The 56,888-nt window shown below is 43.3% G+C and overlaps 2 protein-coding genes across 2 annotated transcripts; both read left to right on the top strand.

Annotated features, from left to right (window-relative positions):
* Nucleotides 1-6,114: 6,114 nt before the first annotated feature.
* On the top strand, nucleotides 6,115-19,875 carry LOC132583605 (vomeronasal type-2 receptor 26-like). The gene is made up of 7 exons (XM_060255227.1): nucleotides 6,115-6,135; nucleotides 8,535-8,680; nucleotides 11,127-11,415; nucleotides 13,675-14,529; nucleotides 17,062-17,272; nucleotides 17,753-17,854; nucleotides 18,965-19,875. Exons 1-7 carry the CDS (start codon nucleotides 6,115-6,117, stop codon nucleotides 19,873-19,875), a joined length of 2,535 nt encoding a protein of 844 aa, XP_060111210.1.
* Nucleotides 19,876-30,307: 10,432 nt separating this feature from the next.
* On the top strand, nucleotides 30,308-55,244 carry LOC132583604 (fibronectin-like). Its single transcript, XM_060255226.1, has 10 exons — nucleotides 30,308-30,371; nucleotides 38,324-38,470; nucleotides 39,988-40,152; nucleotides 42,317-42,478; nucleotides 45,625-45,789; nucleotides 46,438-46,602; nucleotides 48,658-48,822; nucleotides 50,513-50,650; nucleotides 53,036-53,179; nucleotides 54,996-55,244. Exons 1-10 carry the CDS (start codon nucleotides 30,308-30,310, stop codon nucleotides 55,016-55,018), a joined length of 1,338 nt encoding a protein of 445 aa, XP_060111209.1. The 3' UTR covers nucleotides 55,019-55,244.
* The last annotated feature ends 1,644 nt before the right edge of the window (nucleotides 55,245-56,888 follow it).

Raw genomic sequence — 56,888 nt, 5'->3', positions numbered from 1 at the left:
GTTCGCCATCGGGGAACAGCACTTCCAATTCCGCTCCCTCCCCTTCGGCCTATCGACAGCACCAAGAGTCTTCACAAAATGCATGGCTGTGGTGGCAGCAGCACTACGTCAGCAAAACATATCAATCTATCCTTACATAGACGACTGGCTGATCGTCGCCCGCTCAAGAGAACAGCTCCAACTGGACGTCTCCACTACCCTCTCCCTCCTGGCCACACTCGGCCTCCAAGTCAACCTGTCAAAGTCCAAACTAACTCCTACTCAGACAATCCAATTCATAGGAGCAGACATCTCTACGGTCTCTCAAACAGCTTCCTTACCACAAGACAGAGCACGCAGCATCCAGTCGCTGGCCAGCGCAATTATTGCCCACCGCTCGCAACCAGCCCTCACATACCAGAGGATGCTGGGCCTAATGGCAGCCACTACGGCAGTCCTGTGCTTTGCAAAACTTCACATGCGACCTCTGCAACTATGGTTCATCAGGACTTTTCACCCTCACAGACAGCACCAGTCCACGCTGCTGACCCTCTCACCACACATCATAACGTCCTTAAGATGGTGGACGATAGAAAGACACCTCCGTACGGGAATGCCATTCAAGCAGGCACCCCCCTCCGTCATCGTCACCACAGATGCCTCCAAGTGGGGATGGGGAGCCCACTTGGGGCACCTTACAGTTCAAGGCCAATGGACGGACTACGAAAGCTCCCTCCACATCAACTGCCTAGAACTACTTGCAGTCCACAAAGCTCTGAAGTCCTTCCTACCGTCACTTCGGAACAGCCACGTGCAGGTCACCTCCAACAACATCGCCACGGTCTTCTATATCAACAGACAGGGCGGCACAGCCTCCACCAGACTCTGCAAGAGGGCCCTAGCACTATGGCACTGGAGCATCAGCCAAGGCCGTCCATCTACCAGGAATAGAGAACGTACAAGCAGATGCCCTGAGCCGCCACTCTACCAACAACCACGAGTGGACCATCAACACCAAGTACATCCGTCGGATCTTCAAGATCTTCGGTACCCCGGAAATAGATGTGTTTGCATCTCCATCAAATGCCCAATGCACCCATTTCTACATGAGAGGACCCCCATCCAAACTCTCCCGAGGGGATGCATTTCTTCAGTCTTGGAAGGGAACTCTTCACTACCTCTTCCCTCCAATTCCACTCATCACCAGAGTCCTACAGAAGATACAGCTGGATCGCACCAACTGTATCCTGATAACTCCCTGGTGGCCACGTCAACCCTGGTTTACCACCCTGCTACTCCTGTCCAACAACACGTTTCTACCACTTCCACAAGCACAGGACCTACTCTCACAACAACACGGCAAAGTCCTGCATCACAACCCAGCGTCACTCAAGTTGACGGCCTGGAGAATCAGTTTCTAGACTTCCCCCCTGAAGTCCGTCACGTCTTAGTGAATTCCAGGAAGCCATCCACCAGAAAGTCCTATACACTCAAGTGGAAACGCTTCACTCACTACGCCCTACAACATAACTTTGACCCCAACCGCGCTAGCATCTCTCAAGTCCTATCCTACACCCTAGCGCTCTCTAAGACGGGACTTTCCTACTCCTCCCTGAAGGTCCACCTGGCAGCCATTTCTGCCTTCCACCCTCGCATCGAGGGTGTGACAGTTTTCTCTCACCATGCCACCAAGGCTTTCCTCAAGGGCATCATTCGCCTACACCCCCCAATCCGTCAAATTCTACCGACTTGGAGCCTCTCTCTCGTGCTAAGTCAACTCATGAAGCCACCCTTTGAGCCCATGGCCTCTATCCCGCTCCACCTACTGTCCTGGAAGACAGCACTACTCACGGCACTCACCACGGGCAAGAGAGCTAGCGACATCTGTGCTCTCAGAGCAGACCCACCGTACACGATCTTCCATAACGACAGAGTGGTTCTCCGCCCCGACCCTTCCTTTCTACCTAAGGTCGTCTCACCCTTCCACCTAGGAAAGCCTTCAATTCTACCAGCTTTCTTTCAGCATCCTACGGATACAGGCCAGAGAGCCCTTCACAACCTAGATGCCCGCAGGGCCCTGGCTTTCTACATAGACAGGACTCGACAATTCCGAAAGGACTCGAGACTTTTTGTCACATATGCAACTCACAACATGGGCAACAGAATATCTGCCCAAAGACTCTCCAAGTGGCTCGTGGCCGCCATTAAGTTGTGCTACCAACTGGTGAAGCAGCCACTCCCGGAGCACATACGAGCGCACTCTACCAGGGCTGTCGCTACCTCGTCAGCATTCCTAAGGGGCATCCCAATAGAGGACATCTGTGCCGCCGCAGTTTGGTCCTCTCCGTCCACCTTCGCCTTGCACTACGCTCTTGACGTTCGTGCTCGACGCGACTCGTCCTTCGGACAAGCCGTACTGCGTTCCATCTTCGACTGACTGGCCGTGAGTAACACTCTCGTTAATCTCTCTCACCTAACCTCACACCTTCTTACAGGTCCAGCACCCTCCTCCCGAGGGAATAGCTTGCTAATCACCCATATGTGTGACTGCATAGAGACCACGAAGAAGATGGACAGGTTTCTTACCTGTAACTGATGATCTTCGAGTGGTCATCTGTGCAGTCACACAAACCCACCCAGCCTTCCCTGCTGCTGGACACTCATCGTGGACATCTCCACCTGTTCGGTGGCAGGAAGAAACTGAGTGGCTAAGCACCTCCCCCTCGTCCAGGCATGCGCAGACGATGCCTCCTCCCCAGGACGAGAGGGAGGCGCGCCAGAGCTACGCTAAAGATTGCTTTGAAATTCTCCGAGGTCAGGGCAGATCCTGCGGATTACCCATGTGTGTGACTGCACAGATGACCACTCGAAGATCATCAGTTACAGGTAAGAAACCTGTCCTTCTCCTCATTCCACCAAGTTTCTGAAATTCCCACAATGTCTATGTTTTCTCTCAACACTAAACATTCCAACTCACCAATTTTACTTCGAAGATTTCTAGCATTTGCATACAAACATCTATAATTTCCCAGGCAAGCTAGGCCTGCCACCTTCCTCCTGCCACCTCGAGACTCTGGCAGGCAGTCCATTCTGTTTGTCACCGTCTCAGTGGACAACTCTGTTCCATTATCCGGTAGAAAAGTATCAGCTAACCATTCATCTCTTTGAGATGAGTCTTCCCGAACCAGAGATATTTCATCTCCTGTCGGCTTTCCCCCTAGATTTAGTTTAAAAACTGCTCTGCCACTTTTTTGATTTTAAGCGCCAGCAGCCTGGTTCCATCCGGGGACAAGTGGAGACTGTCTTTTTTGTACAGCTCCCACTTGTTCCAGAAAGCATCCCAGTGCCTAACAAACTTAAACCCTTCCTCCTTGCACCATCATCTCATCCACACATGGAGACTTCTAATTTGTGCTTGTCTCTCCAGCCCTGCACGTGAAACAGGTAGCACTTCCGAGAAGGCTACCTTGGCGGTCCTGGCCTTAAGTCTCCTGCCTAGCAGCTTAAATTTTTCCTCCAGGACCTCACAACTGCATTTCCCCACATCGTTGGTGCCAACATGCACCACGACCACTGGCTCCTCCCCAGCACTGTCTATCAGCCTATCTACTACATGCGTAATGTCTGCTACCTTCGCACCAGGCAGGCAAGTCACCATACAGTCAGTATGCGTTTTTGCCATCCAGATGTCTACTTGCCTAAGGATCGAATCACCAAGACCCTCCCTCTCTCCCTGCCCAGGGATGGTTCCTTGGTGCGAAAGGATTCCCGTTCACCAACCAAAGAAGAGGTCCCTTCTGAGGGTGGATTCCCCTTATCCTCAGCCCGGTGCCTTGTTCCCTCTTGACCCTCACGCTCCCTGGCAGCAACGGGGCTGCCACGTTCAGATCGGGGCTCAACTAACACGTCCCTGAGAGTCTTCCGTGAGTGTCTAACTGACTGTCTCTGCTTCTCCAGGTCAGTCACCTCAGCCTCAATGGTATGAACTCGTTCCTTGAGGACCAGGAGCTCCTTGCATCGAGCACACACCCAAGACTTCTGTCCTGTGGGCAGATAGTCATACATGTGACACTCAATGCAAAACACTGGAAAGCCCCCACCCCCCTGCTGGCATTCTACCTTCATGATAGCTTTTTTTTAAAATATGCAGTCTCTTTTTAAACCCTGTTTATGTGGCTCCCCGCCTGGAGAGTCTACTTACCTTATTGGGAACACAAGGAAATAGGGATCTGGGTTCCTGGTCCTTACACAGCCCCCAGACGAAGAGCCACAGGCCAAGAGCCCTTTAGCTCTCTGGCAAGGCGCAGCTTAATAATACAAAGAGGGTGGGCAACACAGCCACTCTAATCAATCAGCCACAATCACCTTCAGTCCTTCACACAAACTCAAAAGTTTTCAGCAGTTCCCCTAGCTGCCAAGCCTCACCCTTGAAGCACTCTCTGCAATGTGCTCCGTCTCTGGCAAGGCACAGCTTAATAATGTTGGTTCCCAGTTCCTTATTTGTGACATTTTAATAAATTTAACCAAAATATTGAGGAGAGTTTGAAAGCTCTGAATCATGAAATAATGGTTTGGACCACCATAAATCTTACACTCAGATTCAGAGGACTCTCCTCTCCCAGGGGACATATGCTGTTTCCTGGTCCCAAGTGCTGACTGCTTCAAAGTGGGGTGCTTCCAGGACAATTGCCCAGGCACCCACTGGGTCCAAGCTGCACCCCAAAATATTCTTTGCCCCCTCCCATCCCCACACTCTGGAGACTGTTCCCTTGTGAAGACATACAGTACTGGTCCAAACACTGGTTGTGACACCATACACTTCTATTTGGAGTGCCACCAAGAACCCTGTATTGCAAAGAAGATTTGAATAAGGAACTAGAACAAGTTCCTGCCTTCTGAACCCCAAAACAAGGCCTCCAAGGCACTAATGACAGGAGAGAGCCAGTTTGGTGTAGTGGTTAAATGCGCGGACTCTTATCTGGGATAACCGGGTTTGATTCTCCACTCCTGCAGTTGCACCTGCTGGAATGGCCTTGGGCCAGCCACAGCTTTCACAGGAGTTGTCCTTGAAACGGCAGCTGCTGTAAAAACCCTCTCAGCCTCACTACCTCACAGGGTGTCTGTTGGGGGTGGGGAGATAAAGGAGATTGTGACCCCTCTGAGATTCAGAGTGTAGGGCGGGATATAAATCCAATATCTCCTTTTTCCTGTGGATTGCATGGATCCTTACAATGGGTCTGCTTGAAGGACAGTGTTTCTTGAATTTAGAGGTGTATGATATGTGGTGCTCTAAACATCATTTTTTGGTATAGTGGGGATGCTTTTCCTAGCACTCCAAAGAGAAGCTTTTGGTGTCAGAACCAGTGTCTGGAGCAGGCACCACTGTATGTCTTCTTACAGGGGACAGTCTTCAAAGTGTGGGGATGTGTCATTTGAGGTAGTCCAAAGACTGCTTGGGGGTGTAGCTTGGACTCAGTGTTTCCCTGTGCTATTGTCTTAGGAGCATCCCACTTTTGAGGAGCTAGCACATGAACTGTGCTTTGGAACAGAAAACAGCATATGTCCTCTCAAAGGGGAGAGTTCCCTGAATGTGGGGTTGTATGATGTGTGGTGATCCAAACCTTATTTTGGGTTCAGAGGGCATGAACTTGTTCTACTTCCTTATTCAGATCTTTGCAATACAGAGTTCTTGGTAGCACTCAAAATAAAAGTGTATGGTGCCAGAACTAGTGTTTTGACCAGGCACCACTGTATGTCTTCTTGCAGGGGACAGTCTCTGGAATGTGGGGTTGTGTCATTCAGGGTGGTTTGGACCCAGTGGGTGCCTGTGCAGTTGTTCTGGAGGCACTCCGCTTTGGAGAAGCTAGCACAAGAACTGCACTTTGGACCAGGAAAAAGCATATGTCTTCTCGAATGGAAAAATATCCTGAATATGGGAGTGTATGATGTGTAGGAGGAACAAATTTAGAGGCAGACCTAAATTGACCCATAGCAGATGAATGATGGTTACTGCCAAGAAATTCTTTTAGTTTAATTTTCCTCATGAATCTAAAGATATCAATCTGAGTGCAGAAGGCATTGTATCCTGGAGTAGGAACAATACTTAATCCTTTATTCAAGACAGAAATAAGCAGCATGAGGCATCATGAGGCTTCAGTAAGTTTCTTTGATGATAGATTTATTAGTATTCTGCTGGTTTAATAAATGCAAGTGGGAAGAAGTTCTTTTTTGATATTAGAACTTGGTCTGTGTTGACCTGATCCTAAAAAAAAGTATATTGATGCATTTTCACTTTCGGAGTGACTTGAATATTCTCTATAAAGATTACTATCAGTCAGAATCAGATATTCTAGAAAATGAAACTTTATATATATATTTTTAGTAAGTAATGGTGATATAGTTCCATATTATAGTCCCTTTTATCTCTCTTAAACTTTTTGATTTTAAACTTTTTCAGCTCTTTAAAGAGCCTATTCATATCCTATTCTAATATTTTCGCTCTAGAATCCAAAGTACTACTAAGGATGCACTCAGCTTCTAAAAATTATCATTAATAGTAGAACTGAACATTTTAGTCTCTTTTTTATTCTATCAAAAGTAACATAAAATCAGTGGGACACTTATTAAGGACGGAAATCCATTTCACCTTAAATTCTTCATCATCACTTAACATGCCTCATGCTACTAAATTTATTCTTGCTACCCAGAATTTCAACATTTTAACTTTTGAAAAGGTGTTATTGAGGGACATTGGAAAAGTTGAAAAGGAGTCTGTACATTCTTGGAATAGTTTTTCTTTTGAAGAATGTTGTATATTAAAAAAATCTGAGGTCTTGACACTTCCATAATTATAAAACCTGCTGATAAGGGAAGAGGTATTGTAATTCAGGACACTGTGGACTATGTTCAGGAAATGAATTGACAATTGTCAGACACTATTTTTTTAAATAAATGAATACCTAATGATCCTACTAAACATATTTTCCATAATTAAAGTTGTTTATGCCCTGAGTTATAAAGATAAGCCTTGTTCCTCATTTTTGATTAATGTGAACTATAGGATAACTATTATTTATATGTTACCAAAAATTCATAAGAAACCACAGGCAGACCAATTGTGTCCGGATCTACTTCCATACTGGAACCACTGAAAAAATATAGTTATTATTTATAAAGCCCTTTGTATCTGGTATGAAATCATACATCAGGGATACCTCTGACTTTATAGTAAAAACTGAAACGTCCTTGCTCAGGAAAGTGATTTTTTGATCACCATAGATTCCTTATATACTAATATATTACCAAAGGAGGTCTGTAATGTTATACATTCATTTTTTTACAAAGGAGAACTAAAAAAAATCATTCCACATCTTTTCTTACCCAGTTATTAAATATTGTGTTAGAGAAAAAATAGTTTCAGTTTCAAGATCAATTTTATTTACAGATCCATGGATTGGCTATGAGTAGTGCTGTGGCTCCTACTATTGCCAACTTATTTATGGCTGTCTTTGAAGAGCAGTAGTAGAAGACGACCATAGATTTATACCCTGTTCTTCTCTCTGAATCAGAGTCTCTGAGCAGTTTACAATCTCCTTTATCTTCTTCCCCCACAACAGATACCCTGTGAGGTAGGTGGGGCTGACAGAGCTCTCACAGAAGCTGCCCTTTCAAGGATAACTCTTGTGAGAGTTATGACTGACCCAAGGCCATTCCAGCAGCTGAAAATGGAGGAGTGGAGAATCAAACCCGGTTCTCCCAGATAAGAGGCTGCACACTTAACCACTACACCAAATTGGCTCCCACACCAAACACCATTTTTGATTCCCTGTAGCTTTAGCACACAACTTGAAAGATTTATAAATGACATTTTTATGATCTTTAGAGGCAGATGAATTTCTTAGTCATAGACAACAAAAAAGATGAAAACAACACTTGCAGAACTTGTTCAGTCATTGTTTAAGTGATCTTTTTATTTTTTAATGTACTCAATTTCCAAAGAGCCAATAGGCCAACACTCTCTGGAGTAAGAATAACACGCTGCAGCTCAAACATGAACACATCTGAAACTGCCTTATACTGAACCAGACCCTTGATCCATCAAAGTCAATATGGTCTCCTCAGACTGCCAGCAGCTCTCCAGTGATTTCTGTGAACGAAGTCATTCCTGGTGCTTATAAGAACATAAGAAGAGCCATGCTGAATCAGGCCAGTGGTCCATCTAGTCCAGCCTCCTGCTTAGTGGCCAACCAACTGCCCTGGAGGACCAACAAAGAGGGTAAAAAGGCTAGATTCTTCTCCTGATATTGCCTCCTAGCAGTGGTATTTAAAAGCAAGACATCTGGACTTCATGATTTGCAAGGAAGCAGATTTGGACAGATCGTATTTATTTGTTGGACATGTTCTAAATTGAGTACAAATATGGTTTTGCAACAATAGGTATTCTATTTTGTTTCCGGTGACCGAAATGGACCATACCATGAAAATAGATTTGCAGGCCTGCCAGCCCCTTCAACCCCTGGCTTTTCTGCACCCCCTTCCCCATGTTTGGGCTCCAGGCAGCACTAGAAGATGGAACTATCTACAAAAGTTTGTTTGCTTCTGTGGCTGATAATGGAAACTACAATGGGTTTATTCTGGAGGAGCATGTCTGTAGAATGACTGTACCTACAGTCCCCACAGCAGCTGCTGATTTCCTCAGAATGTCAGTGTGCCACTACCTCCACTTCATTTTCCCTATGCTCTTTGGCTACCCCCTTTCCCACTGGTTCCCCTGTAGCAACTGCATACATCTTGCGATGGTCTCACAAGTAACAACAGTGGGTGCATTCACACACACTAAATAATGTGCTTTGAAACAGGATTTTTACTGTGTAAGAATGGCAAATTCCACTTGCAAACAGTCGCTCTGTGAAAGCACCCAGTGTGTTCCCAAGAACCATAATGTGCATGCAGAACATGTGAACACATTGTCATGCATCCAATCTTAAATTTATTCAAGTTAGGCAACTTCCTCCAGCTTAAATTGCTCTTTGAGAGGAGGAAGACTCCTTAGGTTGGAGGAAAGCTCCAAACTTTGGTTCTTGGAGTGGTAGGATCCTATTGCTTTGCTGACACCATTGTGGAAAATAGCCAGAGGGCAAAAACAAAATGAGTCCCACCCCCCCTTTGGCTGGTGAATCAACAAATGTGTTGTGAAGAGACTAGATAAAATATTCCTGCGGCTCTTTCAGGAACAACAGCGATCTGAAGACCTCAGGGAATGACCTGCCCTGTACTTACCTAAATTACCACAATTTTCTTCTCCTTATGTCAAGACCTGCGCAGGGTTTTAGAGAATGGGGTTACTTCTTGCTTGATAATACACTGTGTGGAATCTGCTATAAATATCCCTCTGGAGCATTTATAACCAAGGACTCTGTTAGGCCGATGCCTCCTTGGATGTGTTGGGATTTTGGTTACGTTAGATCTGTTTGTCCAGAAAGCCACATGATACTCAAGTGCTTTGTTTTTTTATCTTTTAGAGAAATATTCTGTGGCCAAATATCTGAAGGAGAATGTTTCAGATCATATTGCTGATGTCAATTTGGATGCCTCAGATTATGTGTGTGACACAGAATGTTAAGTGTGCTGCAAGCATTTCCCTCCAGCATCCACATGACTATCATGAACCTGGTGATATCATCATAGGTGGAATTACTTCTCAACACCTTGTGCTTTGGGAATGGGAAAACTTCACCATATTGCCTAATAACTGGTTTTTAAACCATCCTATGTAAGAAGTTTCATTTATTTGAAAAATACATATCAAAATGGGTATTATCAATCTAGTGGAGTGGTTCTAGGCAGGTATATTCAAAAGTAAGTCCTGTGTTATTCATTGGAACTTATACCCAGGAAAAGTGTCCATAGAATTGTAGCCTTAGTCACTTTTAGTCTCCATGGACAACTTTGGACCTTTGCTTCTGAGAAGGTTGATTACTAGTGAGGTTGAGATAATCACAGCCACCCGCAGTTCTGTTTCACTCAAATGGCTTGTGCTACTTTAGCAATAGTCCTGCTTGTATGGATTTGAATTTCTGTTCACTCAGGTCCATCTGTAATATTTACTTTTTCCTTTCTTGAAATAGACCAGCCTACTTTGTGACCCTACTTGAAATAGACCAGCCTACTTTGAGTGAAATACAGCCCCAAAACTATGCACTACATCAGGCAGATAACACAACTCAGAGGACTTTATTAAACATCTGTTGAACCACCATACATAGATTGTGGACTGTGGCTGGCTTGGTTGATTATGAGTTGTGCCAGGCTAGCACAGGTGTTTGCTGCCACTTACAATAAAAGACCCCCAAATGTGCTAACTATATTCCATAAGAGTACTATGGTAATGAATTGGAGTTCTGGGTATAAGCTTCAGGTATCTGAAGAAGTGTGCATGCACATGAAAGCTTATACCCTGAATAACATTTTGTTGGTCTTAAAGATGCCTCTGGAATCAAACGTTGTTCACGTTATGGAAGGCAGATCATTTTTGAGAATTGGTGAAATAAATTACTGGAATTTTAATAACAAATTAGATTTATTATACTGAAAATGCCTTGGAATTCTTTTTGATAACTGTGTGTGGATATATGGGGGGGCGGAGGGAGCCAATTAGCTTTTCTGCTGATGAAACAGGATTTTGACCACCAAAAAAGGCTATGTTGGGGATCATGGCATCTGCATGGACAAAAGCCATGGGGGATAAGGTCTGTAATAAGGAGGGGAGACTGAGATAGAGCTGGCCCATTAAGATGTGAAATTGCTTCTGTCAATTACAATTCAAATATATTTCAGAAGTTGTAGGAATGGCATCCTTCAGGGTAGAATACTTCTGTGACATACATAACTTCCCTGATGAAAATGGAAATTGCGAAGGAAACTGCCATCAGAAAAAGTAAACATAGCACTAGCACTTTTAAAAATTAACTAATTTAATTTTAAAGCTTAACCAGATTTTAACTAAATGCTGATAATGTTTAATGTAGTTTTATTCACTTGTATAATTTAACTCTGAACCATGTTGTTAGCCGCCCTGAGCCTGCTCCGGCGGGGAGGGCGGGATACAAATAAAATTTGTTGTTGTTGTTGTTGTTGTTCTGTTGCAGAGTGGTGACTAAGAACTACCAGCATGTTCTGGCCTTGGCATTTGCAGTGAATGAAATCAATGACAATCCCACGCTCTTGCCAAATGTCTCTCTGGGACTCCACATGTATGATAGCCACTTGGATGCACGGATGACTTATCAGGCCATCCTGAAATTGCTATCTGCCCAGCATGAAACTACCCCTAACTACTGCTGTGATGGACAGAAGTTGATGGCTGTTGTTGGTGGCCTGCATTCAGAAACTTCCATCCAGATAGCAACCATCTTGAGCACCTACATGATCCCACAGGTAGTACACAGGACATGGAAGTTTCACATGTAACCCCTTATTCTCTTTTCTGTTATTTTTTTCAGGAATGTTTAGATTGGAGTGTCAAACATGCAGCCCAGGGGCCGAATCAGGCACCCAGAAGGCCCCTACCAGGCCTGTGAGCAACTCACTGTTGCCTGCTTCCTTCTCCCTCTCTTGCTTCCTTCTGCATCACAGCTAGCTTTGCCAGGCTTGCTCAATTGCACAGGAGCTATGGAGCAAAGCTCCTCCCTTGGGGAGGAAGTGGGGGAAGGAGAGCTTGCTTTGCCAGGCTCTCTCCATTGCACAGCAGAGCTACTGAGCCAAGTCTTTCTTCCTTCTGTCGACTGAGACTCAACAAATCGATAAAGCGGATTAGGCTGGATGAACGCCTTGGTTTTGGAATTTAATCAGTGTTTTGGGGAGGAAATTATATTTTATACTGTCTATATTTTATTCTCATTATAGTATTGCCTAATTATATTTTATACTGTGTATGTTTTATTCCCCTTATAGTATTGCCTGACTGTATCTTATAGCTTCGCGAGCTATAAGTCTCCGGAAGCAATTCCTAAGGGAAATACCCAACTGAACGCCTTGGTTCTGGAATTTAATCAGTGTTTTTGGGGAGGAAATTATATTTTATACTGTCTATGTTTTATTCTCATTATAGTATTGCCTAATTATATTTTATACTGTGTATGTTTTATTCCCATTATAGTATTGCCTGACTGTATCTTATTAAGTTATTTGTATTTAATTGATTGGTCTTTGACTGTATTAAACTTTTATTCAGGCTGGATGTATGTTTGTCTGTGTCCTTTATAAAGTTTATCTCTCCCCTACTGACAGTACATTTTACGATACACATGGCCTGGCCCCAAAAGGTCATGCTTATGTCAGATCCGGCTCTCATACCAAATGAGTTTGACACCCCTAGGTCAGATGGTCCAGAGAGTAGAAAATAGGCAGAAACACAAGCCCTTATGGATAAGGACAAACCCTTATGCATAAGGCTTTAAAAAAGGAATAATTTATTTTGGTGTGTTTCTCAAAGAAGAGGTGAGTCAGATGCATTTTCAGCAATTGCTCACTGATAGTTCCTTTCACTTGTCTGTCAAGGAAGGACCGTAACTGAGGGATAGCTCACACTGTTTACATCTAGTTGGTTCAGCCCTTGCACATCAAAAGTTTCTTAAGCTACAAGGTTGAATCTTCAGAGAAGCTCTTGTGAATCTTAGTAGAGAATACAGCATTAGGATCTTCTTTAATTTAAGGCAGCTTTCTATATTCCACCCAAGTGGAATTGGCCCAGATCTTCATAGTCAAGTAAGAATTGCTTTGATTATTGGAAACTGGGAACTTCAGTGGGGTGGGTGGGAGCCAGTTTGGTGTAGTGGTTAAGTGTACACTGACGCTTATCTGGGAGAACCAGGTCTGATTCCCCACTCTTCCACTTGCACCTGCTGGAATGGCCTTGGGTCAGCCATAGCTCTTGCAGAGTTGTCCTTGAAAGGGCAGCTGCTGTAAAAGCTCTTTCAGCCCCACCTACCTCACAGGGTGTCTGTTGTGGGGGGTGGGGGTGGAGAGGAAAGGTAGAGGAGACTGTGACTGCTCTGAGACTCTGAGATTCAGAGTACAGGATGGGATATAAATCCAATTTCTTCTTTTCTCCATTGCTCCTGGATAAGAGTTATAGTGCATACACTGGAACTTGGAAAGTAGTCTAAGGAAAGGCAGGCTCTCCTATCATTAAGATGCAAAGTGAACAGGATCAACTTAGGAAGAAAATTGCACATTCAGTTGTAAACATTTAATGCTTCTTTCCTACATTAAGGATGCAATCAGAAGCACACTTGCTGGGGAGTAAGTCCTACTGAATTTAATGGGGCATTACTTCTGAATATACATGCTTACAATTGCACTGAAAATGTGTGACGAGATCAAATCCCGGATATATTAACTGCCATGGTGCTGCAGAATGTTTGGAATTGATAAGGAAATTTATGGAGTTTCATACTGTTAGTAGGTTCAATGTGTTTTTGGATTGCTTAAGCCATAAGATATAAGGATGAGAATGGTATCAGCAGTGGTAAAGTGTGGGATGCGTGTGGCAATTGTCACCACACCAGACAGCAAGACTCTATCACCATCTCATTTGTAAATATTTGTAAAAGGAATCTGGATTTTATTGAAGTAGATTTTATGGAGAAGTAAATTCCAAGTCTGTAAATACTCAATTCATGTGCTTTATTTTAGCTCCTCTATGGATCTTTTGCTGCTGTGTCTACTGGTAAGAGTCAGGCTCCTTCCTACCAGATGGTTTCCAATGAAGCCCATCAGTATACTGGGATTGTCCAGTTGCTTCTGCATTTCAGGTGGACGTGGGTTGGGGTTCTTGCTGTGGACGATGATTATGGGGAGACGTTTTTGCAGTCTTTGCTGCCAAAGTTTTCTGAGAATGGCATCTGTTTTGCCTTTGTGGAAAGAACACTCAAAATGACTTTTATTTCAGGAGTTTTTGAATTTATAGACCAGCTACAGAAGGCATCTTCGGTTCTGATCCAAAGCAAATCCAACGTGATGGTCATCTATGGTGATATCCAGTCAACCTTTGGAATCCAGTTAATGCTAGTGGAGAATCAGTTCAGTAGAAGGACTCCCATCGACAAAGTGTGGATTACAACTGCGCAGTGGGATTTGTCATCAAACAACTTCAATAAAATACCAGACATCCAGCTCTTCCACGGTGCCTTCTCCTTTGCGGTTCACACAGCTGAAATGCTTGACTTCCATAAATTTGTTCGGCACAGAAATGCCGACTTGCTTAAGCAAGATGGTTTCATCAGGGACTTCTGGGAACAAGCTTTTGGATGTCTGCTTCCACAGTCTCATGCAGACGAGAGGAGCGATGAAGCTTGCAGTGGAGAAGAGAAACTGGAGACCCTTCCGGGGCTGCTTTTTGAAATGAGCATGTCAGGCCATAGCTATAGTGTCTACAATGCTGTTTATGCTGTGGTGCATGCTTTACATGCCATGGGCTTTCTCAGAGCCAAAGGCAAAGCAGCAGCGCATGAAGACAGAATGCCGTTTAAGAATATTCAGCCTTGGCAGGTAAAGCTTCCTCAGAGATGCGTGTCTTTTAGGTAAGGATTCAGCACATTCCATAGCTCAGCAAGTGGAAAATTATTCTGCTTGGATATTCCCAGGACTTTTTTTGAGCAGGAACACAGTTCTGGCTGGCTGGTGTCAGGATGTGTGGCTTAATATGCTATTGAGTTCCTGCTGGGCTACACAAGTGGAAAATTATTCTGCTTGAATATTCCCAGGACTTTTTTTGAGCAGGAACGCATAGGAACGCAGTTCTGGCTGGCTTGGTGTCAGGGTGTGTGGCTTAATATACTAATGAGTTCCTGCTGGGCTTTTTCAACAAAAAAACCCTGTGTGAAACAATAGTGATGTCAGGGGGTCATATGCAATGAGTTCCTGCTTGGCTTTTTGTACAAAAAAGCCCTGAATATTTCAATGTTGCTTTCTCTGCTTGGGCAATTAATGGTCTTCAAAGTGGTATCTGTTTGTGGGTTTTCTCTGCAGAGCACTCATTGTGGTGATGGTGAATTCTCTCTTGTTGCTTTGCCTAGGTCAAGAGGATAAGTGGTTTATCTTGTAATTATGACAACTGGACTAGTGTTTGACTCATCAATAATGTTTTGTATTTTAACCAGCCAAAGTCTGAGGTGGAACATGGAATTTCTGCTCTATAGCTTGAGAGCCAGTTTGGTGTAGTGGTTAAGTGCATGGATTCTTATTGGGGAGAACCGGGTTTGATTCCCCACTCCTCCACTTGCACCTGCTGAAATGGCCTTGGGTCTGCCATAGGTTTTGTAGGAGTTGTCCTTGAAAGGGCAGCTGCTGTAAGAGCTCTCTCAGCCCCACCTACTTCACAGGGTATCTGTTGTGGGCGGGGGAAAGGTAAAGGAGATTGTGACTGCTCTGAGACTCTGAGATTCAGAGTATAGGGCAGGATATAAATCCAATATCCTCTTCTTCTTCTAAAGCTTTAGAAGTCTGGTTAATTTTTTTTTTTTGCTCACCTAGGCTTTTGATTTTAAATATGTTATCCCCCACTGCATATGATTATAGGAAGCCACATTGTTATTTTGAAAATGCTATCACTTTTAAAATGTTTTTGAACAATTTTTTTAATGTGTTATTGCTAACTGCCTCAAGAACCTTTTTTTTTGCTGAGAGGTAGGATATAAATAATCAAATAAGTTTGATAGTTAAATAAATATAATAATATTGTAACTAGAATAATTATCCCCCCCATTTTTCACACCAAAGGTGGCCAAAGCAGCTTAAAACACTGTTCTCTCTCTTCTGCTTTAAACTCACCACAAAAACTTTGTGAGGCAGGTTAGGTGGAGAGAGCATGACTGGCCCAAGGACTCCCAGCAAATTTCCACAGCAGAGCAGGAATTTGAAACTGTTTCTCCTAGATTCCCAGTTTGACACTTGAACCGCTACCCCATAGTAGCTGTTCTAGATGGATTCAATCCCTCACAGAAACTTCATAGAGCAAGCCTGGTCACATGGAAGAGAGTACTCTTAAGTTTTCTTGGCAAGCAAGAGGGACTCACATGTGGTCCTGGCCTTTGCCACTGATGGCTGCTTGTTCCCCATTTGAAAATGGCTGCTCTTATAACAGGTCATGCTCACCAGCAGAGAGAACTTTACTATGCTGCTAGATCTGTCCCTGATGAATGGTGGGCAAGGGTTAAGGTACAGGTCTAGGCCACCCCATGAATAGCTTACTTATTACTGAATCCTAGGGTTGCCAGGTCTGACTCAGAAATATCTGGAGACTTTGGGGGTGGAGCCAGGAGCAATGGTGTGACATGAAAATTGAACTTAGAAGAGAGTTCTGGCAATCACATTTAAAGGGACTGCACACCTCATAAATGCCTTCCTTCCATTTGAAAATAATGAAGGATGGGGCACCTTCTTTTGGGGCTCATAGAATTGGAACCCCTGGGCCAATCTTTTTGAAACTTGGGGGGTGTTTTGAGGAGTGGCACTGGATGCTATGCTGAAAATTTGGTGCCTCTACCTCATAAAATAGCCTCCTGAGCCCCAGATACCCACAGATCAATTCTGCATTATACCCTATGGGAATCGGTCATAAAATATAATGGAGTGCCCAGCAGACATTTCTCTTCCCCCCTCCCACTTTCTAATGACCCTGAAACAGGAGTTAGGCCTCCAACCTGGGAGAACCGCTTCCCCCAACTGGGGATTGGAACCCTAACAGTGCAGAGGTCTGCAGCATGTGGCTTAATATGGAATCAAATGCGACTATTTATAAAATAAAATCACTCCCACCCCGGTTTTGGAATAGTAGTGTGCTAAAATAACTAATCTGTGAAGGGAATAGCAAGCAAAGATTTTTATGGGACTAAAGCACTTCTTAGAGATGCTGTATGGAAAGAGAAGCGAGTAGTGAACAGTTGCCAACAATCCAGTTGTGAACTGTGCACTAAAACAATCAAGCAGGGTAAGAAAATTCTGCCCTTCAAAGACAATTGTTTGGAAAACTGTATGAAGGGCCTAACACATCAGCTTTTGTTTGTTTGTTTTTTGTCCTAGCTCCACTATTTCCTGAAGAACATCTCCTTTAACAACACCATGGGAGACAATGTCTTTTTCAGGAATGGAGAGTTACAGTTTGGATTTGATATTATAAACTGGGTCACTTTCCCCAACCAGTCCTTCCAAAGGGTGAAAGTTGGAAGGATAGATCCACTGGCTTCTCCAAGCAAAGAGTTTACTATTGATGAAGAGAAGATCACCTGGCATAGTAGGTTCAAGCAGGTGAGCTCCTCAAGTCATTTTTGAGCCCTCTGAGAGAAATGAAAATGTTTCCTAATAATTTTCTCAGTTTGGTAGCGATAACAGACTGAAAAGCAGTGTTTGGTTTTACCAGTGTAAAATCTAATTGTGGCTCAGTGTTAGAACACCTGCTTTGCATGCAGAAGGTCTCTGGTTGAATCCCTAGCATCCTAAGTTAAAATGGTCAGGTAGCAGTTGAGAAAGACCTTACCAGATAGCCACTTCCAGTCAGAGTAAACTGATCTTGATAGACCATTGTTTTGACTCAGTATAAGGCAATTTCAAGTGTGTTCATATGCCTGTGTTGTGCATTTTACAGTCCGTGCCTTCCTCTGTTCCATTTTCCCATGTTAACCAACCAGTGAGATGAAACTTCTTATATATATTTAGATGCAAGACACTCTGTCATTTTCATTAGGTCAGATGGTGCCTCATTCTCTGTGTACAGACAGTTGCCATGCTGGTTTTAGCAGAACAGTGCAGAAAGGGAAGCCATTTTGCTGTTTCGACTGTGCACCCTGCTCAGATGGGAAGATTTCTGGTCAAGAAGGTAGGAAATGAATTGTTTTGCACTTCAGAGATGTCATGAATAATGGATTACGAAGAAGTTATTGAACATTAAAGATGACATTAAAGGGATATCACAGTGAGGCAGCAGGATAGTCAGAGGATAATTATATAAGCAAAATTCACCATGGTTGGATGTGACATATTCATCCCATGCATGCCCAGAAAGTTATATTTATATTTATTACTTTTGATTACAACCTTTCCTCCGAAGATCTCAGTAGCATACATTTCACAAGCACACCCCAGTTTTATCCTCACCCTAACCTTGCGAAGTAGTTACAGCTGAGAGACACAGCGTGACTGGTTCAGAGTCACCCCGTGAACATGACAGAGCATAGATACTCCCAGTTTAAGCGCAGACTGACATATAGGTCTGTGATCATTTTCAATGAGGATTATTTTTCACAAAAATTAGTTGTGTTTTAAGGGAGGAGACTGAGGCAGGGGAAGAGTGGCCATTTAAACCTTTCCCCTTGTACTGGTTTGGTTCCCAAGATAAACTTTTCATAATAGAAGAGGTGATTTTTGCTGAGTTTCCCTTCCACCACAGATCCTCAGATTTGACCCTTCTACTCTTCCTGAGGGTCCCCACACCCCCAAAGCTGCATTTTGAAGTAGAATTCAGAGTCACAATGAGATTAGTTTCCTGACCTGGATCTAGCTCATCATCCAGTTTCCCAGTGGCCAGTTTGATGCCCTAGAAGACCCACAAGTAGGAACACAGAGTTGCCCTGTTGTTGCCCTTCTAAGCAACTGGTATTTGTAGGATTACTGACTCTGAACATGGAGGGTCTATTTAGTCATGAGGGCTGACAGCTATGGAAGAGCCTGTCCTCCATGATTTTGTCTCCTTCCCTTTGAAACCATTGTCACCCACAGGATTTCTTTAGGACAGGGATGGCCATCGGTAGCTCTCCAGATGTTTTTGGTGTACAACTCCCATCAGCCCCAGCCAGCATGGCCAATGGCTGGGGCTGATGGGAGTTGTAGGCAAAAACATCTGGAGAGCTACCGTTGGCCACCCCTGCTTTAGGACATGGCACACATTAAAATGTATCAGGGAGTCAATGGCTGTGCCTTATAATTTCAGACATGAATGACTGTGACAAGTGCCCTGAAGACCAGCATCCAAATCAAGACCAAACCCAATGTATCCCCAAAAGTCTGAACTTCCTGTCTTATGAAGAACCACTCGGAACAGTTTTGGTTACTTTGGGTCTTTTCTTTGCTCTGATGACTGTAGTCGTGCTAGGAATCTTCATAATGCACCAGGAGACACCCATAGTCAAAGCCAATAACCGGAGTCTCAGCTACACACTCCTAATCTCCCTCCTGCTCAATTTCCTTTCCTCCTTGCTTTTTATTGGCCAGTCAGGAAAGGTGGCCTGCATTCTCCGCCACACTGCTTTCAGCCTTGTATTCTCTGTGGTTCTTTCTTGTGTCTTGGCAAAAACAATCACTGTTGTCCTGGCTTTCATAGCCACTCAGCCAGGAACCAGGATCAGAAAATGGGTAGGAAAACAAATGGCAAATGCCATTGTTGTCATCTGCTCTTTCATTCAAGTTTGTATTTGTACTGTGTGGTTGGGAACCTCACCTCCATTCCCACATCTTGACTTTAGCTCAGTCCCTGGAGAAATAATCATTGCATGTAATGAAGGCTCTATCCTCATGTTTTATTGTGCAATGAGTTACACAGGCTTTCTGGCTTTTGTTAGCTTGGCTGTGGCTTTCCTAGCCAGGAAGTTGCCTGGCAGCTTCAATGAAGCCAAGTTGATCACTTTTAGCATGTTGGTGTTTTGCAGCGTTTGGGTCTCCTTTGTTCCAACTTACCTGAGCACCAAAGGGAAAAACATGGTAGCTGTGGAGATCTTCTCTGTAATAACCTCCAGTGGTGCAGTTCTGGTCTGTTTTTTCTCTCCCAAATGCTACATTATTTTAGTAAGACCTGATATGAACAACAGGGTGAGTCTTATTAACAAAAGGAATAATGGAATCTAAAGGCCTCAAATTTCTGTGTTTGTTTTAATTCTTTCCTAGTGTGGTTGGCGGTGAAAGCAGTAACTTGAAACAGATATGACTATGGAATGAGAATACGGAATAAAGTGCATAACTTAATTTGGTTGTCAGTTGTGTCATTCCTTTTTTTTTTTATATGAAATTTTTTATTAAGAAAAGATGGACATACAAAGAAAAGAAAGAATAAAGAACGAACAAATACAATCAACATTAATCATACGAAAAAGATACATTCCAAACACCTTAGACGCTTGGGCGCGCCATACAGTCAAAAACACATCTATGTCTAACGTCTACCACTACACCCCAATCATACACACTGGGGGATGGAGAGGATTTGAAAGGAAAAAAAAAAATTCTAGCTACTCCATGTCGAAGCCTCTACTTTTGACCCATTTATAAATGGGGTCCCATTCCTCCTGACATTTTTGCACATTACCCTCTCTTAATCTTGTGGACATTAGATCAGATTCAGCGACTTCCAACAGCTTATTAATGAATTCGTCTCTGTTCGGGATTCTATCATTTTTCCAATACTTGGCATACAAAGTTCTAGCAATGGTAACTATATACAGTAACACTTTCAGTTTGGTCGTAGGCAAATTTTGCCTACAGATATTCAGAAGATACAATTCTGGCACATGCTTAACTTGTATTTTCAAGATTTTTTGAATCCAAATATTAACTTGAGCCCAATATTTCCTGGCTTCTTTGCATTGCCACCATATATGGAACAACAATCCTTCAACTTCTCGGCATTTCCAACATTTATTAGAGTATGTGGGGTAAATTTTGGCCAGTCTATTTGGTGTAAGTTACCATCTATATACCATTTTATATAGATTTTCTTTGAGATCAGTTGGCTTTATTAGTTTTAAATTCTGTTTCCATAATTTTTCCCATTCATCCAGATCAATATTATAGCCAAAATCCTTAAGCCAGCGGATCCAAGCTTCTTTTACAACTTCATCCTGCATCTTAACTTGAAGTAGCCAATCATACGTTTTAGAAATTATCTTCTGCTTGGACTCTAAGATAAGATCTAATTCAATTGGTTATTCGAAAATCCCCTTTCTTTGTCTTTCTGAAATCTTGATTTGAGTTGACACTGGAGCCACCAATTTAACTTAGATAGTTCTTCCTCAATCAAATCATTTTGGCTATTCAACAAATAGGCATAATCTTGTGGGTTATCCCAATTATACAAGTTGGGGTGAGTCAGAGCTTCTATCGGAGATAGCCACTTTGGAGTATAAGTATACATCAGCTTAATTTCATCCCAAATCTTATACAAGGATCTTCTTATTTCGTGTCTGAAAAAGCGTCCAGTTTTTACAGGAGTGTGATACCACATATAATTGTGCCAGCCTTCTCCCAAACCTACGCCTTCAATAGTCATTAGCCTCTTATTATCTAGCTTACACCAATCCCTTAACCATGCAATACAACAAGCCTTATAGTACAGATTCCAATCTGGGAAAGCAAGACCACCTCTTGATTTGCTGTCTTGTAAAATTTTCAATTTTATTCTGGCCTTTTTTCCTTGCCAGATAAACAACTTGATCATAGAGTTAAGTTTCTGGAAAAATAGTTTGGGTAAGGTGATTGGGATTGTTTGGAAGAGAAATAAGATCCTTGGAAGAATGTTCATCTTTATTGTAGCAACTCTACCTAAGAGCGAAATATGGAGATCTTTCCAGTTAGTTAGATCATCCCGTATTTCTTTCAATATTTTTTCATAATTGTCTCTGTACAAAGTCTTTAAATCATTCGTCAAATAAATTCCAAGGTATTTTATCTTTTTTTCTTGCTTAAATCCTGAAAGCTGTTCTAAAGATTCAACTTGAATTTTCTCCATATTTTTCATTAAAATTTTTGTCTTAGACACATTCAGTTTGAAACCAGATACTTCTCCAAATTCTCGTAGTCTTTGCTTCAGAGGGACTATCGAAGAGATGGGTTGTTCCAAGATAAATACTAAATCGTCCGCAAACGCCAAAGACTTAAATTCCACGTTATTAATTCTGGTTCCTTGAATTTTGTTGTCTTCTCTAATCTTCTTTATTAAAGGTTCTAACGTCAAGATAAAAAGCAATGGGGATAACGGGCATCCCTGTCTAGTGCCTTGTTGTATTTCTACTAAATCAGACATCACTCCATTAAAACTCACTCTCGCATTCTGCTTTGAGTAAATCGCTTCGACCATTCTGCGGTACCTATCACCACAACCAATCGCATCCAATGTCACTTTGGTGAAATTCCAATTAACATTATCAAAAGCCTTTTCTGCATCCACAAAAATAGCAGCAAATTCTTTGTCCGGGTGATCTCTGTAATATTCAATCACATTTAAAAGTAGCCTCACATTCTGATTCATTAGTCGTCCTGGGACGAAACCTGTTTGATCCTCATGAATTAAGTCGGTAATCACCTTCTTCAATCTAGTCTCTAAAATTGTTGCAAAAATCTTATAATCACTATTTAAAAGTGAAATTGGTCTATAATTTTTAATTTCTGATGGGTCGGTGCCTTCTTTGTGAATGAGAGTAATAAGCGCTTCTTTCCAAGAATCTGGAGTCTCGCCTGAATGATAGACATTCTCAATTACCTTCTTAAAGGGCAGCAATAACAAATCTTCAAAGGCTCTAAAAAACTCAATCGGAAGTCCATCTGGACCTGGGGTCTTGTTACTTTTTTGGGTTTTAATTACATCAACCAATTCCTGCATTGAGATTGGGCTCTCCAAACTTGCTTGCTGTTCCCTTGTTAATTGTTTCATTTCAACTCCTTTAATATAATTTTCTTGCTTGAATTGTTCAATCTCTTGCTTTTTGTACAGATTCCTATAAAAGTTTTGAATAATATCTTTCATTTGAAAATTTTGAAACACCTCCTCCTTGGCATCATTTTTCAACATTTTTATGATCTTCTTCTCCTTTTCCTTCCTTAATTTGTAAGCCAACCATCTACTCACTTTGTTAGCATTTTCAAAATAGTTCTGTCTTGTCCATTTTAGTTTTTTCTCCATTTCTTCTGCTAAAAGAATATTTATCTGATGTTGGATAAAAGTAATTCTGGCCTTCACCTCTCTTGGATTCCCAGTTTTCTGTTGTTTCTCATAGTATTTCAATTTTGTTACAAGTTCATTGTAAGATTTTCTTTGTTCTCTCTTCCTCCTCTTTGAGTAACGGATGGCGACTCCTCTAAAGAAGGCCTTGAATGCGTCCCAAAGTGTCATTCCTTTTTTGCAGGGGTGGCCAACAGTAGCTCTCCAGATGTTTTTTGCCTACAACTCCCATGCTGGCTGGGGCTGATGGGAGTTGTAGGCAAAAAAAGTCTTGAGAGCTACCGTTGGCCACCCCTGCTTTAATGGAAGCATTAATTGCTCTCAACAATTACTCAGGAACTACTCTGAACCAGTGCTAGAATTGTATGAAACCACCTTAAAGGATGACTCTGCCACACCAGAGAACTGAGGGGAGCTGGTTCCCCCAGAGAGAAGCCCCAAGCCACTCACAAGGAGCTTTCAGTGGAGGTGGTGTAAGCCAAAATGCCCTCAAAACGAGGTTGGGGAATTAGTCAGGTGGGCACCTGGCTCACTGGAATCTTTTCCCAATGTATACAAGATTAACCAACCAGAGAGTAATGCTTAAATAATGGGGACTCTAATTAAGTAAAACAATTACAATTTATTCTAGAAAATATAGGCATACATACAAGATAGAATACTCATACAATCATACATACAGTCCTAGGAAATATATATAGAGATATAGAGGAACACATGGGTAGACAAACAGGGTGATATTTACCTATCGTAGTCTTCAAGGAAGGCTCCAATGGCGACAAAAGAGGACGGGGGAAATGGACCCAAAACTGTGGGATGCACACATGAGTGGAGTTGGGTCAGAGGTTAAATAGACTACCTTAGACCCTCAGGGGCTGGGAGGTATGAGGGAGGAGAAAGGGGAGGCTCTGCAGTGACCATAGGGCTGGACTACTGCAGTAGCCAATAGAAAGTTTATTGGTGGCACTTAATTGGGTGCTTGCTCTTGACCAATGGACTTGCCTGGATCCTGGATACCTGAGAGAACTTTCAGATTGAACCGGCCAGGGGGAGGCTCCAAAGTGACAGTTGGGAAGAAGAATAGAAGTGATTACTGGGTGGGGAACACTTAAGATTAAATGGACTTATCTAAAAAGGTGACAATAGAGAATCAAATGTTGGCCTAGGTAACACCCGGATTTAGACAAAAGACTTGGCTCTCGCAGGAGATGGTCTTCCTCTTCTTTAGTCTTCTTCCTGGCACCAGTCTTTGTCCTTGGTTTTGTTAGACAAAGGCTTGAGTGGTCTGGCAGGATCCATGCCTGGATAAGCTTGATTGCCTTATGCAGAAGTTGAAGCAGCTGTTGGATACGGAGTCAGGAAAACAAGATGGATTCTGGTGGTGTTAGTGTTTGGTTCATGGAAACAGGCTGGAAACATGGTGGCATGGCTTCTTCCACTGCAGCGGCCAAGACTGGGCACACAAGGAGCAGCTGGAAGCTCGTCTGTAGTTCTAGCTAACACCCATCCAGAGATGTAGAATGCTGCTGCAAAGCTGAGGCTTATAGTATCCACATAAGCCTGAGAAACTGTGGGCAAAGTCCACTTCTTAGAGCAGATGTGTGCGAGTCAAAACTCCAGGCACCCTGGCAACCATACTGGTGATCACGATGTCCATATGTATGAAAGTAGAGGGCTTTTCCTTACAGTGGGAAACTCGGAGCCCCTTGGCTGGACAGTCCTCCTTTGGAAGTCTTATAAACACCTTTAACATCCCATGAACAGAGAACTAAGCAGAAGCTAGGGTTGCCAGGCTGGGAACTACGTGGAGATTTTGGGGGCAGAATCTGAGGAGGGTGGGGCTTGAGCTGGGGTATCATGTCATACAGTCCACCTTCCAAAGCAGCCATTTTCTCCAGGTGAAATGATCACCATAGCCTGGAAATCAGTTGTAATCCCAGGGGATCTCCAGCCACCACCTGGAGGCTGGCAACCCCAGCAGATGCCCAGACCGGAGGCAGAGTGTATGTTGGGCATCCCGTCACATGCATCTATTCAAAAGGAGACAGCTGAACGCTGAGACTTTCCAGAATTCAGGTCCTTCTCAAGTCAGCAGGAAAGATGGATTGATGAGGTACAGACATCATTGGCAGCCAGATAATTGCTGGCACAACAGTTCCTTGAAACTAGTTTTTGTCCTATGTTTTGGCAGTGCCTTGGTGCACCTATTTCACCTGAGCTGTGCTTTCCAGCTTTCAGATTCCATCACCAATGCTACTGATCCTTGTGGCCTTGCCAGCCAGTAAGTTACTCTCCCAGTTGTTGGGTCTGTATAGTATTTCTGGAACAGAAATGAGATGGAACCCTCCTGCTGGAGGAAGGAGCCCTTTCTTTCAGGGAAGAGGCATACTCTTTATTTGGAGTGCCACTGGTTCTAGGACCAATGACAGTGTGTGAGAGATCAATGGGGCCAGAGCGGAGGAGAACCTCAACGATGCTCTTGGGTTTGTGTTCCATCCCAACTACCCCATATCTTAATCTGGCTAAGGTGAACCAGTGTTAGTGCTTGCATAATAAAGGCTTCCAAAAACTTGATGCTAGTTTATGTATTGTGGCCTTTCTGCCTCTTGGCTTAAATGGCCCAGCAGTCACAGACAATGCCTCCCCCTAAGCTGTGGAGTCTTGTGAACCAAAATTCTACATCATGTGCTACTGGCATTAAAGTTGTGGGCAAGTGACTTGGCTACAGCATAAATTAATTTCCTCTGGGACTATGCTTCCTGAGCTATTCTGGAGGCTAAAAAACTGTGAGCTAGCTTAGTGGTCCCCAACCTTTTTGGCACCAGGATCCAGTTTTGTGGAAGGCATTTTTTCCACAGACCGAGGCAGGGCGGGGGGGGGGGGGGGTTCAGGATGATACAATTATGCACTTTATTTCTATTAGTTTGATGTGATGGTGAAGTTCATGGATTCTTATCTGGGAGAACTCAGTTTGATTCCCCATTCTTCCCCTTGCAGCTGCTGGAATGGCCTTGGGTTAGTCATAGCTCTCGCAGAGTTGTCCTTCAAAGGGCAGCTTCTAGGGAGAGCTGTCTCAGCCCCATCTACCTCACAGGTGGGGGGGAGGTAAAGGAGATTGTAGGCCGCTTTGAGACTCTGTCCTTGAAAGGGCAGCTTCTGAGGGAGCTCTCTCAGTCCCACCTGCCTCACAAGAAGGGAAAGGAGATTGTGAGCCACTCTGAGACTCTGGAATTCGGATTGGAGGGCATGATATAAATCCAATGTTGTTGTTGTCTTATTATTACTACATCATAATATATAATAAAATGATTATACAACTCACGGCCCAATTGCTAACAGATCACGGACCCGGTACCGGTCCACGGACCGGGGGTTGGAGACCCCTGAGCTAGCTCACACTAACTCAGCTTAGAGGGAACATTGGTCACAGGACAAAAATCTGCTTTTGTGGATGGCTCTTGTGCTGTTTGCTACTTTCTTGCCCTCCCTTCAGCTACCAGAAGATAAGGTGTTTGTGTATCTTTGTGAGATAAATACAGCAATACCATCTGTCTGGCTGTCTAATGAAGTTTAATCCTGCCCTTTCCTCAAGAAGCTCAGGGCAGTGTAGATGGCTCTTTGTTCCTAATTTTATCCTTACAACGTTCCTGTGAGATAGGTTAGGCTGAGGAATTGACTGGTCTGAGGTCACCTAGCAAGCTGCCACAGTAATGTTGGGATTTGCACCTGGGTCTCTGACACTGACCACCATACCACACAGGCTCTGATCAGTTCTCTGTCAGGACTTGTTTTTTAGGCTTGTGTTTTTTTCCACAGTAGGGCAGAGTAAGTTGAGAAGAACAGGAGAAACTTTGACTGAAACAACAGACTAGATCCTACCCAATCTTATCCCTTCTTCCCTTTACCATCCCTCATCCTATATGTCTTTTGTCCATGGGAGTCCCAAGTTTGGTCAGGGATCCTAGAGGTTTTTTTGCCATCTTCTGGTCATGGAGCAGGGGTCACTAGTGGTGTGTGTGGGAGGTAGTTGTGAATTTCCTGCATTGTGCAGAGAGTTGGACAAGATGGCATCGAAGATCTCTTAATTAATTTAATTTCAATTTATGCCCCACCCTATCCTGCAACTCTATGATTCTAAGATCACCAGCATAGCCTTTTTGGGTGGAACATTTTTATTGTATTTTATTTATGCCTATAGAGAATCCTTTCTATCCAATGGAGACCCAAAGTGGCTTACATCTTTCTCATCTCCTCCGTTTTACTCTCACAACAACCCTGTGAGGTAGGTTAGCCTGAAAGTGTGAGGCTGGCCCAAGGTCACCAGCAGCCATGTATGGCAAACTGGGGATTTGAAGCTGGATCTTCCAGATCCTAGTCTGATATTTTAATCACTATATCACACTGGCTCTCAAAGGAAACCCTGCCTCCCTTTCTCACCTGTTGAAAAACTCTTCATGTATTTAGTACAATACGTTTAAATAGCTTGTTTAGTATTGAATGGTTGGTTCCTTTCCTGTTTATTTTTTCAAAAATAAGTATTACCCCCACCACAATTCTATGTTATCTGGGCTACTGTATATATAAGAGCCAAAATGCAGGCAGCTGAGTATTGTGACCGTTGTCACCTCCGTTTGGCATTTACTAATGAGAAGAGAAGGCATGGCTGCAGGGAAGTCTGTTTATGAAATCTGTTTTAGAAAATGTCTTAAAATGCTGAGCAATGGGGTGGATCCAACCAACTTTTCTGCTGGTGAAAAAGAAAGGAGGGGGGGGGGCACGTTGACCTCCAGAAAAGGCTATGGTGGGGAGCATGGGAGCTTTGTGTAAAAAATCCATGTGGGACGAGTGGGTGGATCAGTGCTGGATTAAGCCCTTCTTTGGAGGCCCCTAGGCAGTTGAGATCTTGCCTCCCCCTTGCAAATTGAATCAAATCCAAAATGCTGTAAACTGTGTTGCACCACACTTCAAGACCTCCAGAAGGCACTCAATGTATATACATTGGGAGACTCAGCATGTACAGTCAGTCAAATTATCTCCTAATACATTTTTAATTTAACCAACCAACAATTTTAATAAACTAATTTTATTACATGTAACAAACATTAACATCTAGGGAAAACCGGGGGGAGGGGAGCCATAGACTGGTGCCTACTTGGCCTATTTGTTAGTCTGGCCCTTGGGTGGGTGAGGCTATAGTAGGGAAGAGAATTGCACAAATGTGAATTAAAAAAACCCTCTGGCTGAATCAAATCCAAAATGCTTGAAACTGTGTTGCACCACACTTCAATACCCCCAGATGGCACTCAATGTATACATTGGGAGACTCATCATGTACAGTCAGTCTTGATTCTTTCAATTAAAAGCAAAATGATGATAGATGAGCACACTGCTGACATGGAATTTTCACAACAAAGTTCTGGAAGTCCCCCAAGTTACAGAATTCCATCTGCCTTTTTTTCTCCAAGGCCTATATTCTGAATTGTGTAATTCCCCCCCCCCCCCTCAACCAAAAGACATACAAGTTAGAAATCATGCAGGTAAAATTTTCATGTACATTTTGGCATTCATAATATGCATCAAAAAATTCACAAGCCTGTTCAGATCTGCCAGCATTTCTCCAAATATCATTTCCAAAAGACAGATGTTTAAGCTTGCTGCACTGGCTGCTAATTTGCTTCTGTGCTCAGTTCAAGCTGCTGGTATTCACCTTGCAAGTCCTTCAAATCTGGGATCCTCATATCTGTGGGACTACTTAAGTCCATATATGCCCTTGAAACCTTGAAGGCTCTGAAAGGCAGAACTTTTCCACTATGCTTTTAGCGGCTTTTGGAGTGTGGAGGTCAGATACTGTGATAGGATAAACGATTTGCTCTCTTGTTATTTTACTGTATTTTTGTCCAGTGAGTTTTTAAGCTGGTTTGAACATTGCCCAGGAGGAAAGCAAGATTTAAATATCATATCTAAGTAAATAAATACAGTCTTTGAATGTCTCCTTTGAGACTATCCAACCAGAGAGAAAAGAACAGCGCAAACAGGCAGAATTGATTTTTAACACAAGGGAGCATTAAAGAATGGCATTGCTCATCTGAGTTGGAAGTCGCACAATCCACTTTGCCAATTTAGAACTCTACCACCTTATCCCCACCTTATGTTTACCCATCTGGATTTGCATAAGATATCACTGACTGAATCCAGATGGCTGTTTTGAGCTGACATAGGCATGGCCCCCAGGTATGGTTGCCAATCCCCAGGTGGGGGCAGGGGATCCCCCAGTTTGGAGGCCCTCCTCCTGCTTCAGGGTCATCAGAAAGCTGGGGAGGGAAATGTCTGCTGGACACTCCATTATTCCCTATAAAGACTGATTCCCATAGGGTATAATGGAGAATTGATCTGAGAGTATCTGGGGCTCTGGGAGGGGTGTGGGTTTTTGAGGTAGAGGCACCAAATTTGCAGCTGAGCATCTGGTGCCCCTCCTCAAAATACCCTAGAAGTTTCAAAAGGATTGAACCAGAGGGTTCAATTCTATGAGCCCCCAAAGAAGGTGCCCCTATCCTTCATTATTTCCAATGGAGGGAAGGCATTTAAAAGGTGTGCTGTCCCTTTAAATGTGATGGCCAGAACTCCCTTTGGAGTTCAGTTATGCTTATCACAGCCTTGCTCCCGGCTCCACTCCCAAAGTTTCCAGATATTTCTTGAATTGGACTTGGCAACCCTACCTCCAGGTGGATTTCAGACAGACACAGCTGCCACCTGTCCCGCTCCTGCACTCACCCCATCCTCCGATGTCCCTGAGATGGATCAAATAGCTACTACTTGGGAAGTGGTAGCAAATTCTCCATCTGCCTTTCCAGGCTCTGACCTCGGGAGCATGCAAGTGAGGTGGATTGGCGATGTGAGCCTGCCAATCTGCTCTAGGTGCTTATGGTATTCTTAAAAAAAAATTTGCCATCAAGTGCATGACCACATGTGCACATGCCTAATACAAATGTAAAGAAAAAAAACTGCACTAAGGAGATGGTGGGCAACAACCATGTGAATGTGTCAAAGTGCCCCCCCACAAGATGTGGGCACCTTGTATGGGAGCATCTGATTGGGATTAGTCCACTCCATTTTGGGGTGGCCCAATTTGGGATGCCTTCCAAGTGCACAGAGCTGCCTGTCTGTAGCCAGCCACTTTTGCATCACATATAAGAATCAGGAGTCCAGCAATACACAAGGAATTTGTTATGTCCAGGAATTTTTGAAATTAAAACCAGTGCCAACAGGCTGGGCAGACTTGCTTGCTTCCAGATACCTTCCACTGTTAAAAGCCTCAAGAGAACAATTGCATACAGCTGTCAAGCAATCATGAATCACTTCATAGATGTGAGAGTAGGACTTTCTACAGGTACACTAAGGTACACCTGTACAGGTACAGGTACACCTGCCCCATGGGAACAAAGAGGTCAAGCATATGCAAATCCCCACACTGCATATGTTTTGTAACATGTGGAACTGAGGTGTCCAGAAGTGCACGTGAACACTTGATGTCATGTGTTGTCAGATCCACCACCTGTCAAGTTAGAGGACAAGGTCTTAGGAGTAAGGCAAGTCTGGTTGCCCTTGGACCACAAAGATGAGAAGATGCAATGCAGAGTGAGGCCAGTGCAAAGTGACTCATGCAGAGACCAAGTGTTGCACCCAACCGGCTTGTCTGCTGGTGAAACAGGAAGGAATGGTTCACTTTGACCACTCAAAAAAGCGATGCTACAGATCATGGGATATGAATAAACAAAAGCCATGTGGGACCAGAGCTGCAGTAAGGAGGGCAATAAGATGAGATTGAGAGAGAAAAGCTACTTCAGGCTAACCCAAAGTTAGGAGAGGCTGACAGTTTTCTTTGCTGGTCATCAAATGGCTTGGCACTGCACGATCCACAACTTGTGATTTGGACCCATGCCCCTCCTGGCTAATCAAGGCCTGCCAGGAGGAACTAAGATATCCTATACGGGATATTATAAATCGATCTCTTTCAGAGGGTGTTTTTCCAACACCCCTGAAAGAGGCATTGGTCCGCCCTCTCTTGAAAAAACCGTCATCAGACCCGGCCGAATTGGCACACTACCGACCGGTCTCAAATTTGCCCTTTCTGGGCAAAATTATTGAGAGGGCTGTGGTACTGCAGTTACAAGATTTTTTGGAGGACGCCTCCGTCTTAGACCCATGCCAGTCCGGCTTTCGCCCGGGCCATGGGACAGAAACAGTCCTGGTCGCCCTCATGGATGACCTCCGACGACAACTGGATCGAGGCGGTTCGGCAGTACTGCTGCTGCTAGACCTATCGGCTGCGTTCGATATGGTCGACCATCGGCTGCTGACCCGCCGCCTCGCCGACGCAGGAATTCGGGGGCTAGCCTTGCAGTGGCTCTCCTCCTTTCTTGAAGGTCGGGGACAAAGGGTGGCAATTGGGGGGGGGGCTGTCTCAGAGGCACCCACTTCATTGTGGCGTGCCCCAGGGAGCAGTTCTCTCCCCGATGTTGTTTAACATCTTTATGCGCCCCCTTGCCCAGATCGTACGGAGGTATGGGTTGGGTTGTCATCAATATGCAGATGACACCCAACTCTATCTATTGATGGATGGCCGGGCTGGTGATGTCCCTATAAATCTGGACCGGGCATTACAAGCCGTGGCTGACTGGCTCAGGCTGAGCGGGCTGAAGTTGAATCCGGCGAAGACTGAGGTCCTTTGCGTGGGCCGCGGTGGACCGGAAGGGGAGATTACCTTACCGGCTTTTGACGGTGCACCACTGATACCAGTGTGCAAAGTCAAGAGCCTGGGAGTGCTACTGGAATCCTCTTTATCAATGGAGGCCCAGATAGCTGCCACTGCTAGAACCGCCTTCTTCCATCTTAAGAGGGCGAGGCAGTTGGCTCCCTTCTTGGAGCGCAGCGACCTAGCAACTGTGATCCACGCAACGGTCACTTTGAGACTAGACTACTGCAATGCCCTCTACATGGGGCTGCCCTTATATCGAACGCGGAAACTCCAGGTAGTCCAGAACGCGGCGGCCAGGCTGCTAGAGGGACTACCACGGTGGGAACACGTGCGGCCTGGGCTGCGGGATCTGCATTGGCTGCCGGTTGTGTACCGTGTTCGCTATAAAGTGCTGGTTATCACCTTTAAAGCCCTATATGGCCGAGGACCTGCCTACCTAAGGGACCGCCTCTCCCCATATGTTCCCCAGAGAGCACTGAGATCTAGCTCTCAGAACGTTCTAACAGTCCCTGGGCCAAGAGAAGCTAGGTTGAAGGCTACTAGGGAGCAAGCCTTCTCTATAATGGCCCCGCGTTGGTGGAACCACCTTCCAGAGATGATACGAGCCCTGCGGGACCTGAATCAATTCCGCAGGGCTTGCAAAACATTTCTTTTCCAGCTTGCCTTTGAAACAGAACCTGATTAACTTGACATGCGGCCACCTAGCCATCTTGTGGATATTACGACTTCAGTATTTTAGCATCTATTTTATATATTTTATCTATTTTATATAATTTATTTGTCATTGATTGTACTGAGATTGTTTGTATTGTTTTACTGAATCATGGGATTCCATGTTTGTGAGCCGCCCTGAGCCCGCCTTTGGCGGGGGAGGGCGGGGTATAAGAATAAAATTATTATTATTATTATTATTATTGTTACCAGGGATTTTTTTGAGCAGAAATGCAGTTCCAGCTAGTTTGGTGACAGGGGGTGTGGCCTAATATGCAAATGAGTTCCTGCTGGGCTTTTTCTACAAAAAAAGTCCTGATGGTTAGTATGCAATTTCCTTTACTATTGTATGCAGGATGAATTCTGGCTTGGAATCTTTCAGACTTCAGGTCTGGAATCCAGCACAAGCTTGAATCCTACTGTAATATGCCACAAGTCATGGGAAGGGCATGGATATGGCCTTTAGTTCCACTAAGCATATAGTATTTTCCAATAGACAACATGAACCAGGAACCATAAGCAGAGGAGGGTTAGTAGACTATCCACCACCGCAGTTTTGACAAGTTTGGGAGGGGTGAAAGCTCAAACCGTTCAATATAACCAAGAACAGATACTCAAGAGACTCAGGGGAAGGGAAGGACGGAATAGGTGCCAGCAATTATGATATGGGCAGAAGACATCTTGTCCAAATATCTGTTTGTGGGATGTTGCCCATTCTAAGCTGTTGCCTGGTTGCAAAGTTAAGGGTATTTGCGCTGTCCCGAGTCCCAGGCATAACAGAAAGCCTGTGATGCCAATATCTGCACAGAGGTTTAGAAACATCAGAAACGTTTCCATTGTCATGGTATTATGCCCCACAAATTAACTAGGAGGATGAAAGAAGAAAAGCTGGCTTTATTTTTAAATTTTGTACCGGCTACTTTGTAAGTTCCATTGTATGTTTTTATTTATGAGGTATTTATGATTAGTTTTCCCAAAACATCCACATTATTTGGAGAGGCCCACAGTTCTCAAGTTGGTTGTGGCATTGGAAGATGGATTTGGGGTGTGCTGCTGTACAGCATTCCACAGCCTGCGGTAAGCATAGGGAACAATAGCAGTTCTTGCGTAGAAAAATAAGGGGTGGGGGAGAGGGAGATTGAATTCTGAATCTCCATTTGTCACTTTCATCTGCTGAATGGGGATCTGGCTGGCTTGTGGCATGGTATGTAGGGGCCTGCCTTTTAAAAAAAATATTCTGTACAGTTTCTGAAGAGGTGATGTATTAGTTTCTGGTACATCAAGCAGCTTGGCTTCAACAAGCAAGAAATACTCCTCCTTTTACTCCCTTTTTTGTTTTCTGACCAATAAACCAGTGAAGTTGGAATGTATTGACTCCCCTCACCTTACTCTTGTGGATTTCAATAAAAGTAACTATAATCCATTTCCTCTAACCTGGCATGTCAGTCAAACTGTTCTGGAACATTCTCTGTATCCACTGGAATATTGTCTGTATAGTATTGGAAGGACGGGTAGCAAATATGGTAGAAGACCAAGTCGGGATACAAGATGATTTTGAAACAGGCTTAGAAACAGAGCTAAAACAAATAAAATGAATTTCAACGAGGATAAATGTAAAGTTCTGTATTGAGGTAAGAAAAATTAAATGCATAATAGGATGGGGGAGACTTGCCTTGGCAGTAGTATATGTGAAAAGGATCTAGGGGTTCTAGTAGACCTTACACTGAACATGAGTCAGTAGTGTGACGTGGTAGCAATTGCCAGAACATCTATAGTAAGATTGTTAGTGCTACCTTTGCCACTTTTGAGTAGCTCTAGAAATTGACAGGAACTCTATGGTCAAAACTAAGTAGAGGAGGACTTTTTTTAAAAAAAATAATTCCACCTTGAGCCCCAGTCTCTACCAGACAATCAGCTGAGCACTGGCAGGCAAGGGCTGCAATCCCCAGTGGAAGCTGGGTTTTCAGGTAGCCGGCTCAAGGTTGATTCAGCCTTCCATCCTTCTGAGGTCGGTAAAATGAGGACCCAGCATACTGTGGGGTGGGGGGTGGGGAGTGTAGATGGCTGGGGAAGGCAATGGCAAACCACCCCATAAAAAAAGGTCTGTAGTGAAAACGTTGTGAAAGCAACATCATCCCAGAATCGGAAACGACTGGTGCTTGCACAGGGGACCTTTCCTTCCACCATAAACAGGCAAATGGGAATCCTGACCATAATCCAGATTAGCACAATCACAAGCATCACAAGCAGAAAACAAGAATGATAAATAGGTACAGGGCCAACAGCTCCGTAGTATGCATGATTAAAATATAATGAACTAAAATTTAATTTTCTAAATATTTCTTTCACTTCTTGTTAACTTATCACAAATGAAAGATTAAGTACTGAAAACCTTTCACAAGTAAAACAGCAGCCATCTCAAAATTTCACCAGCCCACCTGAAGCCCACACAGGGGCTGCTCCCCTCCCAAGCCATGGAATGAGGTAGTTGGCTCAGCAGGCAGACCCCTCTTCCTTCCTTCTTCTTGTGAAGGGATAGAGCTAGGGCAGGGTAGGCAGGCTGCATTTCCCTCCCCCTTGGGGTGAGAGCAGGCCTAGGGCAGGTCTCTTCCCCAGGGCTGTTTTCCTGTCCCAGTTCACTGCATATTGGAAGTTGTGGCAGGGGTGGCCAACGGTAGCTCTCCAGATGTTTTTTGCCTACAACTCCCATCAGCCCCAGCCATTGCCCATGCTGGCTGGGGCTGATGGGCGTTGTAGGCAAAAAAACATCTGGAGAGCTACCGTTGACCATCCCTGCTGTATGGCATTATACCTGCTGTGGTGCTTAAGGTTGCCAGGTCCAACTCAGAAAATACCTGGGGACTTGGGGGGTGGAGCTGGTCTAGCTGGAGGCCATGGTGGTTGCTGTTGTTGCTGAGAGTGGATGTAAACTGAATAAGCCTTTACACGCTTGCAAGCATTCTGTGTTTAAATTTTAATTGTTTAAACTTTAAATCCTCAACTGCTTGAACTTTATATTGTTTTTGTCACAATACCAACCAGCTGTACTATTAACCGGTTATTGGAACTGATTTTATTGTGTTTTTATTGTAATTTTATTGTGATTGTCTTTTAATTTATATTGATGTAATCTACTTTGATGTACTCCACCCTGAGCTCCCATGGGGGAATGGGCAGAATATAAACAATCAACAATAACAACAATACCTATGTGACCTTGTAAACTGCCTTGAGCCTGCTTGTGGGAAAGGACAGATATTAATAAAATCAAATAAAATATAGCAATTTAGTACATTCTGGCTGAAAGATATTGGAACAAAAAGGATAGTGGGATATATTTGCAGAGAGCACTTGATGCCTGTTACAATAATCTCTGTCTAGGAAGAAAACGACATTATATGACTTTTCAGCCTTTAATTCCTCAAGCCCATAAGAGGAGCTCTGGTGGATCAGACCAGTGGTCTGTCTAGTCCAACATCCTGTTTTACACAATGGCCAATCAGTTGCCCTGGTGAGCCACTAAAGAGGGCACAGAAGCCAAGGTCTTCCCCTGATGTTGCCTCAGAGCATGAGCAGTCACAATTTTACTGCCAATGGATGTGAAGGTGTCACTTGGCTAGTAGCCTCTAATGGACTTCTCCAGGGCTTTTTTTGAGCAGGAACGCACAGGAACACAGTTCTGGATGGCTTGGCATCAGGGGGTGTGGCTTAATAAGCAAATGAGTTCCTTCTGGGCTTTTTCTACAAAAAAAGCCCTGGACTTCTCTGTGAATCTGTTCAGTCCCCTGAGTTGGGGGGTTATCACTACATCCAATGGCGGTGAATCACTGGTGATGTCGGGGTGTGTGGTCTAAAATGCAAATGAGTTCCTGCTATGCTTTTTCTACAAAAAAAGCCCTGCACTTCTCCATTAATCTGTCCAGTCCTCTAAACTGAGGGGGCCATCACTACATTCAATGGTGGTGAATCCCAGAATCTCATTGAGTGAAGAAGTACATCCTTTTATTGATCCTTTGTTCATTTCCTGTTTGTTCATGGTTCATAATAGAAGGCTGAACTGGGACCTAGCTAGAGAGTGACTTGTGGTAGCCTTTATGTGAATGGTGGGATCACCTTCCATCCCATTATTTCACCCACAGTCATCAGTCTGTGGTGACCTGGCAGGATCTGGAGCACGTGGCAGGGAGCCAGAGCAACTTGGCAGGAGAGGAGAGGGAGAGAAGACATTTTTTTTGGGCTGTTTTTCCTTTGGGAGGTAGAAATGCCCCTTTTGGTTGGCATAGGTAATAAAGGGAGAGGCCAAATGTTGGTTATATAGTGTGGGGCACCAGGCATCTTTTCACAGATTTGCCATTCTGCTGAGGAGAGATGTTCACCTTCCAGGCCTTCCTTATACTCGGGTGCTGTCTCCTCCCTTGCCTCACAGCTGGCAACGGTAACACCGATTTTATCTATTTATTTACCAAAACATGTCTATCCTGCCTTGGGGCAGATGAGAATTAATATCAGAAATGGAAGCTTAAAGGTTGGCAAGAGTTGTAGCACTGAGGAAAGTCAGATCCAGCTCTGAGTAAAGTTTGGTGGGGCAAATTGACATTAGCAATTGTGAAGGAGGAAACCAGCCATGTTCCATAGAAGAGTACATTCTGTCATCAGGTGCTGAGCATCCAAATCCTTGATTCAGCAGTGCTGGGCAAGGAAGCAAGGGGTCCTGTATTTGGTGCCCCTAATGTAATTCTAATCTAACCGAACTGAATTGAGCCTGTGTGGTGTAGTGGTTAAAGTGTTGGACTATGATCTGGCAGATCCAGGTTCAGATCTCCGTTCTGCTATGGACCTTAGGCCAGTCACACACCCTCAGCCTAATCTACCTCACAGGGTGAAAATGGGGAAAGGAGAGTGAGTAATCTGTTTTAGGACCCCACTGGGGAGAAAGGCAGAATAGAAATCAATAATCCCTAATTTAATCCTAATCTAACCTATGGTACTTTGCAGGGTTGTTTGAGGATAAAATGGAGGATGGGAAATCCTGTATGTTGCCATTGGAAGAAGTTTAATAAAGAATAATCACTATGTATAAGGTTATAAGAACATGCTATATTTGTATAGAACAAATGTTAGACTCTTCAAAATACATTAGATTTTATTTATTGCCATAAGTGCTATTCTTTTGCAATTTATTCCACCACACTTCCGATCTTGTTAATTTCATTGTACTGGAAATACAGAGGCATTTGTAGAGTCAACAGAAAGTTCCTACAAGGTGATTCTCTTGTTTTCCCTCCTCAGTACATCATATTTACCATTCTCCCCTCTCACACTGCCAGAGGGCTCCTCTCTCTCCCTTTTAAAATTTTTTTAAATGTAGTAAGTATACTGCTGTACTGTTATATAAATATACCTTGAGCCCAGTGGCACCTTTAAGACCAACAAAATTTAAAGGTGCCACTGGACTCAAATTTTGTTCTGCTGCTTCAGACCAACATGGCTACCCACCTGATTCTATAGATATACCTGCTATTGATAATTTTTATTTGAATCTGGGGAGTAGGAATCGTGGATAGGAGAGAATAAAGAGTGAAACTGGTATTTAAAGTGAGCAGAGAGGCTCCAAAATCTGCATCTTCACATCCACAGGTGGCCTAACCAGTTTTGACTCTGATGTGTCAGAGCAGTGTTAGATAAGAGGGTGGGGAGGTGGTCAGTATTATATGGATTGTATCGATGCTCCCACTGCAGTTTTGGAGTTGGGTTGGACTAAAGTGTCTCTGTGGAAGCAGTCATAGAGAAACAGATCCCCTTGAGAACCACCAAATACCTGATTGGCAGAATCCCATCTACTTTTCCAGCTGCTGGATCTTAGATTAACTTTTGTTGATTTCCTCATCTCTTTTCAGATACCACAGCTTGTGTCTTTCCCTTTATTTTTGATGGGAAACGCTACTTGTCATGCACCATGGACGGAACTATCGATGAGAAACTGTGGTGTGCCACAACTGACAATTTTGATAAGGATAGCAAGTGGAAACACTGTTCTGTTCAAGGTTAGAAATGCAGAACTGTGCCAGAAAACCACTTCCAGGCAATGAATCATGTCTCCCTGAAGAATGTGTTAGCCTGTCGCTGCAGCACTATATCTGGCCCATTTCATCCAGCGCTAGCGTGACTAGATATTTGCTATTCTTTGCTCCTTCTGCAAGCAAGCAGTCTTTCAAAAGAGCTATAAATGCAATCTTAGACTAGCAGATGTATCTGCGTATGTTACAAACATTTTTCTTGATGTGAATGTGAGGAATAATGTCCTCAGAGTTGGCCAACTGATGTGTCTTCATGTTCTGTATACTGGCACTTGCCTGTGTAGATGTTTTATGTCTATCCACACATAAACACAAAAAACAGTGTGATGTAAGGGTCAGGTGATAGGTCAGGGGTTAGAATGTTGGACTAGTCTTGTAGAGGCCTAGGTTCAAATCTCTACTCAACAGTGAAACTCATTGGAGCACCTTGGGCCAGACTGTCTCTCTTTCTCTGCTTAATCTACTTGACTGGACTGTTGTGAAGATAGAATGGAGGAGAACCATCTATGCTTCCCTGAAGGGTAGGATAAAAATGTAATAAATAGGTAGACATAAGGTTGACTGACCAATTCATATGTAGAATTAAGCATGCCAGTGATCAACAGCCTGGACTGGTGTGCCATTGCTGTACTGTCTATTAATATGTATGGGCTAAGCCATGTGGCAAGTGTGTCGATGTTACTGAGCACATGTGGAATGCTTATATGATGGTGACTTGCCAAAAGAAGCTAATGAAGGCCCATTACTCGTGAATCAAGGGAAATAGGCAACAGAATCCCATCTAGCCTTATAAAGCTGCTGACTCTTGTCTAGGTTCCTTCATCAGAGCCAAAGGCTTAATAGAAAAAAATAGATCTTGAGGAGAGAAAGAGGCAGGCAAGCAGAAAGAGAGACAGAGAGATGGACATGTTGTCTAGTAAGGAGTTCTGAGCACAGGGGGTAGCAATGAAATTGTTTGACAAAGCAAGACCTTTTGGAGCAACTGAAGTTGATAAGAGATGGAGGAACAAGGACCACAGAGGCATTGCCTCTATGGTCCTTGTTCCTCAATCTCTATCACCTTAATGGAAAATGGCAGAGGGGGGAGGGCTGGCCTAACATTAATTTCACCAGTATCAGTTCCTGAACAAATCATTGCTGTAAAGTTTTATGATTTTAATTTTTGTTATAATAATGTTAGACTTCTTGATGTACACCACCCTAAGCACTGTTCCATGGGGGAGGGTGCTCTAAAAATAAAATTTAATAAAGAAACAAATACATTTTTCAGGTGGGGCCCAGAAATCCCCCAGAATTCCAACTGATGTCCAAACTAGAAAGATTAGCTCTCTTGTTTAAAATGGCGGCTTTGGAGGGTGAACTCTATGGCATCACACCCTTCCAAGGCTCCACCCTCAAATCTCCTGGAATTTTCCAACCCATAGTGGACAACCTTACTGCTTAGTGATCATTTGTTCACTTATTTTCTCCTTTCACATTTTCAGAATATGGAGGCAACTCTGATGGCAAGCCCTGTATTTTTCCTTTCGTGTACAAGAACCGGATATTCTACACCTGCACAGACGAGGACCGAGAAAATGGAAGATTCTGGTGTTCTACCACAAGCAACTTTGATCTAGAATCTCAGTGGAGCTACTGTGCTGACACCAGTAAGAAAAATGGAGATGGGGGGGGGGGACTGGTTCCCTAAAATGGGTTATAAAGACAGGGTCCAAGTGTTGGTAGTGGGGGAATGTCTCTTCAGGATTGAGAACCACTGTTGCCTGCATTCCACTTCTTTAAATAGTGGGAATTTCCAGGGCTGGGCAAAACTACTGGAAATAGCTCCCTTTGGAGGAAGAAAATGCACTGAAATGAAACTGAAGGTTTCCGATATTATGCCAAAAACGACTACTGATCCCAGCTGTCTAATGAGGTAGATGCCAACTGTGCAGGACCCCTAGTGAGATGTCAACTTGAAACATGTCTTGTTTTTAATTACAAGGGGAATCAGACTTTTAAGATAAGGGTGCCAGAATTGTGCTAAAAATTAGTATTATGAGGAATGAAATTTTATATTACAAGTCAGCAAGCCCATTACTCCTGGACCAGGGAAATGCAACTTTCCATGGATATTTCCTGCACTTCCAGTTGCAATCTAGAACCTACCACAGCTTTTGTTTTATTTATTTGTATCTCAGGTTTTCAGCCTCCAGGTGGGGCCTGGAGAGCTCTTGCTTTTACAGCTGATCTCCAGCTGACAGAGGTCAGCTCCCCTGGAGAAAATTGCTGCTTTGAAGGATGGACTCTGTGGCATTGTACCATGCTGAGGCCCCTCCCCTCCCCAAACCCTCCCCTCTTCTGGCTCCACTCCCAAAGTCTCCAGGTATTTTCCAACACAGACCTGACAACCCTATTATATCTCACATTTCCCCCTTGTGAGGACTCAAATCAGTTTACTTAGTTCTCCTCCTCCTCCATTTTATTCTCACAACAAGAACTCTGTGGCCGTTTTCCCACTCACGTTTTACTGGCGCCACGACCCTCCTGACGCCGGCGAATCTGCCTGGATTTCGCAACAGAAGCGCCGGCGCTCCCAGAAGCGCCGGCGCTTTCCGTCGCTAAGCCAGCGCAAACGTTTTCCTGCATCTTTGCGATTTCCGTTTGCGCTGGCTTAGCGACGGAAGTAGCCGGCGCTTCTGGGAGCGCCGGAGCTTCTGATGCGAAATCCAGGCAGATTCGCCGGCGTCAGGATGGTCGTGGCGCCAGTAAAACGTGAGTGGGAAAACGGCCTGTGAGTTAGATTATGCTGAGAGATTGTCCCTGGCCCAAGGCCAACCAGTGAGTTTCCATAAAACAGTAGTTATTCAAACCTGGGTCTCCCAGGTTCACGTCTGGCACTCTAACTAAACATTGTTTCCCAGGTTGTAGGAGATGGACTGACATCCTGCTCATGTGCATGCCCATCATCTGATGACTTCAACTTTGATCATGTGTGAATGTTCAGATCAAATACATAGACAGAGCTTTCTAGGGCTTTAGCTGCTTCATGTTTCAATGGAAGCAATTCACAAGTTCTGGTAGGGTTGCCAAGGCCAATTCAAGAAATATCTGGGGACTTTGGGGGTGGAGCCAGGAGACATTAGGGGTGGAGCCAAAATCAAGGCTGTGACAAGCATCATTGAACTCCAAAGGGAGTTCTAGCCATCACATTTAAAGGGATGGCACACCTTTTCAATGCCTTCCTTCCATAGGAAATAATGAAGGATAGGGGCACCTTCTCTTGGGGCTCATAGAATTGGACCCCCTGGTCCAATTTTTTTGAAACTTGGGGGTATTTTGGGGAGAGGCACTAGATACTATACTGTAAATTTGGTTCATTTACCCCAAAAAACAGCCTCCCCAGAGTCCCAGATACCCGCGGATCAATTCTCCATGATTTTCTATGGAAATAAATCTCCATAGGGAATAATAGAGTTCCCAGCAGACATTTCCCTCCCCTCCCCCCGCTTTCTGATGACCCTGAAGCGGGGGGAGGGTCTCCAAACTGGGGGATCCCCTGCCCCCACCTGGGGATTGGCAACCCTAAGTTCTGGTCAGCTGGCATGCCAAACCACAGTTGGCATTTGTGACTGACTAGGCACATGTACAGAGCAAACTTGGCATGGAACAGGGCCAGATGTTTGCATAATGACCTTGTGAAGTGACTGAGATGAAATATGCATTGAAATCCAAGCCCAGCTTTCTATCCACTGAGGTACTTTGTTTACCATACTTATTGAACCAATATTTTCTGAGGAATAGTCTGTCTCTTCCTCCCCTTCCTTTACCCAGGACTAGATGCAAATCCCAAGGGGCCTTGTGTCTTTCCATTCCTCTACAATGGCACTTTCTACTCCTCATGCACAACTGATGGGATTTCCAACAAGAAGCTTTGGTGCTCTCTCACCGATAACTATGATGTAGGCTTGAAGTGGACATACTGTGAGCCCTCAGGTAGGAAGAATGGGACGAGCAGGAGAAAGCTTAGTAATCAATAATAGCCATTCCTCTTTGTCAATGTAGACTCCTGAGGACCAAATGAAATGGATTATTATTAAAATCATATCTCCTTTTATGTAAGGGAGTAGCAAAATTGAAACAGGAGGTCTTGGAATGACAACAGAAAGAACAGCCATGCTAGACACCGAAAAGGTAGACCAAGGTCAAGTAACACAAGGTAAAAAAAAAATTCAGTTCATTTTTATGTATTACATATTTTACTAATAATATTTATTAAAAATAACTGTAGTCAGAAGTATGGTGTGAAATTCCCATTGTGTTTTGAAAATCTTCCCTCAAGGGACACTGTTAAAATCACAATTATCTTTTTTCTCAAGTGAAAAGCGAAATTGAAACAGGAATTTTCAAATTGACTACTGAAAGAGGGGCTGCATTAACCAATAGAAAAGTAGACCATGGTCAAGCAACACAAGGTTTGAAAAAATTAATATCAAATACCCTTTTATGTCTTCATTTTTTTATTAAAATAATTTAGTCAAAAGCATGTTGAAGAAATCCCCACTGTGTTTTGAAAATCTTCCTCAAAGGACATTATTAAACTCAGACACTATTTTTTCTTCACAAGGGAGAAGCAAATTTGAAAAATGGATTTTCCAAGTGCTGTCAGAAAGAGGGTCTACACTAACCCATGCTGGAGAAGTTGTCCAATGTCCAGGTATACTAGGTATGAAAAATGAATATTAAATTTGTTTTGATTTATTAAATAATTCTGAGAACTTTCTTAAAATAGTGTTAGACAGAAGTATGTTGTAAAAAGTTCCCAAAGTGTTTTGTGGGTCGTTATTAAAATCAGGTTATCCTCTTTTACACTAGGGGGAACCAAAACCAAACTAGGGATTTTTGAATCAGTGACTGGAAGAGGAGCCACCCTAGATACTGGAAAAGTAGACCAAGGTAAAACCACAAAAGGTAAGAAATGTTAATATCAAATTCCTTTTTACTTATTAAACACTTCTGTGGATATTATTGAAGTAATATTAGCCATAAGTATGTTTAGAAATCCCCAATTTGTTTTCAAAAATCTTCCTCAAGGATCATTATTAAAAACATACCATCTCCTTTTGCGAAAGGGAGCAGCAAAACTGAACTTGGGCTTTTTGATTGGACAACAGGAAGAGTGGCCACACTAGACACTGGAAAAGTATACCAAGACCAAACCACAAAAGGTATAAAACATTTAATATAAAATGCCCTTTTTTAGATTGAATATTTCAATTAATTGTATTTAAGAAAATATTTTTAGTCAGTTCATTTAAAAACCAGTTTATTTTGAAAAAAAAAAAAAATCCTCCAGAGCACATTTTGAGAATTAGACCATCTCCTAATATGTGATAGGAAATGTGGATAGGATTTTTTTAAAAAAAAGTCAGCATCCTTCTCAATTTGGTTTTGCCCTTAACTGTTTCCTCTCCACCATGTGTATAATAACACAGTAATGCTACATGTTACCTTTTCTTCCATGTTTATTTTACATAACCATTTCCAGTTCTTCAGATGAAGCCTCAGATTCTGCATTATCAAGGAGAAGAAGGGCTCAGAAAGGGTTCCCTTGGAAAATGCCATACTTAGGCTGGGGAAAGATTTTATATACTTTTAATTTATTTCCCCAGCTGGGATAAAAGCAGCTCAGCAATGGCTTTTTCCAACAAGGAAATGGTAAGGAAAGAAAGGGTTAAAGTTTTTCTCCCTAGCTAGGGTTGCCAGCTCTAGGTTGGGAGATACCTGGAGATTCTGTGGGAGGAGCTTGGGGACGGTAGGGTTTGGGGAGGCATGGGACTTCCCCTCCACAGCAGATGTTGGCCCTCCATAGCAGTCATTTTCTCCAAGGAAACTGATCTCTATTGTCTGGAGACAATTATAATACCATGAGATCTCTAGGCTTCATCTCGAAGATGGAAACCCTACCCACACACTGTAACTATTGGTCTTCTTGATAGAACAATCCAGGTACTCCTTTTGCAAAAGTTAAGTCTGAACATTTGAGCCCTGTGAACTTCAAAGTGGAACAAGATTCCATTAATTCTTGCTTCTTTCTCTCCTTTTTCTATGATCATCTCTATCTATCTGTCATCTATCTATCTATCCATCCTCCATCATCATCCTCCATCATCTGTCTAATCTATCTAATCATCATCTGTCTGTCTATTTCATCATATTTATATCCCGCCCTCACTGCGAATGGCTAACGCCCTCAGGGTAGCAGCAGGCCAAGTGGCATCTAAAAACAAGTGCAGCATTATAGACACAAACATTACAAAACGTGAAACATAAAACACTGTGGTGCTATACTTCAATATAAAACAGGCAAGTTTTCAAAGAGTTTTTTCAGCATTTCACAATAACTGCTGGTGGTCCTCGGAGATGTTAGTACTGTCACTGGTAACAGTAATCAATCCAAGCAGAGCGGCAGCCCTCTCCCATCTTACAAGCTGTGCAAGCTGGAACAGTTTCTAGTGATGTTGGCACACACTGTTTCCCTGTCCCCATTAGCCAATTAACTGAGATAGGGAGCAGGAAACATTGCATGCGGTGATATCACATCACATGATGTATTCTACTAGAGGTTATTTGAATGAGGAGAGAAGCTGCTTTCTTTTCCATGTAATATCCAGAGGGGAAGAATTAAGACCGATTCCCCACTAGGCTTGTTACGGTGTTGGAGCTCTTCCCTGCCCCCCCCCCCCCAATGCTTTCATCCAATTTTGCACAATCTGCCCTGTGGCTGCACCTTAGCCTGCCTCTTTCCTGTGGCAAACAGAAGCTTGTTTTCAGAGGCTCTTGCTTGCCATGAGAAAGAGACAGGCCAAGTCACTGCAGCATGGCAGCTTGTGTGAAACTGGACAGAAGCATCAGGGGAAAAAGAGCTCCGATGCCAGAACAAGCCTAGTGGGGAATTGGTCTAAGTCTTTCTGACAGGAGTCCTGCTGCATGTTCCCCCCAAAATTTCCTGCCTGATTTTTGCTTCCTTTGCAAGCACTTTATTTATTTATTTATTTATTTATTTATTTATTTATTTATTTATTTATTTATTTATTTATTTATTTATTTATTTATTTATTTATTTATTTATTTATTTCTAGGGCCTGATGAGAGTCTGGAAAGTACACCTTGTGTCTTCCCATTCATTTACAAGGGCAAGTCTTATCAGAGCTGCACCACAGATGGATGGAGTGATGGGACATTCTGGTGTGCCACTACTAGTAATTATGATGCTGACAAGAAGTGGAAGTTTTGTGAAGTCTCAGGTAATGATGGAGAAAGGGGAGACTGTGGCTTGGTGATAGAGCATTTGCTTTCCATGCAGAAGTTCTTTGGGTCAGTCCCAGTGTCTCCTGTTTATCATGTCATAAGTGACATGAAAGAACTCTTCTTGAAACCCTGGGAACAGCTGTCAGAGTAGCTGATACTAACAATGATAGATCGAGGATATGACTCAATAGAAGGCAGTTTCATATGTGTTCAAGGAGAGGAGATAGAATGATGACCCTGCCCACCAACCCCTGGAAAATTCAGGATTTGGTATCAGAGAAAATATTTTGGGTTAAAGTAGGGAACTGCATTGATAAAAGTTGGTGGAACTACCATCATCTACTCTGTCACCTTTGCTGGCACTTTTTCCAGAGCACCTGTGCAATGCTACTTCTCTTAATTCTTTCAGATTGTTTTTCAGAACCCATCTTTGCCATGAAGCCTTTAGCACAGTCCCTTTAATCTCTATCTTCTATTTCTCCTAAAGCACCAATTGGAGGGAAAATGTCTGGGCAGTCCATACGTGTTTCTTTCCTGGGAAGTTGTCTGTGGTGTTGCTGTCATGGTGTAGAATAAAAAAGGGTCCCAGTACTGGTCTGTGCAGTCCACAAATCCTTCTGCCCATTCTTTTTTTCCAAATTCAGGGCCAGATCCAGATGTAGAAAGTCCACCTTGCTCCTTCCCTTTCATCTACAAGGGCAAGTCCTATGACACGTGTACCACTGAGGGCATGAGTGATGGGAAACTCTGGTGTGCCACCACCAGTACTTACGACGTGGATAAGAAATGGGTTTATTGTAATGCCACAGGTAAGACGAGGGCAACAGATGGGGTTTATTTATTTAGCTGGTTTTAATTTTATTTAGTTGATTTATGGTAGGTTAGACAAAGCGAGTCCATCTGCGAGGAGATTATGTTGCAGGGATGTCAAGCTCTTGCCTGTCTGACAGTCTCTACCCATTGCAATCCTTTCTTTAGAATTTTCAGTGCAAGGTTGAGCCACATTTGGGGAAAGAGATATTGCACCCAAAACCTCATGCCTTGTGAGTGGGATATTTTCTTTCAGTGATTATTCAAGAGGACTTCAGATGGAGTGAGACTGTTTTAATGTGCCCCCTCTTCAGCCACTACAGTGCCCAGCCTCAACCTCTCCCATCCCAAAAAAGCATCCATTTCACAAGCATCTTCATAGCATAGCTCTAAAAAAATAAAAAGCCTTCAGTCAAGCATCCAAAAAGATTTGGCCATGTCTCAATGTCACCAGGTGCAAATGAAGCTCTCCTCAATGACATTGGCATGTCCCTGTTCTTATGTTGATAGCAAATCCATGCAGTGTGGCCAGGCAAAAGGTGGGGTGAGCATTTTCTGGAACTCCCCCCCCCCCATCTTCTCCCCTTAACCACTACATTGGGCAAAAACAGGACTCCTAAGATGTCTGTCTGGAACTGTATCACTTCACTCACTGGACCAGACCTCCACAAACTGCTTGAAAGTTTGTGGAAAGTTGTGCCAATTGACCTGCCACAAACTTCAGTCTGCAAACCACAAATCAGCCAAAATTTGTCATACATTTTAGTTTGTGAGCCAGTTCATACCCATCCCTAGTAGATAACTTACTGAAGATGTCAGCTCTTGACAGATCCCTCTGCGGCACCTCACAGTTCTCCCAGATTCTCACCACCCTGAACTACATAGCATCATCTGGGAACTTAGCCACTTCACTGCTTACTCCAGTTCCAAATCATTAATGAATCATTATGAGTCTTTTAAAGGCATCCAGTTATATGTATTATTACTTTAATGTTTTTAATGTATTTTGAGCTTTATCCAGTTGGAAAAGGAGAATAGCCTACCTTTCATACTCACATCATTAAATGTTTTTAATGCCCACAAACACTGGGTTGACTTTGGTTTCCTCATCAGCTTACATTTTGTATGTGTGTAAAGTGCTGACAAGTCACAGCCAACCTATGGCAACTGCATAGGGTTTTCAAGGCCAGTGACAAAGGAGGGGCTCCTTTGAAGCAGACCAATATTTTTAATTGATTAATCAAACTGATTAGTTCACTAAATACCCTCCTAAGCAGGCCTACTCAAAATCCTACTCAAGTTTATTCAATGGGACTTTGTGCCAGGAAAGTGTTTTTAGGATTGCGTTATAGAAATTGCAGATCTCATTCCAGCCCATTCACCCAGCTATCAAGAAATATGTATGCCTATGGGAACCATCATGTTCTATTAGAAAAAAAAATAATTAGCAATACTAAAAATTAGAACACATATAACATATAAAATATACATAAAACAACAACATAAGTCTAGCATATAGTACATTACAATACAGTACATCAATTATCTAACCTCAAAACACAGAAAAGAGTCTATCTTAAGAAAGGCCCAAAACATTACAGGTAAGTCTACTTATCAATTAACAATTCCATAATTTGAATCATTCTATTCCATGAGAAGGCTAAACTGTCTTTATTTTTTTGGTAAGCAGTCAGCTTCACCAGATTATGTTTCCTTTACTTTAAGTAACCAGTCCTGAAGATTAGGAGCTAGTTCAGTCCATAAAGCAGAACACGCATGCATGAATTAGCATATGCTGTTTTATGCTCTGAGTTTTTATGGGCTGTTTTTTTTAATGGTTTGTTTTCATGTTTTTATGTTTCTGCCTTGTTTTGCAAGCAGATCTCTGAAGAGGTGGCATACTAGAATAAATGTTCTAAATAAATGATCAAGTCTGTAATTACTTCTGTAAAATGGATAGGACTGAAGAAGAAGAAAGGGATAGGATCCCTGGGTGTGGGGATCTCCTTGCTCTTTAGAATGCTCGTTTCCTATTCCATTTTTTAAAAATCCAGGTCCAGATAAAAGCCAGGAAGGTCCTTCTTGTGTCTTCCCCTTCATCTACAATGGCCTGAACTACAGCAGCTGCATGGATGATGGACAGATAGATGGGAAGCTCTGGTGTTCCACCACCTCCAACTACGATATAGACAAGCAATGGACTTTTTGCACTGTCACAAGTAAGAGATCAACGGAAGAGAACTCATGGTTGAACACATGAAGTTGCTTTATGCTGAGTCAGACCCTTAAAGTCTCTCTGGCATGATGTCTCCTTTGTATTTTAAGGAAGTCTGATGCCATGCCTTCTTTCCCTTGGTCACTGTCTTGCTACAGACCTCTGACTAACTGAATGTAAAGCACTTTTCCTCCATAAAATGCTGCAATGGGCAGCATGGCCGCTCTTTTAGGAGCAGAATAAAGCCTGATGGCCATGACTGAGTAGTGGCAGAGAATGATGAAAAGGATATGACCCACAGTGATGGATGCCTTGGTGACCTTTGGCTTTCATAATTTCTGAGACACAACAAGAGCGACCTTTGGGTTGGTTTCATTATTTCTTGTCCTGGAGGATTTGAGTCTCTTATCATGACAGATGGCTTTCTGTATTGTCATCATTGTAGTATCATTATATGAATAATCATTAGTCGTAATGCTATCTTGATTGTTAAATAATATGGAATGCCAGACTTTGCCTTGTGTGGCATCAGCACAAAGGGAGATCTAAGGTGAGGCAGGCCGATGACATTGCTATGGCAAATTGATTTTCATAGGCCAAGCAAGGATTAGTAAAGGAGCTAAAGATCACATCCAGGCGAGTGGAGTTGCAGAAACTCTAAATTTTATGGTGCTTTCTTTCACGCCCCCCCCCCCTTCATACTTGCTTCTGGACTCCATTGTTCAAACCTCCTGTGAGAATTTTGCTGAACTCTTAGATTTAACAAACTTTCGAATATTTTTCCGCACCAAAAAAAAAGGGAAATAACCAAAAGATAATAAAGCAGACAAGTGGAAATCTTCATCATGCCACTATGGCCACATAGGAGAAAGTTATTTAAAAGGTATGATGGGGTGGGAGTAAGGTTTTATTATGACAATTATAATTCAAGAAGCATTTTAAGGTAGCTGCTGAGCTGATATAATTTAGTACACCTTCCGGTGATGTCAGGGGTGTGTGGAATATGCAAATGAGTTGTGCTAATAAGCTCCGGCACCTCTTTTTCTACAAAATGACCCCTGTTCACATCTGAGCATTTTTGGTGCAAATGGGAGCTCTTCCAGGGCCTGGAATAGTCCCTGAAATTTGCCCTGCTCTACAGCTGTTCATTGTGGCACCAGTTTCTTTATTTGCCTTCTTTATATCTTTTTTGTAGCCAGTCAGGAAATATGGATGCCAGTGTAGTGACAGACATTTCTCTAGGTGATTACAATGTCAATTCAAAACAAGGACAGGAAGGATCACATGAAGTTACCTTACACTGAATGCCTTACCCTTGGTCTGTCAGCATTGTCTACTTAGACTAGCAACAGCTCTCCAGGATCTCAGGCATCCTTTCACATCACTTACTGCCAACTTAATTAACTGGAGATGCCAGGGAGTGAACTTGGGGCCTTCCACACTACTGAGCCATGGCTTCTCCCATTTTTCCTTCCTGCCCTCATTCTGAATGGCTATTAGAGAGGGAGAAGCATGGCTGCTAGCCTATTGTAGTATGTAATGTGGCACTATCAGAAATTCTGGGAAATTAGTTCAGGGGTGAATTCCAAGAATTCAGTCCATTCCCTGAATGACAGGAAAGCATCACAGCACATTTAAAAGCGTTTTGGTTGCATTTCCCCCTTCTTCTCACATTTTGTTTGGTTTTCATCCAGAAACTGGCTGTGTCTTTCCTTTCATCTACAAGGAGAAATCTTACCAAAGCTGCATCCCAGTGGACCGCACTGATGGGAAAGCATGGTGTTCCACTACTCCAAACTACGCCACCAGTTTCAAGTGGAGATTATGCAATGGTGAGCACGTTGGAGGTGCAGGTGGGAACCAGGGAACTGGACACAATCTGTGTTTTCAATGTATCATAGAGGAAAACATGTGTTTTTTGCAGTGCTGTCTCTCACGCCAACAATCATTCATTGAGTTCATAGAATCATAGAGTTGTAAGGGATCTCCAGGGTCATCTAGTCCAACCCCCTGCACAATGCAGGAAACTCACAAACACCTTCCCCTAAATTCACAGGATCCTCCTTGCTGTCAGATGGCCATCTAGCCTCTGTTTAAAAACCTCCAAGGAAGGAGAGCCCACCACCTCCCGAAGAAGCCTGTTCCACTGAGGAATCACTTTAACGGTCAGGAAGTTCTTCCTAATGTTGAGCCGGAAACCCTTTTGATTTAATTTCAACCCATTGGTTCTGGTCCTACCTTCCGGGGCCACAGAAAATAATTCCACACCATCCTCTATATGACAGCCATTCAAGTACTTGAAGATGGTGATCATATCACCTCTCATCTGCCTCCTCCCCAGGCTAAACATCCCCAGCTCCTTCAACCTCTCCTCATAGGACTTGGTCTCCAGACCCCTCACCATCTTCCGTCACCCTCCTCTGGACCTGTTCCAGTTTGTCTATATCCTTCTTATAATGTGGTGCCCAAAACTGAACACAATACTCCAGGTGAGGTCTTACCAGAGCAGAGTAAAGGGATACCATCACTTCACGTGATCTGGACACTATGCTTCTGTTGATACAGCCCAAAATTGCATTTGCCTTTTTCAGTTTCAGTTTGCTTTATTACGTTCCATGACCAATACACAGCACAACGCAGGCCAACAACAACCACATAAAAATTTGCCTTTTTAGCCACTGCATCACATTGTTGACTTCGTTCAGCGTATTATCCACTAAGACCCCTAGATCCTTTTCGCACATACTACTGCTAAGACAAGTCTCCCCCATCCTATAACCATGTTCTCCCTTCTTCTCCACAGACTGAATGGCATAGTCATGTGCTTTCTGCAATAGCCTACCCTAAACTGTCTTCTAAAACAGAATATATATTAGCAAACTCACCAAACAAGTTGTTATCTGGAAAGGCAACTGGGGTGGCCCCACCCAGTTTCTAAAGACACTTGACAGGCACCAGAAAAGGCATGGGGCTCACTATCAGCATGTTGAGGATCCCGGATTTAGAATATTTCTATGCCGCCTAGTCAGAGTCCAGCTCAAGGTGGCTTGTAAGAATTTTGAATAGCTGTTTGGAATTTAGGTAGGAAAATGGACACATAGGGTAACATTCTGTTTTGGCTTTGATGAAGTTGTAAAGGAAACAGAATCAAAGGCTGGGAGGCTCTGTCAGGCGGAACTGGGTTGTCTCTAATTTGTCTACTGTCCACTTTATGAAAATTTACATGGGGCATTTTCACACTTACCTTAAGCCGGAGCGACGTCCCTCTTCACCGCGCAGCGTCTGCACGGTTTTCGCACTAATTGCTGCGGAGCACCTGGAAGAGCCGCAAAGTCCCGCGGCTTTTGCGGCGCAAATGTAAACCGCCAAAAACCGGTTTACATTTGTGCCGCAAAAGCCGCGGGACTTTGCGGCTCTTCCAGGTGCTCCGCAGCAATTAGTGCGAAAACCGTGCAGACGCTGCGCGGTGAAGAGGGACGTCGCTCCGGCTTAAGGTAAGTGCGAAAACGCCCATGGTCATGTTTCAATGGATGTAAAAACTGTGTAGCCTTACGCTAGAAGAAGAAACTTTTTTATGGCACAAAGCGCTTTGTAATTGATGTCATCGGTTGACCATTGGACTCATTATTGGATTTATATTGGACTCACCCTTTTGGGATGTTGACTTTATTATTACATATGGCTTATGAAATCTGAATGAGTTATTGATTGATTGTACTTACATGTTAATACAGTTTTAAGCATTTCATAGTTATTGGTTCACTTTTTTTGTTTTATTTACTTAACCTCCGGGGGGGGGGGAGGGCGGGGTCTGGAGAGCTCTCAGAATTACAATTGATCTTCAGATGACAGAGATCAGTTCCCCTGGTGAAAATGGCTGCTTTGGTGGGTGGGCTCTGTGGCATTATAGGCTGCAGAGGTCCCTCCACTCCCTAAGTCACCCCCCCAGGCTCTACCCCCAAATTATCTCCAGGAATTTCCCAACCTGCAGTTGGCAACCCTATGCTTGGCTTGCATGCACAGACCTTGCTGAAGACGTGTCTCCTCTGACCCAAATGCTGGCTCACAATGACTTGATATTGAGGTAGTTCATCATAAGCTTAGCCCTGTGCAGTTCCTGCAAGGATTGATTTTGTTTCCAATGACTGAGTGCTAAGAGGAAATGCTGTGTGAAAGCGGTTAACCTGCTTCCTTCCTTGCCCTTCTTTCCCAACCAGAATCAGACTGTGCCTTCCCCTTTGTCTTCCGTGGCAAGACTTACCACAGCTGCACCACATCTGGGCGCATAGATGGGAAGTTCTGGTGTCCCCTTACCAGCAACCCTGAGACAGACAGGATGTGGCTTCTTTGTGATGACTTGGGTAAGGGACTGTCAAACAAGGTGGCCCTGAGTGATAGGGTGACATCAAGGTTTTCCCTTCCTTGCACAATTGGGCTTCTGGGCTCTGTGACATTCAATGACACAATCACAGAACACAAAACATTTTCCAGGAAGTAACCAGTGCCAAATCTTAACACCCTTTTTTGGGGGTATTTATCTTGGCCTGGAAATCTTTCAGTTTTGTATTGTTCTCAGGATAAAGCCAATTACCTTTCAGGAACCTGAAGTTCAGTTATGCAATCAAACTTTTCTACATAACTGAACTCCAAAGATAGATCTGGAGGGCAGCCGTGTTGGTCTGAAGCAGTGGAACAAAGTAAGAGTCCAGTAGCACCTTTATGACCAACAAAGTTTTATTCAGAATGTAAGCTTTCTTATGCATGCAAACATCATCAGACAATGGAATGAGGTACAATAGAGTAATTAACAGACTTTTATTACCTCATTCTCCCATTCTGACTGTTTTATTGGTTTCCCATGCAAATGATATCCAGACCAAATGTTCTTTCAATTTGTTAATTTCACTATTTTGCCATTGGATTCTTTGTACCACTTTGCATTCTAAATCACTGCCTACCAGCTGTAAGTAGCACTGCTCACTGTACTCCATTCCATTGTCTGATGAACATATCCTGCAGAAAATGTTGGAAGGAAAGCATCTTTGCAGGGAGCTCACTCTGTGATGAATCAGGGGAATCTGCTCATGATTGATAGATTGAGTGAGGTTTATATCCTGGCACACGTCAGCCAAAGGAAACATCATGTGCGTGTAAAGTGCCGTCGAGTCACAACAGACTTATGGCAACCTCAGCAAAGAGGCTTTCAAGGCAAGTGAGAGAAGCAGAGGTGGTTTACCATTGCCTCCCTCTTCAGAGTTTTCCTAGGTGGTCTCTCTTGCAGGTACTGACCCTGCTTAGTTTCTGAGACCTGACAAGATAGGGCTATCTCATGCCACCTTCCATCCCCATAAGGAGGCATTAGGTTAACATATAAAAGCAATAAAAGAACCATAAAATACAACCATAGAACACAGAAAACAACACAACCATTAGAATCATATGAGTAGAAACCAGTAGGATGACAGGAACACACACACACACTGTAATGTACCAAGACTGGAGACGATGATAGGGCAACATGCTTTAATTGAGGCACATCACAAGAGAGAGAACACGCGGGCCGGGTCCCGCTTATATACATAACCCGGAACAACCTCCCAGGCTGGCCAGTCCAATCCTGTCCAGTCAAACTTCCCGCCACTGATAGTCATAGGCGGAGCCTTTCGCGTGCTGCGCAGAGTTGCCTGGGGACTGGGGATTTTTACGGTTTTATCCTGCATGGCTGCGCGGTGCTTGTGATACAACATGGTGTAATAATGCAATAACGTGATAGTGTACTAACGCAATACACTACAGACACATTCTTGGAAAGTGCTGTCCAGCAATCCTGAAGGGTTTTCAAGGCAAGAGATGAGTAGTTGTGGTTTGCCATTGCCTGGCTCTGTGTAGCAACACTGGACTTCCTTGGGGGTCTCCCATTCAATGACTAACCCTGCTTAGCTTCTGAGATGACATCAGGCTAGCATTGGCCATCCAGGTCAGGGACACACACACACACACACACACACACACACACACACACACACAAACAGAGTGTGTGTATGCCACAAAAAGGGTTTTGGCTTGGTGTCTCTCATGTTTGGACTCTTTGCAGTGACTGTGAGAAAACTGTTCCATGCCCATCTGCATGCCAATTTAGCCATGTGGACTCACAGGGCATCCTATTTTTCCCTCCAGGTATTGCCCCAAAAGTTGACTAAGCAACCTGTCGGCTGTCTTGAAATCCTTGGACATCCCTGATTCCAGCCAGTCTGAATTATTTGTGGGAGATGGCAGAGCAATCTGGATGAAGCAAACATGAATTGAATGCAGCCAAACTTTCTGTCTTGTTCTGATTTCTATAAGTTTCACAGACTGGATAAAAAGCTTCCCTGAGGCCATAACTCCACAGTGCACTGTGAGTTTTGTGTGTAGAGCATCCAGCGTTAAAAATAAATTATTTACTGGACATGTAGTAACCCAATTCAGATCACAATTGTGGTGCAAGGTGGCTTTTAAGCTTTCTCCCCTCCCATTTTCCTGATCAAAAAAGGCTGGGGACTATGCTGGTCTGGAAGGTTATGACAGAAATAAGCTATGCCTATTGCTTTCCTCACATTGCTGGCCCAAGCAGTGTTGTCAGGGCCTCAGTCAGAGCTGGCCTTGGATGCCAAGCAAAATGGTCTAATATTTGTACTGACCCCCATTCACTGCAGGGGTGTTCATTAAGATATCCATCTATTGTGGATGATTTTTACGGTTTTATCCTACCATTCTTCCAAGGAGCTCCTCTCTTCCATTTTATCTTCACAGCAACCCTGTAAAGTTGGTTAGTTTGAGGGAGACTGAGTGAGTGAGTGATTAGTTCAGGGTCACCCAGAGAGCATCATGATTAAGAGATCTGAAGCCAGGTTTCCCCATTCCTAATATGACACTCCAGCCACTCTCATGCTGGATTTAGAATAGTTCACTTTTCAATTTTTTTTGTTTGTATAGTGTAGTTTGTGTGTATAAACAAAAGGAAATGGAGTTTGGAGCAGCTCCATATGGTTTATTTATTTATTATTTTGATTTCTATTCTGCTTTTCCCCACTTATCGTGGATTGCCTTAGGGTCGTCAGCTCACATTAAGAATGGCATTTTGATATTAACATGCTTTTAAAAGAGTGGCTTCTGTTGTGTTTGGATCCACATAATAAGAGCTCTTATGAGGTCTGAATCTTAAAGGATGCATTCTGCCAATGAAGACAAATCTTTCTATTATGTTTTTATCCTCCTGTTGCTCCAAGGGGAGGCACTTCATCTTCACCAACTGTGAAGGGCTGAAAGAACAAATGAGGCCGAGACAGCTTCACTGAAGAGTGGGGATTTGAACCAGGGCTTCCCAGTCCTACATCACAGTTGTTAGGGTTGCCAGCCAAGTGATGACAACTCACTTCTGGAGCAAACACTGAAGTGACATTATTGTGTTGGGGTGATGCTGCAGGATTCCTCTAAAACTCGAGAGTGTCACTCTCTAATCTACTCCATCAGCTGGGCTTCTTTGCTGTGATGCCATCTTTGCTGCGATACCATCTTACTATCATTAATTACTATATGTTAGACCATCAGTATGCTATAGAATGTGCCTAACTGAAACCACCATCTATAACTTGCTTACAGTTTTATTGTACTGCTTTACATTGCTCTGATTTTAATTGTAAGTTTTAATTGTTGTTTTATTATGTTGTCATCCGCCCTAAGCCCGTTTCCGGGAAAGGGAGAAATATAAATTAACTAATTTTAAAAAATAGATAGATAGATAGATAGATAGATAGATAGATAGATAGATAGATAGATAGATTATTTTATTTATATCCCGCCCTCCCCGCCGGAGCAGGCTCAGGGCGGCTAACAACATCATTCAATTTCCCTTATACAAAAGACAAGGTTACATTAACATTAAACATTAAAAAATTCTGATAAGTTTAAAATCACTTAATTAAATTGATAAAAGTGCTAATGCTAATTGTGCTTTTATAATGGCGGTAATCATTAGCAATTTCTTTCTTCGTCAGCGAAAGCCAGTCGGAAGAGGAAGGTTTTGCAGGC

This window comes from Heteronotia binoei, chromosome 15 (genome assembly GCF_032191835.1).
Source record: "Heteronotia binoei isolate CCM8104 ecotype False Entrance Well chromosome 15, APGP_CSIRO_Hbin_v1, whole genome shotgun sequence".
In the NCBI taxonomy this organism is placed as follows: domain Eukaryota; kingdom Metazoa; phylum Chordata; class Lepidosauria; order Squamata; family Gekkonidae; genus Heteronotia; species Heteronotia binoei.
This window is presented reverse-complemented; position numbering and strand designations above follow the sequence as displayed.

What these genes read in the sequence shown, in the direction of transcription:
- LOC132583605 (XM_060255227.1), top strand. Translation starts at nt 6,115, where the DNA reads ATGAGGCATCATGAGGCTTCA. An exon ending in AGAGAAGATCACCTGGCATA is followed by an intron (nt 17,273 to 17,752) that starts GTAGGTTCAAGC and finishes CTCTGTGTACAG; the next exon opens with ACAGTTGCCATGCTGGTTTT. An exon ending in GAAGATTTCTGGTCAAGAAG is followed by an intron (nt 17,855 to 18,964) that starts GTAGGAAATGAA and finishes TTATAATTTCAG; the next exon opens with ACATGAATGACTGTGACAAG.
- LOC132583604 (XM_060255226.1), top strand. Translation starts at nt 30,308, where the DNA reads ATGAATCACTTCATAGATGTGAGAGTAGGACTTTCTACAGGTACACTA. An exon ending in GGTTTATTGTAATGCCACAG is followed by an intron (nt 46,603 to 48,657) that starts GTAAGACGAGGG and finishes TTAAAAATCCAG; the next exon opens with GTCCAGATAAAAGCCAGGAA. An exon ending in GACTTTTTGCACTGTCACAA is followed by an intron (nt 48,823 to 50,512) that starts GTAAGAGATCAA and finishes GTTTTCATCCAG; the next exon opens with AAACTGGCTGTGTCTTTCCT.